We start from the raw sequence: 72089 nt of genomic DNA on the forward strand, positions 1-72089 counted from the left end.
TGGCTGTTCATAAAACTTTAAAAAATATAAACCAAAGCAAACGGAACACGCATCAGTAAAAGAAAGAAGATGAAAAAATATGTCTAGATAAAATGAAGTTGCCGTAACAACGTAACAACGGATATTCCCAAATACAATACATAAACACAATAATCATGCTTTACCTGATAAATCAAATGAAGATACTTGATAATTAAAAACAAATGATGATACTTACCCCAATAAGTAGACATAAACGAGAACCGCGCGACGCCCGCACGCGACGGAGAGAGGGGGTTTGGTGTAATCATATGAACAATATCAAATATGAATGCAGTGATATTATTTGTAGTTATAATAGGAAACTGAGTAGTGTTAATAAGCATGTAACCACATTCTTTTCATGCAAACTTGTGTTGTCGAGAACGCAACAAATCATATTCATAGCAAAACAGTCGTCTGTTTTCTAACTTTTAAGTAAACGTGGAATGTCTTTAACAGGAAAGTGTTAACATCAAATTATTGAAAATTAAGCATATAAATAAATACATAACTAAAAGCGATAATAAAATTCAAACAATATAATTTCCATTTGATGCATGAATATAGATATTCATATAAAGATGGATATATATCGATTCTCTAAATGTTGAAGTTGTAAAAGTGTATTGAGTTTGAATTGTGATTTAAAGATGCATGATGATCTGAATATTCTAAAGAAGATAAGAAGATACACTATACATAGCAATACTGCAATACTGCAATTTATTATTGTAATACTTATATGCATAGTATGTCATTTGAATGTGAACGTATTTGATATTTTTTTAAACAAGCTATTTGATAAATTCGCCTCATGTCACCCTGAATGTTGTTCTTCTCCTAATTTTTCTTCATTTAACAAAAACGATTATAAATTATGTTATTTGTTTTTAATTAATTTCTATTCCGTGTATAAAACATTTTGGAGAGCTGACATGTATTCAATATCTTACAAATCTGTGATTGCGATTGCGCCCAGCAGTTGTAGAAAATATATAAAAGCTTCATATCATACTGGATATGGTAAGTAAATTCATAAAATCTTACGTAATTGATATTCATTAGCCCTGCGGTATATAAAAGGACAGAAATAAGAGAGCCAAGTTTTTATCTTATTAACTATGGTAAATGAAATTTACATTCAACAATGCAAAATAAACGTTTTAAACTAAATGACAGACATTTTACTAAATCATTCATTTTAAATATGAGTTGAGTAGTGAAGAGCGGAATCAACTTGAAAATACCCGGCCTTTTATGATAATATGGTTTAATATTTTGGAATCTTATGTCATTATAAACATTACACCTTAAAATAAAATGAAATTTGTCTTATTATCATCTAATTTACATAGGTTACATATTCTTTGGTCCTTCTGGAAGTTTCTTTATCTCCCCTGTTCTATGACAAAACTATCTAAACTAAGTCTAAAACGAGCGGTAGTTCTCTAATATAAGTTATGAATTGGTTTTCTCAAATATAACTGTAACAAAACAAATTCAGATGTCGGTAAATATATTGTCAATATTTTCTGTCTTTAAATGTCTTATCTCGACACTTGTAAATGTATTTTATAAACATGATCAATGTTCAAAAGCTTAGTTTAACCCAATTAATTTTAACCAATATTTAATGATTTTCAGTTTTCGACACAATGACAATGGTAACTTCCCCAGCTCACAATAAACTAAGTAAGCTTCAGGTTGCACAACAACAATTTAGCGTGTGTCCTCTGGAAATGGTAGTGTGGTGCATTTCCATAAGTGCTACTGCATAAGAAATTTCTTAACGCAAGTGCAGTATAAAAATAACGAACGATCTATCTTTTATGCCCATTCCTTTCCTTTAGCATATATTTCTAATACATGTAAGACATGGCAAACACAAGATACAGATTAATCACGAGCTTGGGCACAAATTAATGATATTTATGGACTGAATATTTTAAAAGGGTTATGATAAAGCCATGCATGTTATGTGTCTGTTTTGTGTCTTCAATATAGATATACACATTGGCTTTTTGCTAGGTTTGGCGTTTAAAAAAAGCGTTAACGTTACACAATACCTTACTTGGTATACATAATCAATCAAGTTAGGTTAACGTTAACGTTGCATCTACAAAAATAAATACATAAACTGCACAAACCTTGCACTCTTATCTCTGTATCATTGATGGTGGAGGACAGTCCTATAGGGTGGATCTGTCCGTCAAGATTGACATCTACTTGTACATAGTATCTAGTATCAGTTGATAGAGTTGTCTCATATCTTGGTGTAATATCACAAGTGTAACTGTTGGCATCTGTGTCAGTACACCCTGTGTTACCAGTAGAGGAGCACGTTGATGTTGATGATGGGCCATTTATTGCAGTACCTCCTACAGTCGGCTGGAATAATAAACAATAGTTTATATATCACTTTGACACGTTAATGTGCGTTACATTTCTTATGAGCAGCAAATGTACATTTTAACAGCAGAAATAATCACCTCCTTTCGGTTAAGACTGAAGAATATGAACTAGACAAACATAACGTTTGCCAAATGTTTGGTATTTTATCCTTACATTTCACCCAATCGTTTACCCAGTTTACTTTGGTAATATAGACACTATTAGAATACATTATAGACCTGGCGTAGTATAAATGTCGATATGATGTAAGTGTATTATTGCCATGACGTCATTGAATTGATGGGGAAAGCTCTGGGATAACAGATACATCTGTTAACACTCACAGGTTTCGGGACTACACTAAAGATACATGACAGAGACCTGTCGTACAGGGAAAGTCAGATGGAGATAAAAGTAAAGCAACTTGTTATCGCAGAACTCACTAAACTTATTTTATACATTCTTACATGTCAATTATGAAGGACATAATCAAACGTACGAAGTCATTTGCTGTTTTTAATTCACGGGTAATCCATTGTCCATATAATAACATCATGAGCAATTTCAGACTAGCACAGCAAATGAATAACGCTCAAATGGATAAATATAGAGTGCATTGAAAAAATATGCAATAAAACACAGTCTGTTCAATCCTTTTCATTATTTGTGTAACAATATTGTACAACATTTATTTTGATACTTTTTAATTAACATAAAAACGACGTAGTCCTAGGTGTTTTTTTTCATAGAGCCATGATTGTATACGTTAGTTACAAGTAGTTTCAGTGAGTGAATATATTCATGCGCGGCATGGATTGATGTCACGTTTTTGGTGCCAGTTATGCTAACATAGACTGCAAATCTTTTTACATAGTTTATATCGTGGCCTTGCAACCAAAATGTAAATATTATTAAATATATTACAAATAATGGTCGTTTTGAATTATTATACGGGATTTGAGATTAATATAAATTAGAAGTCTACACTTGCACAGAAAATACACATAAGTAACGTGTGCGGGTACCTATTGCACAAATTCCGGTACAGATCAATGCAATAAGAACTTATTATAATCTCAATTCGAATGTTGGTTCATTTTTTTTTTATTTTGTTAATGCTGTAGTTAACTGGTCACAGATTATCAGAAGGTGCTGACGACTTGTACTACGTCCATCCAATGGGGGAAATGCCAGATCTTTATGAAGGATATTTAAGAGGCTGATCATTAAAATAACAGCAAATTAAGTTTTCAAATTATTTTTTTCTGAAAAAAATGTCGCTGGATATTCTTGTACTTGTGGTTTTAGTTACGTAGTACACTTTCTACAGGATATTTTATTCCATGGTAGATTCATTCATACAACATTAATCAACCTACGAATCTATCGCAGTCAACCACGCATGCCTATTAAGGCAAAGTCTGCGTATCCAGTAAAGAATCACTTGCCGCCGACACCTACGGCATCAGATCCACGTACGGTGATTTATTAGGCACAGAGCAGTATTGATGAGTATTGTTGAGTCTATCGTGAGTAATTAGGGTAAGTGCTGTTGCATCCATCAGAATCGAAATTGCTTTACACTTTTTAATTTGTTTTAAGCGTGGCGTCTTAGTCAATTGCGACACTAAATAGTTTCCGTTGACAATACAAGTTGCATGGGAACGATTGGCTGAAAGCTATCCTAAAGCAGGTTATTCGGACAAAGGAATTTTACAGTCACACAATTACTTCGTCACGCTTGTCTGATTTTAGGATAGGTTGTAGAGACAGTAATAATCTATGATGGATATCAGGCCAATTATGTGATGTAATCATAATCATACGGAAACCATAACGGAAAAGACGAGTGCGATTGGTAGTTATAAACACGTTATAGTGAGAGTAAAACGTCGTGTATTATGGAGACCGGTTGAATATGGAATAACCCAACACTTACCACAAAGGACAAGCCGAATGAGACTGCTGGATATGCACATGTCACTGTGATGGCCAAACTTTGGGTTTTACTGATACCGGGTGACAGCGTCATAAACGATACTGACTGACTTACAGTTAGCGTAGGAATTGCTAGAAAATAAAATAAAGATGCATGCAGGTTATAATACGTAAGGATATATATTTCTGATGTTTAGTGAATACTGTAAAATTGATAAAACGCACTGAGGTTAACAGACAATATATTCAATTTGAAAGCTAAACAACCTACTTAACGTTGATGAGACAAAAATATGTACATTTTCACAACATAGATTGTACAGAGTTCCTTCTGAAAAGTAAAGTGATCCTTGTTGGCTCAACGTATACAATTTGTTTGTGTTATCCCATATTTGCACTACCCCTATGTCCACGACATAAGCAAATTAATTATAAGGTAAATACAATACCGTTTGTAGATCGGTCAACGGTTTTTAGCGCCGTAATAACAAAGATCAATGCACCCATTATACCAAATAGCCAAACCTTTGTTATAATCGGTGAACTTATTGCAACATTATGCTATTTTTAGCGCTTCTAGTCGCTGTCAAGAAATTATTGATAAGCGTATATATCAATCATACATTTCACAGCAAAAGCAGGCTACATAAACTTCTTTTATTACTTTAAAAATTTACACCTATCGAGACCAAAGGGAGCCTACATGTAATATCTGCAAAAAGTTATAGCAATACAAATATGTACCTGTCAATATTAGGGTTCCCATATATCACTTATTTTTCTGTCAATTATAAATAACCATTTTCACGTAACAAAAGGAACGGTAAGGAAACATTTGAAAACACTATTTAAACTGGTATCTAACAGACACGTGTCTAAATCTCAGATTAAAGATATCGATATTTTATTTTAAAATTAAAATACATTCCCACATTATGACCAGTGGGAATATAACATACAGATCAATGCAATATGTATAATGTGGTAGCAATAATAGGTGACTAACAGCCCATGTAAGCTGGATCACGGGGAAAGAACTCTGTGATGAGTCCATCTCCTGGTAATAATGTGAATGTCTAAAAACCGAAAGGTGTTCAAAACTACGGTAATGGATTATATTGGATTTGGATTTCAAAATTTATAATTGATCAGAATAAAAAAAATGAAGCGTGTTAATTACAATAGTTGATGGACTTATCTTAAATCAAGTTGGTTTTATTTTTGATTAAATACTTACTCAATACAGTTATGTAAATGCTCCCAGTATCCCTTTGATGTGTACTTGTCCAAACACCTTGGTCTGTGGTCCGTGATACATATGCTATACTGTATGTCGTTATTCCAGTGGTTACATCCTGTGTTAAACCTGTACTGCATCCTCCACTGACCCCTCCCAATGGAGCTAAACAGGTTCCAGCTGATGATCCATCTGGTCTGTTCAAGCTTACTGCTGAATGTATTGTTCCGATGTTGAGATGCATATCTAAAGACTGGGATATTACAGCATCACGGTTTAGCGTAATGCTATATCCAAGTGTTTGAGCTGGAGATAGGTAAATATGCAATGTAATTTGGGTGTTTTCTAAGAATAATTACCTCGTGAATACGCTTTTAATTTTTTCTATTTGTTTGAAGTTTTATTACGGTTACTTTTTTCTGCAAATTCAATGATCTTATGACAGAATATTAAGATGCTGGTATAAAGTTAACAGTTACTTGAGCATTAATAAAACAAATGCAGTGTTTTATTTAATCTATAGCTCGATCAAAGGTCTCCAAAACTTCATCTGTGTAAAGTATAAATCTTTATTTATCGATATTTTAATATGATGTCCTATTCTGAAGGAAGCTTCATGTATCATTGGGTTTGTTTGCGAATTGATGTGTTGTGTGTAGACTACATTGTTAATATATATTAAGTATTTATATTGATATCATTATCATTTGTTATATATATAATAATACCATCGGCAATGGAAGGTAATGTTATAATTCTCGAATTGATTTGCTATTTATATATGTAGCTTAGATCACTACCTACACCAGTTAACCTCTTAAAGCAAGAGATTAATGACCACGTACCTCCCCGGACAGGATTTTTCGACGAAAAGCTATGATTTTTCTGACAAGTGAATGTTGACAGACAGTTGGATACAGACTAATGATAGTAAAATACGACGTATCAAAGACAGGCATTTAAAGATGTGAGCGGGCGTCAATGACGTTACACGTTAAATCATTTTACCAAAAATATTGCTGGTTCTTTATCCATATTGACTATTTGCATTATGTGAATTGGCTATTGACTTACTTAAGATAAAGAGATTTTACAGTACTTGACTTCTCTGACTTTAAGAATACGCTATAGCACTTATTTAAAAACAGATTATAATGCTGGTTCTTCTAGAACTCGAGAAAATCCCATTGGAACTTGCTTTGCTTGACCAGGGACATTCACAGACGTCTCTGATTTGACCTTGGAAATGTTATTAGTTCGGTTTTTTTTATAGCACACTGGTTTTGGAAACAAGAGACCCACAGGGCCTGTATCCTCATCTGATTAATAGCTTTATTTGTTGATGTCAAACAATGATATCGTTATGGGGAACTGATCTCAACTGCTTTAAGATCAAACCCAGTAACAAAGTCCTGCCTCCCTAGGGATGTGAAAAGACGCCAGGGATTGTTTTAATAACATTGCACTTAATGAATTTTAGTCCCTTGGGATGAGAAAGACCCCAGGGCCTATTATTACATCGTAATTGTGTTTATCTCTTTGTGCCCAACAATGCCATACATGTTTATGGGTTGGGGATCTCAATGGCTTCACAAATATATCAAAGAAACTACGTCCCTTGGGTGGGGACAGACTCTCGGGATATATATATATACACACGGTGCACAAAGTTTTTCTCTTATTGGATGTAAGTTGTCGGTTTGTGACGAGTCGTCCTGATACAATACAGCCATCCAGTAATCGTTACCCTAAAAGAACTTTTCGACCATTTTGTGTTTGAATAATGCATTTCTACATTATATATATTCAGTTTCGTTACAACACATTGATTTTAATCAGTAATATGGGATTTGCCACATGAAATTGTCACTGCTGACTACTGTTTGGGCCAAGATTTTTTTGGGGACTAAATGAACCTACCGCGTAGAAAAACAAAACAAAAACATTCACTATATAGCATGCGCTGCCTTCACGTTGATTCAAATCGCCATGCTATTTTGTTAAACCTTTTAGTTATATTAATTATCGGCCGAGGGGTCGTTTTTACAACGTAACGATATTTATTGTTGTTTATGCCCACTATGTTTGTGTAACTGTTCCATGCTCTATGTCTATATAAAGGTCACTGTCCGATATAATATATGAAAATAATGATATTAAGAACACGTATTATGATAGAAAATGAAAGCGCTCATACTTAAACAGACCAACGTGTTATCCCCGTTAGACTATATGTGACACAATCAATGAGAGGACAAATCATGAATGCCAGTGCTTGTGATCTCAGAGGTTTATAATACAAGAGACTTGTTCCTCAATAACTTACCCCGACTGTAGTCCTCAGCAGTAATACGTTATCTATATACATTGGTTATATAAAGAGTAATGTCTATTTATAGTAACACAAAGAAAAGATTTCTTTAATTACTCGCTAATGAATCAAGTCAATATCACTATAAACTTCTCAACTCGAGATTATCATACCTTTAATTGTAGTTAATCAATTGTTCTCTGTGGGTACTAGAAAAGCTCAAACCGTTGGCGAAAGACAAAGTTTGTCAAAACAAAATGCGACCCATGACTATACCTCCCTCGGACTAAGTCCAGGGAGGTAAAATCCGTTTCAATGGCGTAGTGATTGTTGTCCGAATACCCTTACAAATAGTCTATCAAGCTACCGTACCTGGTATGATGAAAAACGCAGAAACCACAACAAGGTGAATCGTTGATAAGTTGATTCCCTGCCACATATTGTTAATGCTATTCTCCTGATAATCGTGCTGTAGATCGATAAACGTCCGCAGTGTCCGGCGTCTATAACAACACTTAAATAAAAGCCTTGTTACGGTGTGTAACATAGAAATCAAATCGTCGTTTGTTTGGAATACCCCGTTCCTACCAAGGCGACAACGTATCTAGATTTAAAGGGCGCATGCTGACATTAACACATGCCACAATGCACGATTTACCGCCGTTTTGATTTTTTTAGTTCTCTGGGGTTATTTAAAGTCATCGGTCGAAAAAATTGCCGACTTGCTTGCACCTTGTAAAGATATTTTTAGCCAAACTGTGCATTCATGGTTGTATTTGGTGATACCATATAATAGGTATTGTGTAGTAGTTTTTTAATCTTAGAAAGTTTAAGTTTTAATGTCTTATTTTAGTGACAACGGTGAAGCATTATATACCAATGTATGTACATTTCTACCACAATACGCTGTGTTATTCCACTCTCAAGCCATTTTATAAATGTGCCGACTCTTTTGGATAAATATATGTTATAAACCACTAGTGGTATATGACCTTCCGGTCTTTTGATTGGTCGAGCATTCGAACTTTGATCCAAGTTGCAATTGTTATTGACGTCATCAATAATCGAATGACGTCGATTCACCGGGTCCTGGACGTCACCGGTATACTTTATTTGCATACGCGAAATTATACTTGGCCACGTTTCCCTTTGATTCAAGCCGATATTATTGTGTTAGAAACAGGTCACACGACTCGTGATTGTTTCATATGGAATTTATTTCACACTCGTAAGTTATTTTTTAAAAGCTGCAGAAGACACTCGCTAAAGCTCATGTCTTTTGTTATTTATAAAAAATAACTTACTCGTGTGAAATAAATTCCATACCCAACACTCACTCGTTGTGTAACCTCTATGTATCAAACCGCAGCCAACACCATGTAAGCTCTACCTCCTACTAGAGACCAACCAACCAATTGTTTTTTTCTGATAGACTTTAGTGTTAACGTTTTGGATTATTTCATTCAAATTCTTGAATTGAATATGACGATTTTGGTTTATAACAAAAGTTTAGGGTCTGATATAACACCTAATCAAAACAAAAAGTTGGGTCCTTCAGCTCAAATTTTCTCCAGGGTAGCCGTTTTGAAAATAGGTGAATTTCGCAGTAAAAATTCTCAAAAATCTGAAATGTTTACCTGTTTACTATTATTACGTGAACTTTTGGGAAAAAAAACAATCGGACTTGCGAAATTTATATCAACATTTCTTATTGATAGTTACCTATCAGGCTACATATCTATTTTCTCACTTCATAACATACTGGCCAATCAGTGGCTGCCAGACATTTTATCCTTGGTTCAACTTTCTATACACAGGGGCTGTTTCAAAAAATATTTTTTTTTCAATTGGTTGGTTGTTCCCTATAGCATCTTTCACATTTTTCAAATATAAATTTTCTGGAACCGGATAAAACCATAGGATATGCTATCAAAATATGCAGTGCCTGACTGCAAGTCTTAGGCTGGTAGGTTGATTCTTCTATTGGTACCGGATATGAAATTCTTAAGAGAAAAAACACATTAAAATTGAGTTAATTTTGAAATGTAAATTTTAATATCTTGATAAGCTTTGAATTTAAAGTGATGGCTTTTGGTTAATAGCCAAGTATAGAAATCGTGATACTCAGAAAAATAAACAAATACGATATAGAATAAAGATCAGGGGGAGATAACTCAATGTTATCTCCTTCACTCCCTAATTTCTCGTCTTTTTGTAAAACAATGAAGAAAAAAAAGGCCGAACGAGAACAAAATTTAGGAGTAGAGCCATTATTTAGATAAAAGAGTTGAAATACGGACACAGGACACGGAACCGGGCTAGTGACAACAAAAAATAACCAGATATATCACCAAACACTGAACTGGGGTAGTGACAACAGAACAACCAAACACATCACCGAATACCGAATCGGGGTAGTGACAACAGAACAACCAGACACACACCCACACATTGAACCGAGGTAGTGCCAGCAGTACAACCAGCATACCACCGTACCCCGAGCCACGATATATGCCGCTACCATTGAAATATAGAATGTATGTCCGTATCTGCCCGGTCTATGGTCCTCCTTGTAACACTACATGTGTCATATTTCCATCATCAATCCCCCTGAATCTCAATTTCTCTCTAGATTCTGCTACAATGCCTCCAAGATGAGAATCTCGTCCGAAAATGTGCTAGTCGGTCCCATCATCTGGTTTCCAGGGACGCTAGATGGCACAAAATGTCATATGCGGTAGCTCGCTATAGAGAACAACCAACAAATTGTTTTCCCATAGAATTCAGTGTTAACGCTTTGGATTATTTCATTCAAATTCTTGAATTGAATATGACGATTTTGGTTTATAACAAAAGTTTAGGGTCTGATATAACACCTAATCAAAACAAAAAGTTGGGTCCTTCAGCTCAAATTTTCTCCAGGGTAGCCGTTTTGAAAATAGGTGAATTTCGCAGTAAAAATTCTCAAAAATCTGAAATGTTTACCTGTTTACTATTATTACGTGAACTTTTGGGAAAAAAAACAATCGGACTTGCGAAATTTATATCAACATTTCTTATTGATAGTTACCTATCAGGCTACATATCTATTTTCTCACTTCATAACATACTGGCCAATCAGTGGCTGCCAGACATTTTATCCTTGGCTCAACTTTCTATACACAGGGGCTGTTTCAAAAAATATTTTTTTTCAATTGGTTGGTTGTTCCCTATAGCATCTTTCACATTTTTCAAATATAAATTTTCTGGAACCGGATAAACCATAGGATATGCTATCAAAATATGCAGTGCCTGACTGCAAGTCTTAGGCTGGTAGGTTGATTATTCTATTGGTACCGGATATGAAATTCTTAAGAGAAAACCACATTAAAATTGAGTTAATTTTGAAATGTAAACTTTAATATCTTGATAAGCTTTTAATTTAAAGTGATGGCTTTTGGTTAATAGCCAAGTATAGAAATCGTGCTACTCAGAAATATAAACAAAAACTATATAGAATAAAGATCAGGGGGAGATAACTCAATGTTATCTCCTCACTCCCTAATTTCTCGTCTTTTTGTAAAACAATGAAGAAAAAAAAGGCCGAACGAGAACAAAATTTAGGAGTAGAGCCATTATTTAGATAAAAGAGTTGAAATACGGACACAGGACACGGAACCGGGCTAGTGACAACAAAAAATAACCAGATATATCACCAAACACTGAACTGGGGTAGTGACAACAGAACAACCAAACACATCACCGAATACCGAATCGGGGTAGTGACAACAGAACAACCAGACACACACCCACACATTGAACCGGGGTAGTGCCAGCAGTACAACCAGCATACCACCGTACCCCGAGCCACGATATATACCGCTACCATTGAAATATAGAATGTATGTCCGTATCTGCCCGGTCTATGGTCCTCCTTGTAACACTACATGTGTCATATTTTCATCATCAATCCCCCTGAATCTCAATTTCTCTCTAAATTCTGCTACAATGCCTCCAAGATGAAAATCCCGTCCGAAAATGTGCTAGTCGGTCCCATCATCTGGTTTCCAGGGACGCTAGATGGCACAACATGTCATATGCGGTAGCTCGCTATAGAGAGCAACCAACCAATTGTTTTCCCATAGACTTAGTGTTAACGCTTTGGATTATTTCATTCAAATTCTTGAATTGAATATGACGATTATGGTTTATAACAAAAGTTTAGGGTCTGATATAACACCTAATCAAAACAAAAAGTTGGGTCCTTCAGCTCAAATTTTCTCCAGGGTAGCCGTTTTGAAAATAGGTGAATTTCGCAGTAAAAATTCTCAAAAATCTGAAATGTTTACCTGTTTACTATTATTACGTGAACTTTTGGGAAAAAACCAATCGGACTTGCGAAATTTATATCAACATTTCTTATTGATAGTTACCTATCAGGCTACATATCTATTTTCTTACTTCATAACATACTGGCCAATCAGTGGCTGCCAGACATTTTATCCTTGGCTCAACTTTCTATACACAGGGGCTGTTTCAAAAATTGGTTGGTTGTTCCCTACTAGGCGATACCGTTGGGTTAAAGATTGTACACATGTCTACAAGGCCTTACTATTTCTCCCTTATCAACAACAAATAGGAGGGTACGCAGTGCGCCAGCTCAAATAGGTGTCGTTTTGACTGGTGTCCCTTGCTATCTGATAAGGTATGTGACTAAAATGTCTTTCATATAAAAGCAGTAAATATGAACGTATTTTGAATAATTTTAATTCCCTCAAATGTAAACATGCAGATATCAAAATGTCCACTTTAGCTATAGTTTATAACCTACAAATATTAATGACAACAATAATATCATATGGACGCTGGCAGCTGTAGAATTAAAAAGTAATCATAACTGGTACGAGGTTGTAGTACTCTTGTTTGTCCTCGTAAATTTCAACTTAAAAATATAGCGTGAACATATTACACAAGAAAATATTTTTAGATTGTAAAACTATAATACTTTGATACATCATTATAACCTTTTTGGGAATTGTCCAAATCAGATCATTAGTTGGTGATCCATTATTGATTTTCTTCAGTCATCTGCTTTTTTATTCATAAAAAAAATTATCGGTTATTTGGTTACTGATTAATTGATGGTCGGTTGATAGTTGATTAACGGTTGCCGACTGAGCAGAAACTTTGAAATTTTAGCTGAGAAAGTCGTAAGAGCTACACTGTTAAAGATGGTTTACAGCTTTGATGTTGGGTCCGACAAATATATATAATGACCTAATGCAGGAAAATCGACAATCCGGCCTGATACCTGGTAGGTATGCTTAAATCGTGATATGTGTATTCCAAGAGTGTCAATAATTGAAAATCATTGAACGTCCTCAACTGAAAAGGCTGAGTATATCATTAACGCATATTTCACTTATAGGTTAAAATGCTTTGTATGTCCTTAGTGCTTGTAAAAACACATCTCGATCTGGCTTGATTAAAGATACATCAACTGTATAGTGTAGCTGATTTGAGTTTTCCATTACCACTAATCGAATAATATAACATGTCTTGCATATAGTGTAATATATCTGGCCTATTGTATAATATAAAACCTTCTAGTTTACACAAGAATAACCCTGAGAAGTTTTGGATAGGTGGAATGTGTCCTGATCAAATATTATGATGAAGAGCTTCCCTAATTTGTGACCAGCACAAACTACCGATATACGAAGACATTAATGATGAGTGAATAATGAAGTACATTAATTTTGTTCTTCTGTGTTTTATCATACACCCAATACCTACCTTTTGGTGATGCTGCTTATTGATATTTGTATTAGAGAATACTAGTTACATGTATGTGTTAGTTTGTGAGATAACATGAAACAACCCAGTACACATTTACACTGTTAAGTATTGTAATGCACGTAGGTAACAAATCAAAAATGAGAATATTTCAGAAAAGGTCGTCTGTTTGTCGACGAAACAAATATAATGACATTATGGAGATACTGGAATGTCAAAATTAGTTTGGGCAAATCAACTTTTCAAATCAAGTAGGAAGCGCACACAATATCTTGTTTGAATTAATTACTGGAAACATTGCCATTATTATGTATCAACAAGAAAACCTTCGATTTTAAAAAGGTTTACTTTGAAATAAAGCAATTTCCTATGTATGCCATAACAGAGTTATACTATTTACAGCGACAATTTGTATTTCCAAACAAAGCCATCAAGTACAATTTTTGTAGAGACACAGCTTGTCAAACAAATCTCCCTACTTAACACAATGAAACGGTTGTTTGTGTAAGATATATGATCAACGGAAACTGTACAGATAAATCAAGGATAGATGACCATTTTGTTAGAATGATTCGCCCTTTTTTTCTTTGACATTGCGTACTAGGTGTACTATTGTGTAATATATTATAATACCTACTCTGAAGATGTACGTTATGAAAAGGTAGATTCACAGAAATATGTTACTTACATGTTTATTGGACTATGGAGAACGTCAAAGCTCCATTTGTATCGGATACGGCCTATATTTAATTCACATTTTAACTTTGGATAGTAACCTGTGTATATACGACTCGATACGATTCATTAAGTATTTTTTCGTCATTCTATAAGATTAATTGTCCAAACTGTCGAAACTGCACAGATGCTTAATTCAATCGCACACTCGCGCGTGCAATCGCATATCGCACAATTTTGCAAACGATGTCTGAAGGAAGTGCTGAGATATTTTGGTGCGTAGTTTGATTTTACAACATTATCAACTCCCAACGTTACCCATTACTGTCATCGAATTATCAAATAATAAAACAAGAGTGATGTATCAATACAATGTTAATTGGTGTATTTTTTTGAACACAGTAATAGATAAGAAAATGAATAACTCGGATCAAATATGTATACACATTCAATATAATTTAATATACCTCATGTTTATAACAGTGCTTGTGATTAGCCGAATCGCAGCATGTGACCCGGAAATAAAACATCATATCTCGTTGAGCCACGTGAGCCAGTGAAATAAAACATCATATCTAACTGGAGCAAGATGTCGACACTAATATTCTGTTGCATGGAACAAACGTTCATATTACCCTGCATAATGTTGCTATGGGAAATTATTCAGAATGTATTATATGTATCCACATTCCACTTTTCAATTGATAATATTTTTCTATTTCAATACAAAAAAAGAGATAATACGCAAAATTTAAAACACTCTGTGAAAACCAAACTGCATTGCTAGTGAAACTTGATTTCGTTTTAGTAGCAGATCGAAAACGCTGCAATGTTACTTTTATAATGTCTAAAAATGATAAAAAAAATCATTTAATAACAGGGAGTTGTACATACGGCGTTTATTTTAGAAATGTGTCAGTGTATTATGTAATATTGTTTATCAATAACCTTTTATCCCAATACAGAATTAGAAATAAGAAGTTTACGTCACTTAAAGATAGTTATTTTATTGAGGCTAGCAATATTACACATTTTTTATTATTATTTTAATGAAAAGTTTTATTTCATCCAATATTATACATTATATACACATTATTTGCACAATGATTTGGTTTAAAGCACCACAAAAGTTGAAAACGCCTTCAATTTCATAACAATTCCTATTTTGTTTTAAACCAGTTCTGTAATTTTGCATATTCCATGGCGACAAGTAAAGATTGCATAAAATTATTACATAGGAATATGCATGTGTAAAGTTTAATATGTGAAATACACACATTCAATAATGTTTTATTGGAATATTCGTATAAATGTATGTTATCCTAAATTATTGGTTAAGCTTTCTGTTATTCTTCTGATACATAATTCCAGAATTGCACTAGATAAACTGTAGCAATTTTAAGATATGGTGGTTATTTCTGTTTAAAGGGAGAAAAAAGCATTATACTAAATAAGATACATATATGATGTCCATAGTTTTGTAAGCTCTCCTGTATTCAAGGCTATTTTCAACAATTATTTAAATATACCAAATTGTTGCTTCCATTTTTCCTCAAGCAATTTTACTCCTGCTTTTCTTAATATAATTTTTTTCGAACTTAAAGGGTAAAATATATGTTTGATACGATAATTATTTAATCGGAAGTGGGTTTGAAAGGACTGCCATTAGCATAAACATGTCTGATAGAAATAGACTTTTTCACGTTGACCTTTCCGTTGCAACTTTGAGCCTTGGGTGACCAGGTGCATCAATTTCATTTATTTCTACACATTTTCGTCATAATAAACACGTTGTTATTTTTAACTGTGAATATTATTTATACTTACATGAATAATTTTCTCGCAATGTTTTTATAAGGCAGTGATTTCTTATAAGAAAACCTGTGTTTAGAATTGCTTTAAACTCACATCAACATCCCCCCCCCCCCCCCCCCCCCCCCCCCAACACACACACACACCTTTTTTATATGCCTATCTTCTTGAGGTGAACCTTCTTCATCCAAAGTAAGTGCAGAGTCGTCAGCTTGTCATTACGCACTAAATATACATAGCAACACAGATAAAAGTAACAACGTCCTGTATGCATTAACGATACAGGCCGTTGCAACAATAGTATGATTGTTTTGATGAATCTTCACTTAGCGGAATACTTTTTTATGCAAATGAGCATTACATTGACAGTACACACAGGCTACTGGCATTGTTTATTCTATCATCACTGAGACTTATTCAAGCACGGTCGTCAGCAGGTTGAAGATGTTACTTTCCAATCTGTACACGATTCACATACTATGTAACATGTGGTAAATCGCCTCTAAATGTTTTCACGTCAGTGTCGTTGTTTCCTCTTTCCGCCAATGGCTGTATTGACATATGTTTCTTTTTCACCTGAATAGAATAGATAGCACATCCTATTCTTGCTTCACTTAACATTTATACAGTATTATATAACAAGTTAAGATATTTATGTTTTGAATAACAGGAATATCATGTACAAAGATAAACAAGAGGCCCATGGGCCTTAACGGTCATCTGACAAACACTTACACTCACAGCAGGGACACACACCCCAATCCAGCATTATTACCATAAATTATTTATCGCAGCCAGTTATGTTTTAGATCAAATTTGGTTTTTATCCATTTAGCTTGTCCAGGAAGAGCAGCATCATAAAGCAAAATTTTAGCCAAGTTCCCATTTTTGGGGCATGCCCCTCTGTCCCAATGGGTCAGACAAGACTCATTTATATCAATTAGGATTGCCTTTCCCCAATGATGTTTCATACTAAATATGGTTGTAATCAATTCAGGCATTAAGGAGGAATTGCATTTTTAAGAAATGTTTAACCTAAGCGCTCCTTTTGCCCCATCTTTTTTTCCCCAGGGGTCAAACCTGTCTCATTAAAAAATATGATTGCCGTCACCTTATGTTTCACATCAAATTTGGTTGTAATCCACCAAAAGGTTAGGAAGGATTAGGATTTAACAGCAAATATTCACCAAAGTTCCCCTTTTGGGGCCCTGCCCCTCAGGCCCCAGGGGTCACACTAGCCTCGTTTATATAAAATATGACCATCCTTCCCAAAGGATGTTTCACACCATATTTCGTATTAATCCACCCAATGGTTAGAGAGAAGTAGGATTTATAGCAAAAATTCACCAAAGTTCCCCTTTTGGGGCCCCGGCCCTCTGGCCCTAGGGGTCAAACCAGCCTCATTTATATAAAATATGATTGTCCTCCTCCAATGATGTTTCACACCAAATTTGGTAATAATTCACTATGGGTGTTAGGAGGAGTAGGATTTTACAGCAAAATTTCATCAAAGTTCCCCTTTTGGGGCCCCGCCCCTCTGGCCCCAGGGGCCACACCAGCCTCATTTATATAAAATATGACCACCCTCCAGCAATGATGTTTCACACAATATCTGGTTGAAATCCACCAAAGGGTTAAGGACGAGTAGGATTTTATAGCAAAATTTCATCAAAGTTCCCTTTTTTGGGCCCGTCACTCTGGCCCCAGGGCTCACACCAGCCTCATTTATATAAAATATGACCACCCTCCCCCAATGATGTTTCACAACATATCTGGTTGAAATCTACTAAAGGGTTAAGGAGGAGTAGGATTTTATAGCAAAATTTCATCAAAGTTCCTCATTTGGGGCCCCACCCCTCAGGCCCCAGAGGTCACACTAGCCTCATTTATATAAAATATGACCGCCCTCCCCAAATGATGTTTCACAACATATCTGGTTGAAATCCACTAAAGGGTTAAGGAGGAGTAGGATTTTATAGCAAAATTTCATCAAAGTTCCCCATTTGGGGCCCCGCCCCGCAGGCCCTAGTGGTCACACCAGCCTCATTTATATAAAATATGACCGCCCTCCCCAAATGATGTTTCACAACATATCTGGTTGAAATCCACTAAAGGGTTAAGGAGGAGTAGGATTTTATAGCAAAATTTCATCAAAGTTCCCCTTTTGGGGCCCCGCCCCTCAGGCCCCAGGGGTCACACCAACTTCGTTTATATAAAATATGACCGCCCTCCCCCAATGATGTTTCACACCAAATTTAGTTGTACTCCACCTAAGGGTAAAGGAGGAGTAGGATTTTATAGCAATATTCACCTAAGTTCCCTTTTTGGGGCCCCGCCCTTCTGGCCCCAGGGGTCAGACCAGCCTCATTTATATAAAATATGATTGCCCTCCCCCAATGATGCTTCAAACCAAATTTGGAAGTAATCCACCCAAGCGTTAAGGAGGAGTAGCGTTTTGAAAGAAAAAGTTTACGGACGGCGCACGGCGCACGGCGCACGGCGGACGACGACGGACGAAGCACGATGACTATAGGTCATCCTGACCCTTTGGGTCAGATGACCTAAAAAAAAAGCCATATATGATTTTGCATATATAATTGTCTTTGCAAATGCAATGGGAAATTATGATTCACTTCTTTGAATGTCAGATCGACAAAAACAACGTAACCTCTTGCGCGTATCCTACTTAACGAACATATAATCAATACACAAGAAAATGTCATTAAAAGGCTATTTCGCTTATGATAAAACTTCCCTTTAACTCGTATGCCCTTAATAAGTAAGCTTTTAAATCATTTCGAAAAACAAAACAAAGAAAAACAAATATTAAGACATGGTCCAATATGGACAACGACTTACTAGCTGTTTGACTGTGAAGTTCCTCATAGACGTTTGAAGCGGTGCGTCCCTTCAACGCCTCGTACTGTCTGTCACGGTAATACAAATAGATAGTGCAACATAGTACAGTAACTTCACGAAGTGTCCGGAAAAAAATCAAAGCGAAAAACATTATTGTTCTTTTTACTTTAAAACAAGGCAAATGTCAGTATTTACTTACCCGCCATTTCCTTCACTGACTGGATCGTTCTGGTAAACTAAAAGCACAAAAACAATGTGTAAAACATAAATTAGCAAAAATAAACATGAACGGAACAATGATAATTTATATATGCAGATTCTTTTGTCATATGTTAAAAAATAAAAAGGAAATAAGTGAAACACACCCATCGGTCTAACAGTTCTTACACACATAACACAAGGAGGTTACTATAGCAATGTAGTGATAATTGCAACATAATGGCAATAATCAATGAAATATTACTATATCTTATTAATACATTGATAATACATTTTGTTAGATATGCATGTCCATGTGAACAGGACAATATACAAAAGTATAGACAAATATTGGGTCATGATTTTGAATATGGATGTCATGTTATTTTCACATTGACCAATATTTACTTAATACTGCATTCGCTGAAATGAAAAGCGTACAGGCAATGCAAACAGAAAATTGTCTCACCATGATGATGTCCTCCAAGTTCAGAGTAGACGGACGCCTTGGCAACGTCATTTGTATCGAGTTGGTCATATAAAGATCTGGATCAGATGTGAATGACATTTAATCAAATGTTTTAGCCATATATTTTAACAAACTTCTATCAAGTGACCTACAGGGCCTGTATCACTTACCGAATTAGTTCAGTGATTATAAAAAGAGCATTACTATTTCTTGTTATATACAAATAATGTTTTCCTGTTTGTGATCTGTCCCTAAGTTTCATGCAATGCATTCAGCATTTTCTTTCACTAAAATGTTTCCCGACAAGTTTTGTAGTCACATCGTTAAACAGAGTACATTTCAATCAAGAGACCCACAGGGCCTATATCGCTTACTTTGATATTGCAACTATTATGAAAAACAAAAACAAACTAAAAAATCCATGTATAGTTATACCACAAATACTTTTCCAGTTTAGAATCTGTCACAATAAGTCATATATTACAGTTACTATTTCCTTTTAACTAACATTTTAATTTCTTAGATTCTGAATTAATTGAAATATAAAATTGAAATGTACATTGATGTGCCTCTTTTTTTTTTTTTTTTTTAACTTCATATTTTCTATGCTAATGCTGTCTGTAAACTATTCGGGTGAAATTGATAAACGTGTTTATTTATTAAGGCTTACCTTTCATTGTCTCTATGGGGTGTTCCGTCTGTAAATAAGACGGGACATATTTCATTTAACACAAACGCTCAAAATATATTAGAACGAGAATCCAATTTTCCTTTAAACGCAGATGACATACGTATGTTTGCAACTATTATGAACTAGAAAACGGGATATATCTTCGATTTTGAATATGCGAAAGGTTTGAATAATACGTATGACAAAATGTATAAGTTTGTTTACGTATTAAATTACATGAAGTATTTTTTGATGTTACCTCGTTCTGAGAGTTGAATATTCTGGAACTCTTTCTGTTTTGGAAGCTGCAACTTACTGAAAACAACGAATTGTTAATTATACTTATGGTTGTGTGAAAACAATGACATTTGATTTTGATATCTAAAGGCGAATCCCTGACTGTCTTTAAATATTTATACAAAAGAAATATTTAACTCATATAACCATACTAAAATGACTCCTTTTTTTATAGGATATCTGCTTTGACATGTGCACCAATATAAACAACGTTTCTTTCCTTCTAATGCGACTATGACTGTCGATGTAGCTTTTCTCACGTACTTCAATGGCGATGCATGGTTGATAGGTATGGGGCAAATCGATCGCGCATGTATGTAACGTAACCACGCCGCAAATTGATAACTGTAAACAGGGTAATTTGTGATTAATTTCCAATTTGATAGATCCATAACTTTAGTAGCCCTAGTTATATAGTAAATAGTCATATAGAGTTAATCGATATAAATAGGCCGCATTTACTTACCTACAACACAGTTTTCTATTTCCTGCAAAAGATATCAAACAACCCATGACACTAAAGGATATTAAGTTTTGATCAATTTTATACGGAGGTAGCAAATTTGATACGCCATCAACAATTAATGAAATAAAGTCATTGTAAATATTATGACATCATAATCAATTTATGATTGGCAGAGCTAATGAAAATCGCTGAAGAATATATACATGTATCATGCTAGTGGCACGCAGAAACATTATACGGGCAAATTCATTTAATATCAACATTATTATGTGTTGAATGTAAAAACGTACGTCTAAAAATAATCTCGAGTCCAACTGTAAACAAAAGCGTGATTACTCCAGTGATCGTCAGGACAACTCCTGGTACATACATACTGTCAGTTCCACAGGCGCTTGCATGTACCTGGGAAACTAATGATACGGTTATTACATGTATATTGATATCATCAGTGCTATTTTAGTGCTTTTTATTTTTCATACAGCAGTTTCTTATGTAGGGCATTTATTATATCTATCATTATATAACATAAACTTGCAATTAATTATTTATTATTATTCTATTTTACTACATGCAATAATCGAAATAATGAAAACACCGCATATGATTAATTCAAATTGAAGTTAGACATGAACTGTAAATTGACGAGAGGATTTCACATTTTTTATTCGTAAATTCGACATAAAGACATTCTATAGACACATTCAATAACTCTCCTAATAAAATAGTGGAATAGTATTCGTTATTTTTCAAAGCAATACCATACCATTAGTAGATATTATATTTCCTTGAGTAATAGTGTATTATATATACATTAGAAGTTCTGCTCTTTTTGATCTGGTGATTTGTTGTTGCTACAGTTTTCGTTTCGCTGACTGTTTTATCGTTATTTCTTAGGAATACTCAAAACTGGACATATTCAATATAGGTTTCAAATTTGCTATCCGTACTTTTACACATATCTTTAATCGTTTGTTACTCGTTCTTAATATCGAAAATGGTATTATAATTTTTCAAAGACATAGAACTAACATCAGACCAAAAGTCTCGGTAAGTTTCAATGGTATGTCTTAAGAAATAGCAATTACGCAATGATCGGTATACAAAATAATAATTAATTAATTAAAAAAAAAAAACATTATTTTGTTCAGGTTTGAAATGGAGTATATACAGCTCGAAATAAGTAAACCAAAGGAAAACATTATGCTTGTCTATGGTTAATCCTTAATCAGATATGACATGTGTAACATTAATCCTTGATGAACATGTCCCGTCTTGTTTGTACAAGTATTTGTTTCCTTCTAAAAATGGCACGGGTACCATTTCGTGATGACTTAGGAATAGAAAAAAATATATTAAATATAGTACCTTGTGTTGTACAGTTGACGTCACGTTCAAAAGTTGAGTTTCCAAATTTGTTCACAGCAAATACCACGAAGAAATACTGTGTACCAGCAGTAAGACCAGATATAGAAATGATGGCAGTTCGGTGTTGTCCTGGATCGGGGGTATCAAGTTGTCTGTCTATAACAAATATGCCTTGTGTTCGGATTCTTTTTCCGACCACAAATGTTTGGGTAGATCCTCCATCGAAAGCCGATCTCCAACTCAGAATAGCTTGATCTGCGGAAGGACAAATAGCTATGCCTTCGTAAGGAGGGTTAGGTTTTCCTGAAAAAAAACAACAACAACAACAAATAAAAATGTCGCCAGAGACCTCGTGTAGGAAACGCCCTACAATGAAAGACGGTATGTCTTACCCGGACTGTTCGAACATATTAATGACAAAGTCAAAGTTCCCAACCAACATAACTTATCAAGATTTACGGAATAGAAAATTGTTCGTAATGAAAATGCATTTACTCTTATTATTAGGTTCAATTCAGTTTCCATGTTTGCTTGTGATACATGTACCTTTATACAGATATTATCAAATAGGGCCAAATAACATATATGCATACATAATACGTGTAATGGACATATGTACATGTAAAGGGTTATAACATATGCTGATCTAAACATGATGAGATAATACCTAAGCTGACAGACGACATGATGACTGTTGATATCGTCTTTCTGCTTAAGAGAGGAAAGACTTGTTTTTATCATATTGATGGTGTTTTTTTTTGTATCAATTTCTAGTTATATGACTCATTTTGCTTTCTTAATTGGGTAAGAATTTTCCAAAAGATCATGACAAAATGTCCGTGTTAACTAGGATCCGTGTACACCTATTCTAACGTCAAAAGCACAATTCGGTAACCTTGGCAACAGGTAAGTACAACAACATATATTTGAGTCTTCACAAAAGAAAACTGCGGATAACCATGCGGTAACTAAAATAGAAACAAATGGTAGACAATGCCACTGGAAATCTAGATGTTATAGCCCACAGTAACGGTAAATCAATAAGCTTCAAAATAATGCGAATTTATACATAATTTTATAATATATTCCAGTTGAAAAATTATTTATCAGACGTTAAATTTCAAAATGAAGAGTAATATATAGCTTGGTCAATTATATACGTTGAATTGAATAAGAATTCGTCTGGCAAAAAATGAAATTTGAAGGAGATGATGCAGTAAAGATTATATTCAAGATCGTAGCATGTCTTTTGTTAAATATTCAAGTGTAAAGGCTAAACCTACATGTGCATGTATGTGCTTGCAGTGTAATTTCTTGACTTCATTTGTTTTCCCTATATGGTGTCAAAATTCGATCCACGATACTCTTACGTTTAAACTAAGGTACATGCGTGTAATAACTGTATATATATCATCGTTAATGAGACAAAACTCTTCAAATAATATCGTTACTTTGACGATTTTTTAAAAATAGTCGGACTGTTTTCCGGACAATATGCGGCTGTGGTATTGACAGGGTAGACTAAATATTAATGTTTTTTATGGTAGTCGTTCATAGCATACGCCATGTCAGTTTGAATGAATATGTTTCTATGTCGATTGACGAGTTTTCCATCATTGTCGTTTTCACAGTACACAGACTCCTGTCATATCATTTTTTTTCAAAATTAACATTTTATACGCAGGCTTGTGGTTTGTGCTATCTATAAGTATGCTGTTGGTTTATACCCTTATGTTAGGTACAATGTACCTTTTCATGAAATGTCTATCAAAAATCTATCTAAAAGTGATGATCTTGACTTCTGCGATGCATCATATGAACCTTACCCTGTGGTTCCACTGAAAAGTTAATCCTTCCACTTCCCTGACTGTTTTTGGCTGTGACAGTATATGTTCCGTACATGTCTTCGTGCATGTCTTTACGAATCCCCATCGACAATGCTGACAGGTTCATCCTATCAAATGAATTACGTTTGATAAAACTGTCTGTTCCGTTTTTAAGTTCACTTGAGGTTTTATTAGCGAGGTCTTGAAATGTCCACATGAAACTTGGTTCTGGATTAGCTAGGAACATAGCAGTAAGAGTCAGGTCATCTGAGGTAGCTAAACCAAACCTATGATTACCATTTACTCTGGGATCTTCACGTGGCTTACCTAAAAATAGTAGTTGATGAAATATGAGTTATATATATATAATATTGCTAGAATTTGATACAATAAATCAGTTTTATTTGTGGCGTGCTGGCTATGTAAATATTAATATCCTTTTAAATATATCCATCATAATTAAAATGCAATCCACTTTAGTACGATATGTTCTCATGTGCAAAAATCTCGTTAATGCTCCGTATATCTTGATGAAGTACTAAACCAATTGCATGTTTTATCGTGACGTCCTTCCATTAACGGGGCATTGTAGAATTGATTGAAATTAAATCACCAGTTTATTTCAATGATGTACGTTAATTTCATCAAACAACTCTTAAATGAATAAATTGGTAATGCATATCAATCAGCTATGTGTTACTGCTACATTAGGTTTATTTATGATATATACATAAACACCTTTGTCGTGTTTATGTGCGTGTGTGTACTTTTGTATGTATGTTTGTTCTTAATTTCAATCAGTCTTGTTAAATAAGCTTAACATATAGAGGATATTGAACGGTTTCCCGTTTAATATAGCATGTATTTCACGAGTATGACAGAATATCGATATTTTCACGAGTGCGAAATATTCTGTCATACGAGTGAAATATATGTTTTATTTAACGGGAAACCATTCAATTTTCTCTTTTATTGCATTTTATAAACTTTAAAACAGAATTAAAAACATCGAAAAATTAATAGTGTGAAATAAATACGGGAATAAGTAATGACGTCATCTCTTTATGACGTTCTTACACGTCAACTTGACGGCGCTATTTCGAAAGGACTGATCAACGCAAGTTAGCAAAATAACCAATTGATCTATCTCCGCTTCGATTAGAAAATTGGCAAGTTTCAACGAGGTGAATACAAAGGTCCGCTCGGATTTATCAAAAACGGAAAACATATCTTTTTACTGCGAAACTTATATTTTCACTGCAAAATCTTATATTTTCACTGCTCATCGCTGCAGTGAAAATACAAGTTTTATTAGTTTGGTAAATTTCTATATTTCACTGGCAAAAATGCAATAAAGAACAGATTTAAATGCCTGGATTGTAGGGTCTTATTATAGGATAAAGCCTTAGTATACCCGGCGAAAACACACACTGTCGGACTATTGCTCACCCCTGCTGCTTCCACAAACCGATCTATTTCAGACAATGATGCCATTGGAGCATCTATTAGCATTGTTGGAAGCTTATAGTAGTGCATGTTGTGTTATGAAAAGAAAAGAAAACAATCTCAGGTTGAAAGCATATTTAACTTACACAGAACGTTGACAGATATATCCCTGGTGACCGCTGTGGTAGAGACACTGTTTCTGACAGAACAGGTGTAGAGTCCGGTGTCCAGACAGTCAGCGTTAGTCAGGGTGTAGGTACTCTCCAGGACGTCTGGGGTGGTCAGTAGAACTGTGTTGTTGGCTTTATAGAACCACTGTATTGTGGACGGAGGGAAACTCTCCACCGAACAAACCAGAGATATACTGCTACCCTCTGTCAGAGTTCCGTCCCCTTTTATAAAGTTAAGGTTTAATATGTTTGGAGGAACTGGAAAATAAGATACACAAATATCACCATATTTTGATATAAAATTATATGTATACTAACGTCGTGTGTATCATACCAATTTCAAACCAAATTACTGTAATCAAAATTATTGACTTGAGTGACGATATATTAGCAAACTAATGCACATACTTACACTGTACAGTAACACTGAATATTATAGTCGACTCCCCGACAACATTCCTAGTTACTTACACTGTACAGTAACACTGGTTATTACAGTCGACTCCCGTACAACATTCCTAGCTACTTAAACTGTACAGTAACACTGGTTATTATAGTCGACTCCCGTACAACATTCCTAGCTACTTAAACTGTACATTGACACTTGTTATTATAGCCGACTCCCCGACAACATTCCTAGTTACTTACACTGTACAGTAACACTGGTTGTTATAGTCGACTCCCCGACAACATTCCCAGTTACTTACACTGTACAATAACACTGGCTATTATAGTCGACTCCCCGACAACATTCCTAGTTACTTACACTGTACAGTAACACTGGCTATTATAGTCGACTCCCGACAACATTCCCAGTTACTTACACTGTACAATAACACTGGCTATTATAGTCGACTCCCCGACAACATTCCTAGTTACTTACACTGTACAGTAACACTGGCTATTATAGTCGACTCCCCGACAACATTCCTAGTTACTTACACTGTACAGTAACACTGGCTATTATAGTCGACTCCCCGACAACATTCCCAGTTACTTACACTGTACAATAACACTGGCTATTATAGTCGACTCCCCGACAACATTCCTAGTTACTTACACTGTACAGTAACACTGGCTATTATAGTCGACTCCCCGACAACATTCCCAGTTACTTACACTGTACAATAACACTGGCTATTATAGTCGACTCCCCGACAACATTCCTAGTTACTTACACTGTACAGTAACACTGGCTATTATAGTCGACTCCCCGACAACATTCCCAGTTACTTACACTGTACAATAACACTGTCTATTATAGTCGACTCCCCGACAACATTCCTAGTTACTTACACTGTACAGTAACACTAGTTATTATAGTCGACTCCCCGACAACATTCCTAGTTACTTACACTGTACAGTGACACTAGTTATTATAGTCGACTCCCCGACAATATTCCTAGTTACTTACACTGTACATTAACACTAGTTTTTATAGTCAACTCCCCGACAACATTCCTAGTTACGGTATTAAGGCGACTCCCCGACAACATTCCTAGTTACTTACACTGTACAGTAACACTGGTTATTATATTCGACTCCCCGACAATATTCCTAGTTACCTACACTATATAGTAACACTAGTTATTATAGTCGACTCCACGACAACATTCCTAGTTACTTACACTGTACAGTAAAACTTGTTATTATAGTGGACTCCCCGACAACATACCCAGTTACTTACACTGTACAGTAACACTAGTTATTATAGTCGACTCCACGACAACATTCCTAGTTACTTACACTGTACAGTAACACTAGTTATTATAGTCGACTCCCCGACAACATTCCTAGTTACTTACACTGTACAGTAAAACTTGTGATTATAATGGACTCCCCTCCAACATTCCTAGTTACTTACACTGTATAGTAACACTAGTTATTATAGCCGACTCCCCGACACCATTCCCAGTTATTTACACTATACAGTAACATTGGTTATTATAGTCGACTCCCAGACAACATTCCTAGTTACTTACACTGTACAGTAACACTAGTTATTATAGTCGACTCCCCTCCAACATTTCTAGCAGTACACCTGTACGTCCCGTGTTCTGATCTGTCCAGTTGTCCCAGTGACAACACAGGTGAGACAGTAAAGTTGGTGTTGTCCGGTCGTGTCCAGACAAAGGTACAACCAGGTCTACAGTCCGCTGTACAGGTGATGTCCGGTAATGTGTCCCCCTCTGTCCTGGTGTAGGTAGTGTCCGTCGGGGACAGCGTTATTGAGGTACCAGGGCCGTCTAAAATAACATACTGTTTAAAAGTGGCGAGTTGAAATCAACAACAAAATTATACAAGAAGCACAAGGTTGCGTTGTTGGGGGTTGACTTTGACTATAACAGCAACTGTACATGCATATTAAATGCATGTAGACTTGTCATAAATGCAATTTCCAATATAATACTGCATGGATTTCGCGCAGTCACATTTCTGAATGTGTCTACTTTCCCCGATTAAATTTAGTTGAGGACTTGTTATTCCCTGTATAATGTTCCAGTTTAGCCTTGCCGATGTAGAACATTCCGAAGGAATCGGCCGCAGCTGGGTTGATGATGTCATTAGAGGTTTCAAACTGTAGAATTTCATGGTCGTTATAATTTTATACTTTTTCGAATTGCCTATAGAATTTTTGTATGAAATAATGTTTTTAAAAATACTGTATTAAACATTTGTTTTTTTCAAGCACTGATGACTTTAAGATAAGTAAAGCTATGGAATTGCAGGACGGTACACGATATGACAAACATGCAATAAGCTTCTAAATATGAATTACATGTAGTAACACAAATAGTTACTGTATTACAAACAATTGTACTTTTGAATATAGTAATTAGATATTAATGAATAATAACTACAGCCAGTTGGTCCATAGGAAAGAAACATTTTGTACTACTTTGTTTTCATTGGCCGATTTTAGACATATGTACATGCATCCTTGTACTATGCCTAACACCCTTGTAACTTATACAATATCTCAGATGTCGCAACAGCGTAGGTCTATACACATTTGTGAGTTATTTTCCTTAATTTACTTGATAAATCTGTCCATTAAAATAATGGTTCAAGCATACACCCCGTTGGTCAGAAATGAGGTCCTGTTACCATATCAATTAAATAAGTGATTATTTTCATCTACATAGTATCCATGAATTGTTATTCTGAATATACTTGAAACACATAATTTTTCTATGATAAATAATGTACACCTGAATTTTTTGTACAGACAATTGTAATAACAACAGAAGTCAATATATCATTGTTGACTTTATGTCATATGTGTTATTGGTATATAACACTACTACATTGTCACAGTCAATGTAATTACGAGAAAAGAATGATGCAAGTGTTTTAGAGATGACATTTAATCTTGGTCATCTTTGCGTTTACATTGGAAAAGACTCAAATGTCGTTAATTTTGTAGTTAGTAGTTTCTACTGTAATAAAACAAATAAACAATTGATGGTACCAGTCGACTGTCAGTTATCTGTCCTAGAGTGAATGACGGAAAAGCACAGATTTACAATCAATGGTTCATAATTAACAGTGTCTAAAACTTAGGAAAGGATCGGCTGGCACAGTGGTAATACACTTTTCTTTCACCTAGGCGGCCTCCTACAGCAATATCCATCGGGCGTTTTTATCCGGGCCAGTAAATGTGATTAATATAAACTATAACTTGTTTTAAAATTGTTGTAAACTAAATAAAGTTTACATTCATATCTAAACCTCAAACAAATATTCAAATTTAGTTGTTAGATATTTCCCAATCGATATCTTTAATCATCATATATGTGCAATGAAAAAAATATGATAAAAGTGGCATTCAAAAATATAGGTGATTGGAACTGCAGAAAAGGGGATGATCAGTTTTACTGTTTACATCTCATGCTCTTTATTTGCGATATGTTCCATATACATCATCATGTAAGTATTCTATACTTACACTGTACAGTAACACTGGTTGTTATAGTCGACTCCCCTCCAACATTCATAGCAGTACACCTGTACGTCCCGTGTTCTGATCTGTCCAGCTGTCCCAGTGACAACACAGGTGAGACAGTAAAGTTGGTGTTGTCCGGTCGTGTCCAGACAAAGGTACAGCCAGGTCTACAGTCCGCTGTACAGGTGATGTCCGGTAACGTGTCCCCCTCTGTCCTGGTGTAGGTAGTGTCCGGCGGAGACAGCGCTCTGGAGGTACCGGGGCCGTCTGAATACATGAACAGATTAAAGGCTTTGGTTGGCTCATAAGAACTGGATTAATTTCTCTATCACCATAACTTGTCGAAAAAAAGACTTTCGGAGCATTCGAAGAAATATAAAGAAAATGCCCCCCCCCCCCCCCCCCCCCCCAAAAAAAAAGTAAATAAATAAAATGGCCGGCCATGAGCTATTGTCGTTTTGTGAAATACTGCATCCACATATCAAGTTACATATCGTGTAATCGCTGTCAAGCTAATTAAAGGCATACTCTACGATATTCATAAGAAATATAGGATATGGTTCTTGCGCCCTTTTGCCTGAGCCGATGCCCTCGAGGGGCATATCCCCTAAAAGGTGATAGATCCCGTACCGAGCAACCATAAGGTTGAGACTTGTTATCCCGGAAGGCTTCCATCAAAAAACGTCTAGCGCGCCAGTCATTGTAATTGTCACATGTCACTCCCGGAATCTTCATCAGCACCGATATATTGGTGTTAAGATTGGTGGTTTAAACAAGTTTCACTTTACAAAAGTAATTATTCAGATACAGAGAGCAGAGATTCTGATGGTGAATTACTTTCATGAAGACCGCTTCCATCTCTGCCGATGACGTCACCACGTTCATAAAATCGTCCAAAATCACATGCTGCATTTCATCGGAAGGGAGACATTGTTTAAACATAAGATACGGTACCTCCATTTCCATCTCTTCCGATACATGATGTAGGGGTAGAGTACACTTGCCGTGGGCCTTTCGAACAAGTCATCTTTGTGGCGTTATAGGCATAGCCAACACGTTTTGCCACCACATATGCCTCCATACACGGCAATAGACGTACGGCTAGGAAAGGGATACATGGTCCAAATGAACTACGGAGGCCGGTGCATGTCTTATCTAGTTTTTTGGCGTAAACCGTCATTTTTGGCGCGGCGCTGTGCGGCGCGGGCGTGCAGTTATACCCTTAAGCTAGCCATTGGGCGCGACATACGGATGGTCGGACGGTAGGACGGATTGTCGGGCGACGGACGGATGGACGAGAGCAATATGTGCTATCGTGTTCCCTATATACATACATACTGGTTTTAGCAATTGAAAACGAAGCCTTACTCCCGGGCTTATGGAATGAAACCAAAACATACAATTGAGTTTGAAATTAGCAGTCTTATCTTGATCATAAGTTGTGCGGTAGGAGACATTGAGGGCCCAGGTAAGACTCAGATAATAGAGCTCGAGAAACACATCCTATACTACTTTTACTACTAAACTACTTAGGTTTTTTATGGAAAAGACCCTCAGCTTGAGTAACTGAATAACACAATACCTTCCAGTAATTCATATTCGCAGACATAATTACTATTAACGAGATATTGATTAATGGAAATCGGAGCTTATTAATCATGTATCTATGATATTCTAGAAGCAAACTGCAAAGCGCTGACCTACATTTGCTAGTTAGACATCCAGACATTAAAAATAACAACGCGTGTAAACATTGAAATATGCTTTAAACAAATATGATCAGCGTTTTCTAGAAATGATAAAAATTCTCACTTGATGTTTCCTGGATAATTTCCAAATAAAAATTCAGTATTCTGGATATTATGATTTCTCCTTTACCTAATTGCGCGCGTGGTCACAACGGGAGAAGGCTACAAAATGTAGTCAGGTTTCTTGGATCATATCCTCTAAAGGGGCTATACCAGTTTTGCTTCTTCCTTTTTCGTCGTTAGTGTTATACTAATGACAGAAAATAAGATAGAATATGACAGAGACGGAAATTGTCAACAACGAAATCACCAAATATAAATTAGTCACCTATTACCTGATACGATCATGGCCGTGTAGTTTTTATTGACATCTTGAGGTCACGCTTACAAGGTGCGCACGTGCAGCTTCTGTGCCAGTTGCAGCTCTCATGAACTAGAGCCGAGCTTCATTCGACAGTTTGTCGCAAGACAATAGCTACCTACCATTTTTTAATAGACGATTTAATATACTTTGATACTTTGATACTTTGCGTTGTATTCGAGATTAAATTCAGGTTTATGCGTTATTTTACATTACATTATATACTAATGCAATTTAAAACGAAAATTTATCCTGTGCTTTTAAGACATGAATACACATACTTACACTTTACGATAACACTAGTTATTATAGTCGACACCCCGCCAACATTCCTAGCAGTACACCTGTACGTCCCGTGTTCTGATCTGTCCAGTTGTCCCAGTGACAACACAGGTGAGACAGTAAAGTTGGTGTTGTCCGGTCGTGTCCAGACAAAGGTACAGCCAGGTCTACAGTCCGCTGTACAGGTGATGTCCGGTAACGTGTCCCCCTCTGCCCTGGTGTAGGTAGTGTCGGATGGGGACAGAGCTATGGAGGAACCGGGACCGTCTACAACCATTAATGTTGATAATACGTTTAGATAGTTATCACAAGATAAAGGACAGTGGAAAAATGTTTTAAACTCGGGTTTTCAATTAGCAGCTGGGCACATAAGCACGAAATGCTCTTCCGAAACAATATGTATTTACATATATTTAATAATGTAGAATTACGTACATCAAGATAAAAAACAGACTTTAGAAACGTAACATATATCAGCACATGAAACATAATTGAAATCATAATGTGGCAAATAACTTTTACTCCAAGAATCTACGTCGCAGTTTTTTTTTATCATTCACCAAATTCTACTATGACGGTATGGCATGATAATATTTGTCGCAAATTGATTGAATTTGATTAATGCTCTCTTATGGGAAACTATTAGTTAATGAACATATATCGGATCAGTTATAATTAGTTCCGTGTTCTTTTTTTAAGCCGAACAATTGAAGTCAGAATGGTTTTAAGGTGTTTTCGGAAGTTAGTCTGCGTCGGGTTCCTGATGAACACCAGCAGTTTTCCCCGATCTTCTGAAACACCATTCTTAGTACGTATATGACGACTGACCTAGTCAGGTTCGATGACTTCAATTACCACTATCTGGAATTCATTTAAATTTAGGGTTATATTGAAGAAAAAAACACAGAAAAGTAAAAAAACAACAGAACAATTTAGTAGAGATGTAAAAGAATGGCGTGTTACAGATGGAAGGAGTTGTTTTTTTTCTTTTCTGTTTTGTTTACGTTCATTCACACGCACATATTAGGGGGTACCTGTAAAGTGCGAAACGAAAGCAATACGAAACGAAACGAGATCAAACGAAATGAAAAATGAAAACATTGAAAAAATAGATAAATAGACAATTTTAGACTTTGTAAAGGCCTTAGTGTTTCATTCCCATCGGTGTTAAAACAACACACAGGAATAAATGTATCGCAATAGGATGAAAGAAGCATGGCGAGTGCTAGTCCCTATGTATGACGACATTCTTGTATCTGTATCTCTTTTGAAAATAAAACAAAATTATTGAACCTGAAAAAGAGTATCGCAATATTCGTTCAGTTCATTAAATATGAAATAACTTTATTCAGAATATATTTACTTTTCTATTTAACGGGGTTTCTTTTCAGTCCGCTATTACGGCCGTATGGTCTTTAAGCGGACGAGAATAGATAGGACACTGAGTAGAATGGGAACAGTATAATATTAAGTACTGGCCTAAACATACCCTATCCTCTGGGCCGGCGTTATCACACGAAAAGACCGCCGATGGATCTTTATCGTGCAAGTTAGATATTCTCACACGGGACAGCAATTTAAGTCTTATCAGACGGACATGATGTTAGTCGTAAACGATGATTTTTTGGAACTAGTGCTTTATTTTTGTGTCCGCACTTATAAGACTTCCTTCGATGTCTAATTCAGAATATACGATGAGTCTATTATTTATAGGCATGCACATCGCGTAGTGTATTGTGTGTACACAAACTATGTATACTAAAGATTTGATTTTACTAAAAATCATCAAAAATACTGGTAAAATATCTTCTTACCAATAAATGTATGATCAAAACTATATTCTACTTTCAAAATGAAGGGACGTAACTCTTACAAGTTAACGTTGTTCAGCTTGCTATAAGCGTTATTCCAAACATGCACGTTTAGCTACAGTACGTTATTTAATGCATGTCTGACCTGGGGTTTAGATAATAAGAACATATTGGTTTTATGAAACGCTCCGAGCAAAGCTGAAATGAAATAGAATATATTCCTTTTTTCAACCATAGGAAATCAGTTTAACTAATCCAGTACTTGAATATTTTCGAAAACATATCAATAATTATTCTTAGTTCATCAAATTTCAGAAATAGAGTAGTCCTCTGATGCTTCCATTCTGTCTACACTCCCGACACTAGCAATACGGGAACAGCGCGTTAAACCGGCGTTTTTATACGAATCGCGCCTTTCAAGTCCAGCAAATCCTCCGGAACTCTAATTTTTCACGATCAGATACACACCTCGCTTTCCTACTATAAAACGAGTTGCTTACAATCACCTCTGTCACGTGAATTTAGATCGACCGGGCACCAATACACTAAACATATTATCGAAATAGAGTAAATATTTTATATTTAAAAAAACTGAGTGAACATTGCGATAAATTCATTCTTTCCTGTGTGTGTTTTAAGACCGATGAGAATGAGAAACTTAGGCCTATGTAAAGTCTAAAATTGTCTATCAATCTATTTTTTTCAATGTTTAATTTTTATTTCGTTTGATTTCGTTTCGTTTTATTTGATTTCGTTTTGTTCCGTTTGATTTCGTTTCGTTTCGTTTCGTTTTGCTTTCGTTTCACGAATACATGAAAACAAAATGAATTAAAGTCCAAAAGAAGCTAAAAAGCAAAACCGTGTGTCTTGATTTTGAAGTTTCCCAGATGCCCAGACAGCCCGGATACAAAATGAGTCGCCTTACTTTTTGTGATATGTATGTCATAGTGTTTTGTATTTTAGATATAATGCATATCGTCATATTGTTGGTAGGGGTAACGACGGTAAAATACAAATCGAAAAATACTGTACTATTTTATTTTATCATTTTTAAGAGAAATAGATTCTACTATCTACAAAAGCCTATTAAGATCAATAAGATAAAATAGAGTTAATTTATACACGTTATAACGCCAAAAAAAACAAGTAATAACGTAAATAGAAACACGTAATAATGTAAATAGAAACACGAAATTACGCGAAAAACACGTAATAATGTAAATTGAAATATATCAAAACGCGAAAACGCACGAAATAACGCGAACAAACACATAATAACGCAAGTCAAAGCACGTAATAACAATAAAAACAAGTAATAGATTTTAAAATGCATGATAATTGTTTGTTCTGTACTTCCTGCCTGTTGACAAATCGGAGAGCAATGTTACAAAGATATTACAAAAATATTGAATTGGTGACCTTTAGTCTTTATTTTATCAAATATTGTAATTTTGTATTTGTTTTGGGAAAGGACGTTGATAAGTTGCAAAAACTTGTGCCCAATCCCTTTGTACTTTTTGACAATAAAATATGTTTGAATCACGTAATAACGCGAAAACACACGTTATTACGTATCCCAAGCCTATATAAACTCATACATACGGCCCATTTACGCATTATATCGATGGTTGGGATTGTCCGAAACATAAATGTGTACATCCGGTTGGGATTTAGCAAAATAGAAATATATTTAATACTAGCTCATTCAGAAAGAGTTGTCATTATCATGTTCAGAAGAGTAATCCTTAAGTTAGACCGTTTGATATTGGACTCTTTCTAGAATAGCTTCCGTAAACATAACCAAGTTTACACGTGATCGTGCATGTGTTTATCATTTGATCACCCAGATTGAATTGCTTTTGATAATGAATACAATCTACCAAGCGTTTAATTGTTAGATAACAATAACAAACTTATGAGAAAGTTTGTCTAAATGTAATTCAAAATAGGAAAATTTGATAATATTTGATATATCAATTTATATATATATATATATATATTAATTATAAATTTCAAAAAAAAAAAGCCTCGTTAATTATCATAAATCAAACGGATCGTTTTGAAATATTCTTGGTGTCAATGGACATTGTATCAAACAAATGACAAGCGTTTTTAGAATTGGTTAATGAAGAAATCTCTTTTCTTTCTTAGTGTTTCATTTTTTTATGCGTTATTTCATGTTTGTTCGCATTATTTTTTACGTGTTTTTTTCGCAATATTAAGACTTTTTCTCTTACAATTAGTATGCACAACTCAGTTGATATACGTATGATACAGCGGTTCTGAAATAATGATAGAATAAATAAACAGAGCTAAGTTTGAAAAATGTAAACATATATAACGCAAAGAAACATTCCTGTTAGTGTTAATAATTATAAATAGCACAATAAAGTATCTCGATCCATACTGTTACAGTTTAAGCGCCATCCTATACCATAGATAATGAAGTATATTTCCTTCACAACACATTATATACGTACAGTAGACGGTGATACTGACGTCATCACCCCTCGCACTCCCGTACCCATTACTGGCCGTACACCTGTACACGCCCCCCTGACTACGCTGTATGTTGGTGAGTTGGAGACCTGACCCTGTTGTATAGGACTGTCCATCCTTTGTCCAGCTGTAGGTACAGGCCGGGTTACAGTCAGCAGAACACGTGATGGTGGGGATAGTCTGTCCCTCTGTAGGAGTGTAGGTCACAGTTGGTGGAGTCAGACTTACGGTGGACGGTCCGTCTGAAATTGGGTTTAATCGAAATGTTTCACTGAATATGTAGGTCAATGTATACATTTTCCCGTTTTTCTCCGCCGTGTTTTACTTCTTTAAATTCACTAAACATTAGTCTGACTTTTTTACCCATAATTGTTACTTTCAAAAACGTCACGTACGCTATTAAAACACTCCTAAACGTGTTAACAATTGTCCCTTCTATTGTATATCAGATATATCACCAGTACAGTTTAGTATAGGCGAAGTCATAGTTGATGGAGTCAGACTTACTCAAACATATATTTGAAGGACTATTTTTTCTCTAATTTCACCGGATAACGATATACATATTTGTTTTTATATTGTAGCGGTCTTTTTATCAAAGCAGAGTACGGAACAAAGTTATTTTGTACCTGCTGGATATTCTAATTAAAAGCAACTGGTATTTAAAGTATCAAAACATCCAAACGACTATATGAAGGTCCTTTAAAGGTGACTAAATAATCGCATTACATTTGAATTACCATATCATACAGTCAGTCAACGAGATTTGTTCTTGTCGCTCTAGTGTTATCACATCTGTGTGCTAATCATTCTGTTTTCATCGAATAAAGTGTCCGTATTTGTTAATATGAATATATATCCTTTCATAATATTTTTTCTGATGATTTTCAGGGTTTAATGTTCTAATTCAATAATCTTAAATTTCTCTAATATCACTTTCAATTCATCGCGTCGATTTCATTCATAAAACACATCTAGCCAGTGAAGATTTATATTTAAAAGAGCATATCTCAATTATACCTGTACCACTGACTTTAATTGGACACATTTCCATTGTTTATTAACCTTTTGTGACATATTGAACTGTTTGCTTATTTTTTGTGTGGTCCAGGATTAGTCAGAATTAGTTCTCCGCCATTTTGTATGCATGCATTGTTACATAATATAGTACCATTTGGAAATAAATTGAAATAAAGTGTATTTTTATTCAGAATTAAGCAAGAAGCGTATCGTATGCGTATGCCAGTTGAAGATTTTAGTAAACAATTATCTATTTCTTAACAATCATAAGACAAGTGAGCATGTCTATCATTCGTTTCGCGACAAGCATATATCACTATATTTAAGTGTAAATTACACTCATGGTCCGCGCTTTGGCAACTTGGAAATAATCGATGTACCTGTGTATAATGAATTAGAATTGATTCGAATACACACCATTCAACTGAGCTATGCGTTTCTATACCCAGAAGTACAGCTATACCCTATACACGTTTCATGATAAACAGTATAAGTATAACCATGGCTCTAGGTATATTTTTTACATCAATTAAAAAGTCTGTTTAGTGAACGGCAGTCTACTAAAATATGTAATGCCTCAAATGATGTCTATATTTATTGTTTATTATAATCTAATCGAACGCAAAGGATACTTACACCGTAAACTAACACGTGTAGTTATAGTCGACTCTCCGACAACATTCCTAGTTACTTACACTGTACAGTAACACTAGTTATTATAGTCGACTCCCCGACAACATTCCTAGAAATTCCATTTCCAACAAACTTGATAGCCCATACCCCAGGATGCAATTGGCCCAATAGCAGGCATCTCGGCGTCTCGGAGGTTGAAAAGAAAGTGTGAAAAATGACGCCAGACGGACGGACAACGGACGCCGCACCATAGCATAAGGTCACCTACCGACTGGCAGATGAGCTAAAATGTGGACTGTGTTAGCTTGCAATAATATGAAATATAAAATCACAAGCCTCGATAAGAGATATGTCCAAAAGTAAAGTATATCCAGATGTTCCTGTATATTCAATTTATCAAAGTTTAAGAATTAACTGTCTTTATATTTACGTTAAACAAATCAAAATTCATATCGTCAGTTTGCGAGATTCGGTCGCCACGATATGACGTTAGTAATTAAATTCGTAAATTCATTTTACTTATCGTACATGTGTTCCCTGAAGTGGAACAACAGCCAGTCAGCTACTCTCGACGCCATGTCAACACAAAATAGCTCCAAACACGTTTTGATATTACGATGAAGATACACATAAATACCGACATTTTAAAGCTTAACAAATCATTCGCATTCAATATCTATGATTCCCAAATAATATGAATTTAATACGCGATTAAGTGTATTATTATGTGTCACTCGAAACGCAGGGGCTCGGTTTTAAAAGGATTGAGCACACGGCATTTTACATACACTCTAAACACTTTAAAAATTTGATGTGGTTGAAACCCGGAGCACAGGGCATACGAGCCGACAGCAGTGAAATAACACCAAGCTAGAAATAAAGTATCTATATACACTCTAAAAACTTTTAAAACCCGATTTGACAATCTGACTGAGACTCGGCTTTATAATATGAATGTGTGCAACATTTTTAGTCTTTTCACTCTTCACAAACGTCATATGTTTCTCAAAATATAAAACCTAACCCCTGTGACCGTATACGTGATACAATCTAAACGCTTGGAAGTTCAGAAGAATATGATTTTAGTCGTAGATTAGTGGAGGATCTATGTGATGTTCTTTTAATTTCATATCTTTTTAATCTAGGATTTCACTGCCGCACTAAAGGTTTGATATAGATGACAAAATAATTAGAGAAGCATTGTTTTGAAAACTGGCAGAATTTGAGGGCCAAAATCTGTGTCCTCCATTGTTATAGAGCATGATTCAAAGTTACGCATGAGAATAGTAATGTGCCCATGTGATAGATATATCATATTGTTTATACCATATTGTTAAGTATTGTCTAACTTGTGACCACTATAAAATATCAACTAGTAGTATCAAACTACATCGCACATGTATCCGCATGTCGGAAAATAGCAACTCAAATAAGATATCTGAAGTGAGAGACCAATATTCTGAATCGGAAAGTGATGTGATCTGGGTTTAGTGGTATCATGAAGACAAAGTGGTGTGAAAATGTAAATTTATGGGAAAGATGTTATATAATTCGGTTCATATCACATATGGTTTTCGCTGAAATCGACTTTGACATAATAAACGTGATCAGAAGTATTAGTAAATCAGCAGGAAAAACATTATTTATCTGTATATGCTCACGCTATGAATTGTGTATCTGTGTATCTATGTAAGCCTCGTATACTTACACTGTACGGAAACACTGGTTATTATAGTCGACTCCCCGAAAACATTCCTAGCAGTACACCTGTACGTCCCGTGTTCTGATCTGTCCAGTTGTCCCAGTGACAACACAGGTGAGACAGTAAAGTTGGTGTTGTCCGGTCTTGTCCACACAAAGGTACAGCCAGGTCTACAGTCCGCTGTGCAGGTGATGTCCGGTAACGTGTCCCCCTCTGCCCTGGTGTAGGTAGTGTCGGATGGGGACAGAGCTATGGAGGAACCGGGACCGTCTACAACCATTAATGTTGATAATACGTTTAGATAGTTATCACAAGATAAAGGACAGTGGAAAAATGTTTTTAAACTCGGGTTTTCAATTAGCAGCTGGGCACATAAGCACGAAATGCTCTTCCGAAACAATATGTATTTACATATATTTAATAATGTAGAATTACGTACATCAAGATAAAAAACAAACTTTAGAAACGTAACATATATCAGCACATGAAACATAATTGAAATCATAATGTGGCAAATAACTTTTACTCCAAGAATCTACGTCGCAGTTTTTTTTTTATCATTCACCAAATTCTACTATGACGGTATGGCATGATAATATTTGTCGCAAATTGATTGAATTTGATTAATGCTCTCTTATGGGAAACTATTAGTTAATGAACATATATCGGATCAGTTATAATTAGTTCCGTGTTCTTTTTTTAAGCCGAACAATTGAAGTCAGAATGGTTTTAAGGTGTTTTCGGAAGTTAGTCTGCGTCGGGTTCCTGATGAACACCAGCAGTTTTCCCCGATCTTCTGAAACACCATTCTTAGTACGTATATGACGACTGACCTAGTCAGGTTCGATGACTTCAATTACCACTATCTGGAATTCATTTAAATTTAGGGTTATATTGAAGAAAAAAAACACAGAAAAGTAAAAAAACAACAGAACAATTTAGTAGAGATGTAAAAGAATGGCGTGTTACAGATGGAAGGAGTTGTTTTTTTTTCTTTTCTGTTTTGTTTACGTTCATTCACACGCACATATTAGGGGGTACCTGTAAAGTGCGAAACGAAAGCAATACGAAACGAAACGAGATCAAACGAAATGAAAAATGAAAACATTGAAAAAATAGATAAATAGACAATTTTAGACTTTGTAAAGGCCTTAGTGTTCCATTCCCATCGGTGTTAAAACAACACACAGGAATAAATGTATCGCAATAGGATGAAAGAAGCATGGCGAGTGCTAGTCCCTATGTATGACGACATTCTTGTATCTGTATCTCTTTTGAAAATAAAACAAAATTATTGAACCTGAAAAAGAGTATCGCAATATTCGTTCAGTTCATTAAATATGAAATAACTTTATTCAGAATATATTTACTTATCTATTTAACGGGGTTTCTTTTCAGTCCGCTATTACGGCCGTATGGTCTTTAAGCGGACGAGAATAGATAGGACACTGAGTAGAATGGGAACAGTATAATATTAAGTACTGGCCTAAACATACCCTATCCTCTGGGCCGGCGTTATCACACGAAAAGACCGCCGATGGATCTTTATCGTGCAAGTTAGATATTCTCACACGGGACAGCAATTTAAGTCTTATCAGACGGACATGATGTTAGTCGTAAACGATGATTTTTTGGAACTAGTGCTTTATTTTTGTGTCCGCACTTATAAGACTTCCTTCGATGTCTAATTCAGAATATACGATGAGTCTATTATTTATAGGCATGCACATCGCGTAGTGTATTGTGTGTACACAAACTATGTATACTAAAGATTTGATTTTACTAAAAATCATCAAAAATACTGGTAAAATATCTTCTTACCAATAAATGTATGATCAAAACTATATTCTACTTTCAAAATGAAGGGACGTAACTCTTACAAGTTAACGTTGTTCAACTTGCTATAAGCGTTATTCCAAACATGCACGTTTAGCTACAGTACGTTTTTTAATGCATGTCTGACCTGGGGTTTAGATAATAAGAACATATTGGTTTTATGAAACGCTCCGAGCAAAGCTGAAATGAAATAGAATATATTCCTTTTTTCAACCATAGGAAATCAGCTTAATTAATCCAGTACTTGAATATTTTCGAAAACATATCAATAATTATTCTTAGTTCATCAAATTTCAGAAATAGAGTAGTCCTCTGATGCTTCCATTCTGTCTACACTCCCGACACTAGTAATACGGGAACAGCGCGTTAAGCCGGCGTTTTTATACGAATCGCGCCTTTCAAGTCCAGCAAATCCTCCGGAACTCTAATTTTTCACGATCAGATACACACCTCGCTTTCCTACTATAAAACGAGTTGCTTACAATCACCTCTGTCACGTGAATTTAGATCGACCGGGCACCAATACACTAAACATATTATCGAAATAGAGTAAATATTTAATATTTAAAAAAACTGAGTGAACATTGCGATAAATTCATTCTTTCCTGTGCGTTTTTTTAAGACCGATGAGAATGAGACACTTAGGCCTATGTAAAGTCTAAAATTGTCTATCAATCTATTTTTTTCAATGTTTAATTTTCATTTCGTTTGATTTCGTTTCGTTTTATTTGATTTCGTTTTGTTTCGTTTGATATCGTTTCGTTTCGTTTCGTTTTGCTTTCGTTTCACGAATACACGAAAACAATATGAATTAAAGTCCAAAAGAAGCTAAAAAGCAAAACAGTGGTTCTTGATTTTGAAGTTTTCCAGGTGCGCAGACAGCCCGGATACAAAATGAGTCGCCTTACTTTTTATGATATGTATTTCAAAATGTTTTGTATTTTAGATATAATGTATATCGTCATATTGTTGGTAGGGGTAACGACGGTAAAATACAAATTGAAAAATACTGTACTATTTTATTTTATCATTTTTAAGAGAAATAAATTCTACTATCTACAAAAGCCTATTAAAGTCAATAAGATAAAATAGAGTTAATTGATACACGTTATAACGCGAAAAAACAAGTAATAGCGTAAATAGAAACACGAAATAACGTAAATAGAAACACGAAATAACGCGAAAAACACGTAATAATGTAAATTGAAATACGTAGTAACGCGAGAAAAAAAAAACACGAAATAACGTAAATTGAAATATGTCAAAACGCGAAAACGCACGAAATAACGCGAACAAACACATAATAACGCAAGTCAAAGCACGTAATAACAATAAAAACAAGTAATAGATTTTAAAATGCATGATAATTGTTTGTTCTGTACTTCCTGCCTGTTGACAAATCGGAGAGCAATGTTACAAAGATATTACAAAAATATTGAATTGGTGACCTTTAGTCTTTATTTTGTCAAATATTGTAATTTTGTATTTGTTTTGGGAAAGGACGTTGATAAGTTGCAAAAACTTGTGCCCAATCCCTTTGTACTTTTTGACAATAAAATATGTTTGAATCACGTAATAACGCGAAAACACACGTTATTACGTATCCCAAGCCTATATAAACTCATACATACGGCCCATTTACGCATTCTGTCGATAGTTGGGATTGTCCGAAACATAAATGTGTACATCCGGTTGGGATTTAGCAAAATAGAAATATATTTAATACTAGCTCATTCAGAAAGAGTTGTCATTATCATTTTCAGAAGATTAATCCTTAAGTTAGACCGTTTGATATTGGACTCTTTCTAGAATAGCTTCCGTAAACATAACCAAGTTTACACGTGATCGTGCATGTGCTTATCATTTGATCACCCAGATTGAATTGATCTTGATAATAAATACAATCTACCAAGCGTTTAATTGTTAAATAACAATAACAAACTTATGAGAAAGTTTGTCTAAATGTAATTCAAAATAGGAAAATTTGATAATATTTGATATATCAATTTATATATATATATATTAATTATAAATTTCAAAAAAAGAAGCCTCGTTAATTATCATAAATCAAACGGATCGTTTTGAAATATTCTTGGTGTCAATGGACATTGTATCAAACAAATGACAAACGTTTTTAGATTTGGTTAATGAAGAAATCTCTTTTCTTTCTTAGTGTTTCATTTTTTTATGCGTTATTTCATGTTTGTTCGCATTATTTTTTTACGTGTTTTTTTCGCAATATTAAGACTTTTTCTCTTACAATTAGTATGCGAAACTCAGTTGATATACGTATGATACAGCGGTTCTGAAATAATGATAGAATAAATAAACAGAGCTAAGTTTGAAAAATGTAAACATGTATATATAGTATAGTTAATCGAACCAAGTTATAACGCAAAGACAAATTCCTGATAGTGTTAATAATTATAAATAGCACAATAAAGTAGCTCGATCCATACAGTTACAGTTTAAGAGCCATCCTATACCATAGATAATGAAGTATATTTCCTTCACAACACATTATATACGTACAGTAGACGGTGATATTGACGTCAGCACCCCTCGCACTCCTGTACTCATTACTGGCCGTACACCTGTACACGCCCCCCTGACCACGCTGTATGTTGGTGAGTTGGATATCAGACCCTGTTATATAGGACTGTCCATCCTTTGTCCAGCTGTAGGTACAGGCCGGGTTACAGTCAGCAGAACACGTGATGGTGGGGATAGTCTGTCCCTCTGTAGGAGTGTAGGTCACAGTTGGTGGAGTCAGACTTACGGTGGACGGTCCGTCTGAAATTGGGTTTAATCGAAATGTTTCACTGGATATGTAGGTCAATGTATACATTTTCCCGTTTTTCTCCGCCGCGTTTTACTTCTTTAAATTCACTAAACATTAGTCTGACGTATTTACCCATAATTGTTACTTTCAAAAACGTCACGTACGCTATTAAAACACTCCTAAACGTGTTGACAATTGTCCCTTCTATTGTATATCAGATATATCACCAGTACAGTTTAGTATAGGCGAAGTCATAATTGATGGAGTCAGACTTACTCAAACATATATTTGAAGGACTATTTTTCTCTAGTTTCACCGGATAACGATACACTTATTTTTTTTTTAGATTGTACCGGTCTTTTTATCAAAGCAAAGTTATTTTGTACCTGCTGGATATTCTAATTAAAAGCAACTGGTATTTAAAGTATCAAAACATCCAAACGACTATATGAAGGTCCTTTAAAGGTGACTAAATAATCACATTACATTTGAATTACCATATCATACAGATATTTGTTCTTGTCGCTCTAGTGTGATCACATCCGTGTGCTAATCATTCTGTTTTCATCGAATAAAGTGTCCGTATTTGTTAATATGAATATATATCCTTTCATAATATTTTTTTTCTGATGATTTTCAGGGTTTAATGTTCTTATTCAATAATCTTAAATTTCTCTAATATCACTTTCAATTCATCGCGTCGATTTCATTCATAAAACACATCTAGCCAGTGAAGATTTATATTTAAAAGAGCAACCTGTACCAGTGACTTTAATTGGACACATTTCCATTGTTTATAATCCTTTCGTGACATATTGAACTGTTTGCTTATTTTTTGTGTGATCCAGGATTAGTCAGAATTAGTTCTCCGCCGTTTTGTATGCATGCATTGTTACATAATATATATACATGTATCTTGAAATCCTATAGTAGCATTTGGACATAAATTGAAATACAGTGTAGTTTTTATTCAGGATTAAGCAAGAAGCATATCGTATGCGTTTGCCAGTTGAAGATTTTAGCAAATAATTATTTATTTCTGAACAATCATAAGACAAGTGCGCGTGTCTATCATTCGTTTCGCGACAAGCATATATCACTAAAGTGTAAATTACACTCATGGTCTGCTCCGTATTTAGTTATCAATTTTAGGTCAGCGCTTTGGCTACTGGGATATCATCGATGTACATATGTATAATGAATTAGCTTTGATTCGAATACACACCATTCAACTGAGCTATGCGTTTCTATACCCAGAAGTACAGCTATACCCTATACACGTTTCATGATAAACAGTGTAAGTATAACCATGGCTCTAGGTATGTTTTTTTACATCAATTCAAAAGTCTACTTAGTGAACGGCAGTCTACTAAAATATGTAATGCCTCAAATGATATCTATATTTATTGTTTATTATAATCTAATCGAACGCAAAGGATACTTACACCGTAAACTAACACGTGTAGTTATAGTCGACTCTCCGACAACATTCCTAGTTACTTACACTGTACAGTAACACTAGTTATTATAGTCGACTCCCCGACAACATTCCTAGAAATTCCATTTCCAACAAACTTGATAGCCCATACCCCAGGATGCAATTGGCCCAATAGCAGGCATCTCGGCGTCTCGGAGGTTGAAAAGAAAGTGTGAAAAATGACGCCAGACGGACGGACAACGGACGCCGCACCATAGCATAAGGTCACCTACCGACTGGCAGATGAGCTAAAATGTGGACTGTGTTAGCTTGCAATAATATGAAATATAAAATCACAAGCCTCGATAAGAGATATGCCCAAAAGTAAAGTATATCCAGATGTTCCTGTATATTCAATTTATCAAAGTTTAAGAATTAACTGTCTTTATATTTACGTTAAACAAATCAAAATTCATATCGTCAGTTTGCGAGATTCGGTCGCCACGATATGACGTTAGTAATTAAATTCGTAAATTCATTTTACTTATCGTACATGTGTTCCCTGAAGTGGAACAACAGCCAGTCAGCTACTCTCGACGCCATGTCAACACAAAATAGCTCCAAACACGTTTTGATATTACGATGAAGATACACATAAATACCGACATTTTAAAGCTTAACAAATCATTCGCATTCAATATCTATGATTCCCAAATAATATGAATTTAATACGCGATTAAGTGTATTATTATGTGTCACTCAAAACGCAGGGGCTCGGTTTAAAAAGGATTGGGCACACGGCATTTTACATACACTCTAAACACTTTAAAAACTCGATGTGATTGAAACCCGGAGCAGAGGGTATACGAGCCGACAGCAGTGAAATAACACCGAGCTAGAAATAAAGTATCTATATACACTCTAAAAACTTTTAAAACCCGATTTGACAATCTGACTGAGACTCGGCCTTATAATATGAATGTGTGTAACATGTTTAGTCTTGTCACTCTTCACAAACGCCATATGTTTCTCAAAATATAAAACCTAACCCCTGTGACCGTATACGTGATACAATCTAAACGCTTGGAAGTTCAGAAGAATATGATTTTAGTCGTAGATTAGTGGAGGATCTATGTGATGTTCTTTTAATTTCATATCTTTTTAATTTAGGATTCCACTGCCGCACTAAAGGCTTGATATAGATGACAAAATAATTAGAGAAGCATTGTTTTGAAAACTGGCAGAATTTGAGGGCCAAAATCTGTGTCCTCCATTGTTATAGAGAATGATTCAAAGTTACGCATGAGAATAGTAATGTGCCCATGCAATAGATATATCATATTGTTTATACCATATTGTTTAGTATTGTCTAACTTGTGACCACTATAAAATATCAACTAGTAGTATCAAACTACATCGCTAATGTATCCGCATGTCGGAAAATAGCAACTCAATTAAGATATCTGAAGCGAGAGACCAATATTCTGAATCGGGAAGTGATGTGATATGGGTTTAGTGGTATCATGAAGACAAAGTGGAGTGAAAATGTAAATTTATGGGAAAGATGTTATAAAATTTGGTTCATATCACATATGGATTTCGCTGAAATCGACTTTGACATAACAAACGTGATCAGAAGTATTAGTAAATCAGCAAGAAAAACATCATTTATCTGTATATGCTCACTTATGACTTGTGTATTTGTGTATCTATGTTAGCCTCGTATACTTACACTGTACAGCAACACTTGTTCTTAGAGTCGACTCCCCGAAAACATTCCAGGCAGCACACATGTACGTCCCGTGTTCTGATCTGACCAGTTGTCCCAGTGACAACACAGGTGAGACAGTAAAGTTGGTGTTGTCTGGTCGTGTCCAGACAAAGGTACAGCCAGGTCTACAGTCCGCTGTACAGGTGATGTCCGGTAACGTGTCCCCCTCTGTCCTGGTGTAGGTAGTGTCGGACGGGGATAGAGCTATGGATGTACTTGGACCATCTACAACGTCATATTAAATGTTTGAATTAGCAAAACTGAATTTGTGTAAGTATTGAATAGGAAATAAGAAGAACTTTCGATCGATTTACGAGTAACATTATGTGGCAACATTCGACATGAGTAGTAAATACGCACAATTTACAATGACGTTGATGGTGACGCTGACGTCACTCCCGTGCCCATTGCTGGCCGTACACCTGTACACGCCCCCCTGACCACGCTGTATGTTGTTGAGTTGGAGACCTGACCCTGTTGTAATGGATTGTCCTTCCTTTGTCCAGCTGTAGGTACAGGCCGGGTTACAGTCAGCAGAACACGTGATGGTGGGGATAGTCTGTCCCTCTGTAGGAGTGTAGGTCACAGTTGATGGAGTCAGACTTACGGTTGACGGTCTATCTGGAATGGATTTAAATGATTAATGCATACAATTTTTCGTTTTTTTTTCTTAACCTATTCGATAAAAGTTTTCAACATCGGTTTTAAAATTTCCCGAAATAGTTAACTTAAGTATCAGTGAACAGGTATTTAATGGTTAGCTTTAACATCATTGAATAGGTATTATCATTCGTTGTTATATTTGGAAGACTCTGTTATTAAGAAAATTATGCAGCATTTATCTCATTGTAAAATCTGTGTTTTGCCCTCCTAACTCTCCTTCTGTTGACATATCATAAGACTCTCATATATATCCAATCATGCATGTACATATAATGAAAGAGTCTTTTTCTTCCATATCAAAACCGTTTTGGCAGAAAATGTGTCTCAACCAACGATTTTCTTACTTTTCATTTTTAAAAATACTTATAATATTTTGAAACATCATACCCTTTTTGACAAACTGTAAATTTGCACACAATCTTCATTATTTTTAATGTTTCAATGATGAACGAAAGCATAATTTGCCGATGAAAATTGTCGTAAATTGACCGATTTTGACTTGTCCGCGATTAAATTGTCAACGTCAGAGAAAAGTTCTATCAACCATACTTTGAGAATCAACTAGGAAATGAGTTCTCCAAGTTTTTTCATATAATTTGATTTGCAGTTCGACACATTTGTCATTTTACGGAAGATGCAGTGCTTTTTATTCCCCCGTCACTTTCCTTTCTTTTTTATAAAACACCGCGTCACTGCATGCCGACACGACTTCAATTTAAATTCTATTTATATTTCAAGGCTTAATGGAAGTGATGTCGAACTTGTTGCTGCCTGTGTAATAAATGAAGGGATATTTTTGCTGAAATGAAATTATTACATTGTATTACGTGGCCCTTTCGGTTTATTGCTGGAAGTAAATGTATAAAATGAATTTTTTGAAGTTGAGACCAACTTTTTAAACTTGACACCAGCGATGACGTTGACATCATAATATTTTCGTTATTCAAACCTGATATATTAAAAATAAGGCATACAATAACTTGACCCGCATCTACAGAATATCTTCTTTGCAAATCTCTTTTTACGTGATGTCCAAGGAAGACCTACCTACAGCTCCAAATTATATAAATACAAGAAAACTGCTATTTTTCTTTTGTATTTCGTTTAGTGCCGGTGTAATGTTGGAAGCGGACCTGAGATGTCGTTAAAAATGGGTCGTTTCATTGAAAATGACAACTTCAAATGTCAACAATTCTCTTCTGGGTTTTCAAATTGGAGTTTAACCGTTGTTTTTAACACCAACCTGTTATTAAATGGCAGAAATTCATTTTTTACAGCATCTTCCCAAATTTTCCTCGTTTTTTATTTGGGGTTTCTTTTTTTTTATTTTAATTATTTTAAAGATTTTCCCAAAAAGGTTGTTTCAATTAATGGATTAATTACTTATATTATTATTTTTGAAACGAAAGTTTATGTGCCCCTTTTTTTCGTTTTTTTAAGCTTAATTTTAATTTTTTCCTAAAAACAAACCTTATAAACCCAAAACGGGCTAAAACACTAACCAAACAACCAACGTCCCCTTTTCCAACAACTACCACAAAACTGTTAAAATACAAAGGGATTTAAGCTTCAAAGTGACATCAAATTATTACAACACCCAATTTTTTGAATGATATATAAAGGAAAAAAAATAAGCCTTTTAAAAATACAAACAAAGGGGGGAGATATAATTTCGCTGAAAATTTTTAAATAGCCCCTTTTAAAAGTTAAATTAACCCTTATTAAAATTGAAATATATCCTAAACCCGCTTGTTACTGTCGAATACCGGGAACCTTTTTGGGCCACATATTATGCGGATTTTTAATTTCAAATTTAAAGTAAGCGAATTTTGTCAAATTTTTAATATATTTTATCAATGTAGGTAACCAATTTAATCAAAACATTTTTGAATGTGTTTTAAAATTTGTTAATTTTACATAATTTACGTTATAATAAAACAATAAAAAAGTGAAATGATTGTGTAGACGTTATGTAATTATCCCCTGTTTCTTACATGAGTCCCGACCCAAAAAATCCACCTGTTGACAAATTCTTGGTAAGTGTGTGATTATTGTAATGATTTAAGATTTATTTACTTTTTAATTTATTATTATGACTTCTTTGGGGGGGAGGTGGGGAAAAGGTCCAAAGCCCAAGGGGGGATTAATTTTCAAAAATTATTTTTCTAATAATGTTAACGTCCATAACCAAGTCTTTTGGAAGTAAACAAATAAACGTTGGTTAATTGTTCCATTGTTATCTTAACAAAAGCTTTCCCCTTGAAATTTTCAGGTTTAAAAAGAAATAAATTAAAAATTTTAAAAGATTTTGTGTGGTCAAAAATTATTTCCGAAAAAAAAGGCTGTTTTTAAAGGGTTACCTTTTTATTTATTAACCCTTAATTAAGTAATCATATATTAGAATCTATTTATAAATTTAGTGAGCTTTAGGAATAAATTAATGTTTTTCAAAAACCAAAATAGTAAAAAGGGTTCAAGGAGATTTTTGATTACAATAAGGTACTCCAAATTTAATATAATTCTGAAAAACTAAATAAAATGTATAACTTTAAAAAATGAATTTGTTGTATTAATTTAACCAAAAAATTCGTTGGGTTTTTTTTTTCTTGATACTATTTTCAACAAAATAATAATGATAAATCCAAAAAAAATTTATGGGATTTTACCATCCAGTGCCCTGGGGTGAAATTTCCTTCATACCTGTACATAAAACCCGTTTGGTTGGGGAACGAACAGGGGTTTAAAATTTTTAGGGGTAATTTTTAGCAATCTTTATTACCATAATATCTAATAAAGGTATCCTCACTAAAATTAAGTAATAATTGGAAAGTAATGTACTGTATCGTGTTTTAATCACTTTCCCCAAAAATTTAAATTAAAACACCTGAGTCGAGGCGTAATTTTCAATTTAAAAACATTTTAAAAATTTTTTCCTTCGGCAGAATGAACCCGGCCTAACGTCCGCAACATTGAGATTTATTTAGTCTTGAAAAACTCGGCAGCAAGGCTAAATTGAGGCCGGGGGGTTTAATTTTTACATATACACCAAAATTACTTAATTCAACTTATTTAACACTTAATTAACAAACAAATCTATTCATAAACATTTTTAAAAAATGAAAAACAAGTGCATGGGGAAAAGACGGGTAAATGGTTTACGGGTAAAATTTTTGGCATGGAAAATTTAAAATGAGTAATCTAATGGAGAGGTTTTTGTGGTTCAAAAATAACTTTTCCGGAGAAAGAATAAATAGCGAGCTGGATTTCAGTCGGCTTCAACCTATTCATGATAGTTACCACACCCTTGAAATTATCAAGTAATAGTCTAATAGTAAAGTAGACATATTGTGTCACCAATGTCTTCGTGTCAGGACATGTTATGATGACACGTCACATTATACAGCTACAAATGTACCTGTAAATTAATAGCAGAGATTCGGACGGAATTGAGCGGTGCATTGGCAGCAAATGACGCTGGCTAATATGGGTAATGATGAATTCTAACAAACTAACCATGGAGCGATACCACCCCTTTTTATACAAGACCTGTTAATTTGTGATTACTTGTAACGCGACTCGTTTTGGATTTTCTTTTTATTTCTATGATAAAACTTAACATTAATTCATATGCAAAATAGAGTAAGTGAAAAATTATACCAACATGCAGACGATGTTTTATTTTTTTATTTTTTCCACCATTGATTGGTCTGTCTTGTTGGATAATTCTACACCTTAACATAAACTGTACTAAACACCAACGTTTGTAATGCTAAACAGATATGTGTTGATTTTAATTATCTTTTGATGTGTAAACTTATGTCAGCAATCATGTCTGATGTTACATATATATAAAATCAATGACAATGAATTACTACACAGGACTATTATAGATACATGCATGTACGTACACTGTACTGTAACTCTTGTTGTTATAGTCGACTCCCCGACAACATTCCTAGCAGTACACCTGTACGTCCCGTGTTCTGATCTGTCCAGTTGTCCCAGTGACAACACAGGTGAGACAGTAAAGTTGGTGTTGTCCGGTCGTGTCCAGACAAAGGTACAGCCAGGTCTACAGTCCGCTGTACAGGTGATGTCCGGTAACGTGTCCCCCTCTGTCCTGGTGTAGATAGCGTCGGACGGAGACAGCGCTATGGAGGTGCCGGGACCGTCTGTAATGTTACATATACACCCTATCAATCTATTACTTATATCAGATCCCTTTATGTTTATACAACCTTACAATTAGGACAATACACCAACTCTTCAGTTTAATATTGCAACATTATTTAAAGTTTTGTATTAGACAGAGCTGATGTACTAGCTACAGTTGTACAATATTGTTTTACTGTATTATATAGGACTATAGGCTAAAACGGTAATCATGAGAGCAATGTCAAGTAAGCATAACTATTCTTTTAAAAGCAAATGTTTATTTATTAAGGAAAAATAACCTCTTTATATTTGTTCTGTCTACATACGGGATCTTTTAAAAACTGCATCGGATATTTTACAGTGCTAACATGCAAACCATTGACGGTTCAGGCCGTGTATCACCTGGCACCACCCGACAACTCGGTGACCCATTTGTCGAGCATCGTTGTGAAATACAAAAGACAGTGGGCGGGAACACGATACCAATTACCACAACTCATTATAACACACAAGCGAATCAGCGCTCTCGGATTAACAGGACACGTGCGACAGAAATAACAGACCACATGAGATTGATACAATGTTCAATTATATATAGGATTTTATTAGACTTCTCTTTTAAATTTCACCGTGTCTATGATATATATATATGGTACTAAACATATGTTAGAAATGTAAGCAGTAGTCACTATACATATCCACATTTTTTAAACAGTTTTTCGAAGGCATGATTGGGAATGGCAGTAATTGCCAATGTCGTTGTGAGTTCAGTAAAGTTAACGTAGCATTTTCCCGTAGACCGTTTCTCATGAGGTGAAAAACGTACTCGGCAGCGTTCAGTTCAGGACTGTACGGGGGCTGAAATAACAATTCCACGCCATGTTGACCAAGAAGATTACGTAGTAATTGTTCTCCGACCGTGTGATGATGAAAGCCGCAGTTATGAAGAATATTACAGTCACCCCTATGAATAATCAGATTTCTAAATTCGTTCCGTTGTTGTAAAAGTTGGTCAAACAAGTTTATCGTTTCTAGGGCATTTGACGGCCCCTGAATAAAATCAAAGAAGTCCATCCCAAAAAACCCACAACACAAGTTAACTGTGTACGTACAATTGCTTGCATATCTCTGAGCCTCGACGGCTGGTGTGCCTACAAAACTATGTCCGTAATTCTTGTTTCCTGCAGTTTTAATTACGAAAAAGGTCCAAAACCGTAAGCCGTAAACTTTCATTTGCTGGTTTTCCAGGATGATAAAGTCGCCCCAACTTATTCTTCTCCATTATTGCACACAACCGGAGACAAATCTGACTTCAAGTGAAAAGGCACTGGTTATAGCATGCCAAATTATGACAAAACGCTAGATGCGTTTGACAGGACCTTACAATCAGCCGACAGTGATAACGACACCCGTGATCGGTTATTCAAACATTCTTAGAGAAACTTTACATACGATTTTTGGTTTCCTTTCTCAAATTGACCCTAAAATAGGGATCTAGGGTAGGATTTATATATTAATATTATCACGGAAACGTGTTCAATACATAGGGATATGAAGTGGATTACATGTAAATGGAATAATTTTGTTAACATTTAATGATCTTCTGTCAAGGTAACATGTCAAGTCCCTCCGATAATAATAAGCTAGGATTCTTTAATCAAAATCTATGATAACAGTTTTAAACAATCGCCATGTTCATTAATCACAAGGGGACATACAGTATTGTCCAACACCTCAATTTCTTCCACGTTATCGCTATCGTTCCGACAACAGAAATGTGCAAAATTTATATATCGATGAGAACTACATGTGTGCCCCTATGAGAATAAGACGAGTTTCTATGCCTACCAGTATTAAAATAAACACCGAAAATGTACAGAATAATTTACCGTACACAAATGTCATCTGTCTATTTACGGTTAATTAACCAATTAGTGATACTTGGGGATTTGAGATTTTTTTTACAATATTTAAATTGGGTTACGTTGATAGTAAAACAGTCCTTTTACTTCAAAGATATTTCTTTTGCCACTTGGGAAAAGTACACAATTCCCATAAATATTTTATTTTGACAATCCACCCTTTATTCAAATGCAGTAGCACATATATACTTGTATGCCTTCCACGAGACAGACAATCGGTCTGTTATTTCTGTCCTACGTGGCCTGTCAATCCGAGAGCGCTGATTCGCTCGTGTGTTATAATGAGCTGCGGTAATTGGTATCGTGGTCTCGTCCATTGTCTTTTGTATTTCACAACGATGCTCGACAAATGGGTCACCGAGTTGTCGGGTGGTGCCAGGTGATACACGGCCTGAACCGTCAACGGTTTGCATGTTAGCACTGTAAATCAGAACAGATGTCGCTTTATTATCCTGAATCTGTAACCCGTTAAAATGGTAGATTTATCAAATTAAATCGAACTTCAAATTTATACAATCAGTGTGTGCGTGATACTTTTATCAATTATTTGCTACCAAGATACATGTAGGGATTTAACACACGTTGTTATAATACTTAACACTCACCTGCCAAGTTCAGTGTATAATCCTGACTGTCCAGTATTTTTTTTAATTTTATTTATCCGGTTCATATTTTGCAAAACTTAATGCATTGTAAACAGGAAAACTCATATTTAATACTAACCTGCCACGTTGAGTGTATAATCATCACTGTCGAGTGTCTGATCAGGTAGGTTAAGGTTGGTACGTCTACAGTACCACACAGATCCATGGTCTCCCGTCTGTGGCTGTATGATCCACCGGAACATTGTACCAAGGCCTCCAGACGTTACACAGGAACACACATCCGGTGTACAGAGGACGGGTGCGGTGACTTTGGTGTTGTAACATTGGTCACCACCTACTTGTACACTACCTACTTCAGTAGTGACGTCAGGACGGCGGTAAAACTGGATACTGTTAGCCCCCTCTGGTACATCACACGTCAGTGTAAACTCAGTCCCAGGGACAGCGTACTCAGACGACCCTGTCAGGGTTACAGCATCTAAAATGTTTGAATTATCTAATTTAAAAAAAAATAATTGATGCAATATATATTGATGGTTTCAACGGAAGTATATATAACCACATTTCAGATATTTAGTTGTCTAAGTTAAAAGTTTATCAAGAGTCCTGATAATGTTAGGTTCTGATGACGTATAAGTTAACGGTACCCTGGATATAAAAAAAAAAAAACATTCAATTTGAACTAAGCATACATTACCGTCATATGGATGCTCATTAATGATTAATAGTATTACTGTACCAATCTTGGGGACCCATAATTGTGATCGTCAGTTGAGGCCACGTCTCGTCCAAGTAGACGAAAAAGTCAATCGATATTGTAAAACCCAATATTGATTAAACAAAAGCCAATCAGTCTCCTGGACATATGGCTATATATGCACTCGGACCTCACACTTATATGGGAAAGAAACGTAACATCATCTACGGGATTATGATTACAACATGTATGCAGACATCAATCGATGTAAACAATGTTTTGAAACTCGTAAAATATATGTATTCATAGATTTTTATGTACGGGATCATGTGAATTTCGTCCGTGAAAAAAACTGGTAGGTGATTATAATTGAAACAACAAACAAGCGAATTCAACCCGCATTTAGGTGAACTCGATTTTACCTACATGTAGCTAATAGCTGCACGTGCACATCTGGTAAACGTGAGGCAAGTTGCAAACAAAAAACACAAGGTCGTGTTCGTACCACGCGATCGAGGACCTCAATATATTTGAAAAAAGGAGGAAGAAATTATATAATTGTATAGACGATATGTATTGAAATCAAATACGTTTTACAGCACTGTGTATACGTATACATGTCAATACAATGAGAAATCACTGGAACACCTCGGTACCTTTTATTCAGAAATTAGTAAACACCGTATCATATGCCCATGGCGGGATTCGAATAAGCTACCCTTATGACACGTAGCCTGGTGTCATTTTATTTTGAATCAGATAAAAGCAACAAAATGTCCGACAGGCCGCCATCCTGAATTTTGTTTAAGTTTAGTTTTATTTTGTTATCTATGTTTCACAGATTTTCTTCATATATTTTTTTCTTATATTTCATCTGAGGTTCATCAATGTTATCAGTTTGTTAGGAGGAGACGAGACAATAAAAGTACAGAAAGGATCAGTCTTACATAAACCATAGATTGATTTGGTCTCTCTAATGTACCATTATAGATGGAATTGTGGAAACCATCACACCAACAGTAGCTATTGGGTGTTTGAGGGTGGGGTGGGTGGGTGGCACAATAAGTCGCCCCTTACGACAAACAGTAACATAAAGCAGGCTTGTGATATCCCCGCTCCTTCAAGGGTTGGTGAATTGTTGAAATTTGATATCGTATTTATTATTTAAAACTCTCATAAAAAGACGTAAGGCATAGTAAATATACATTATAATAAATCGGACTGATTACATACGATTTCTCCTGAAGTATATGCATAAAAGTTATTATGGGTCAAAGAAGTAATATGAACAGTATAATCCAGATAACACTGGATCCTCACATAAATGTATGGAGGATACGAATTACTTGTAATGATTATATGGGACAAAGAAGTAATTCAAACAGTGTTAACAATAAGGCTTGTTAAATAGCGTTCTAGTGTTGAACATGATACAGTCACGCTAGCATCCGCCTTCGGCCCACGTTTGCCGAAGGGTTCATTGTGGTTTCTCAAGTTACTAAAACATTATTCTTATTGTATTTTATTGTATTTCCAGTACTTCTTATATATATATTATGTGATTGTATTTGTAATTTTTTGTGTTTTGATAAAGGGGCGGATTGCCTCATAAAAGTGATTATCTATATTTGTTCAGTACGAGATCAAACTTTTTCTCCGTCAATACATGACAACTTGGCTACGAGTAGCTTAAATTCATTCTGGCTACTTAATTGTGACATTCACATGTACTTGCGTTTTATCTTTGAAATAGCAGGGGAAAGAAACACTCGTTTAATGTTAAGGACAACACCGTCTGTAGTGAATATACTCACCATGATGATTATAGTATAAAAACCCTAATGAACTGTTAAAATATGTTATGGTAGTTTTGTACAATGTGTTAGGCCAGTTAGTCGTTGTACATGATATTTCGAACAGTTACATAATCATGGTGTATTTTATATATTTATTTTCTGAATACTTGCCACAACTAATTTTGTTAAATGACAATTGTCTATATTTTAAAAATGACAAAGCTTCCACACTCGAAATATTATCATGCTAATTATACTCGTTTTAATTTGCTAACAGCAACAATGCGTGTCTATAAAACATGAAACATAGACATATATATATATATATTTAAAGTAGCATGTAACATATCATCATGGCCATCTCTAGAGGGATATAAATGTGTATCCAGAATTATATCCTTAGTACGGGTTCTTTCCCCAATGACGTAGCCCGAGAGGAAATAACCCTTACCAGGGACATAATTCTGGATAACTACCCTACTTCAGCTAGCTAAAGGTCCTTGGCTATTGTTTGGTCCAAATGTTCATATCTGGTCAAATTAAAAGATTTCCTTCTTTACTTCGATCTTTAAACTATATCATAAGGACATTGATTTATTTTGTGTTTGGATAATACATAAAATGAATACGTTGGTGTCACGCACAAATGATATCCAACGTTTTCTATATTAACATGAAGCTGAGCCACACTTTGGTATGTACGATACACTTATCAAATCCAGTTTAATCATAAATTACACGAATAAAGTGAGAACAATCCATGTGTCATTGTTTTAACAATGTATCCTGCGATAATAATTATCAGATCGAAGCTTAAACACGTGTTACTTTGTTTTAAGTTTAAAATTTCGTTTCGTTCGTGTGGTAGTTAGAGAAGCATCGTAAGCTTGATGGTGAATTATTTTTTGCTTTTGTTATTCGATTCAGAGTCTGTTTGTTCAAACAGCTGAGTAACTCGAACCCAACCACGTAATGTTGTTTATCAAGCAAGATAACTACTGGGTTATTATATAGTATCTTCCTATTTCCATTACTCTGTCAAGGTATAAATACTGGATATGGAGTATCTGTAGGATAAATAGCATACATGGTAGAGAGGTAATGCTATAGTAGATACGTACCTGACGATGATGAGACTGTCAGAAGTAACAAGATGAACCGGATGAGTTTTATATCACAGTGAGATACAAATAAATGCCGATTTTTTAGGTAAATATTGGACGTATATCTGTATACGTACATGTTGTATGTAAACTTCCTGGTCGGTACGGTCCTATTTAAAGCTATAAATAGATATATCCCTGTCGTAATGTATACCGTTAAACACCGGGTTACAATTACAACAATGCGCTACTAGGTGTACAGATTGTTGACTGAGAAATGTTTCCGTGAGTGTGAGTTAAGTGTTTTTTTTAGTTCCTAGTAACAACGTATTGCATGAATTGAGGTTCGCTTTAGCGTTGACTGCATCTTCGTCGAAGTTGAATGAACATTGTGTATACTTTAACATGTTTAGTCTGACTTGACCTGTATTAGAGTTTCCTCTGCAGTGTCTTTCTATCAAACTTTACCCACTGGTTCCTCTCTGTAACACAATCTCGATGTGAATTGTTGATATCATTTTCTACACAAAACATTGGTATAAATGTTAAATTATTTATATCATTTAGTATTGACGGCTTCATCAGGCCGAATGACAACAACTTGAGAAAATTCCTTAATGTTGCATCCTAGAAAGGGATTCGACTTTAACATTGTTGAAAATATTACACGAAGGATTTTAAAGGGTCTGCGTTTTTTCGTTTTCTTACTTTTTATTTTCATTTATATATGCCTCATATATACCACAGGGTATCATGACCTGTACAATGAAGTGATACTTCCAAATTGATAGTAATTAATGATATCAATATGAAAAAACACACTATCAATTAGAAAACAGATCAAATAATACTTGGTTTATTTTGTTTAACGTCCTATCAAAAGCAAGTGTAATTTAAGGACATGCCGGTTTTGAAGGTGGAGGAGAGCCAAAGTACATTTACCAGGAGAAAACCCGTCGGCCTACGGACAGTACCTGGCAACTGCCCCACGTAGGCTTCGAACTATCAACCTAGAGATGGAGGGCTGGTGATAATATGTTTTGACACCTTTACCAATCAGCCACCGCGGCCCCTCAATTAATACATACACTCAAAGACATATAACCGAATTGTACTATTTATTCTAGCCATAAGTTAGCGATTGACTTCGAATGAGATTGACATGCCATTGTTGTCTCTCAATTAATACATACACCCAGAGACAGGTGTCAATCCTGTTCGAAGTTAATCGCTAGGTATACATTGAAACATATCATTTAATTAATTTGTGTTAAATATGAAGTAGAAATCATAGAATTAAATCACATGTCGCTCTCAAAAAAGTAAACTGTATCAGTCCATTAGGAACACTAAATAATAAACTTATTGGACAGCTTTACATAACTTATTGAACAGTTTTACGTAACTTATTGGACAGTTTTACGTAACATATTGTACTGCTTTACGTCACTTATTGGACAGTTTTACGTAACTTATTGGACAGTTTTACCTAACTTATTGGACAGTTTTACGTAACATATTGGACAGCTTAAAGTAACTGATTAGACAGTTTACGTAACATATTGTACAGCTTTACGTCACTTATTGGACAGTTTTACCTAACTTATTGGACAGCTTTACGTAACATATTGGACAGCTTAAAGTAACTGATTAGACAGTTTACGTAACATATTGTACAGCTTTACGTCACTTATTGGACAGTTTTACCTAACTTATTCGACAGCTTTACGTAACTTATTGGACAGTTTTAAGTTACTTATTGGACAGTTTTACGTAACTTATTGGACAGGTTTACGGAACCTATTGGACATATTTACGTAACTTATTGGACAGATTCAAGTCACTTATTGGACAGTTTTACGTCACTTATTGGGCAGTTTTACGTAACTTATCGGACAGCTTTACGTAACGGATTGGACAGTTAACGTAACTTATTGGACAGCTTTACGTTACTTATTGGACAGTGTTACGTAAGCTATTGGACAGTTTTACGTAACTTATTGGACAGTTCAACGTAATTTTTTGACAGTTTTACGTAACTTATTGGACAGCTTCATGCAAATTATTGGACAGCTTAATATAACTTATTGGACAGCTTTATATAATTTATTGGACAATTTTACGTTATTTATTTAACAGCTTGAAATACAACTTATTGGACAGCTTTAGGTAACTTATTGGACAGCTTTACGTAACTTATTGGACAGCTTAATATAACTTATTGGACAGCTGAATATAATTTATTAAACATTTTACGTTAATTATTTAACAGCTTGAAATACAACGTATTGGACAGCTTTACGTAACTTATTTGACAGCTTTACGTAAGTTATTGGACAGCTTCACGTAACTTATTGGCAGTTTTAGGTAATCTCTTGGACAGCTTTACGAAACTTATTGGACAGCTTCACGTAACTTATTGACTGTTTGACGTAAATTATTGGACAGCTTTACGTCACTTATTGACAGTTTTACGTAACGTATTGACAGCTTTACGTAACATATTGGACAGTTTTACGTAACGTATTGACAGTTTTACGTAACTTATTGACAGCTTATGTACCTTATTGACAGCTTTACCTCACTTATTGGACAGTTTTACCTAACTTATTATACAGTTTTACATAACTTATTTGACAGTTTACGCAACTTATTTGACAGCTTTAAGTAACTGATTGGACAGTTTTACGTAACTTATTGGACAGCTTTACGTTTCTTATTGGACAGCTTTAAGTAACTTATTGGACAGCTTCATGGAACTTATCTGACAGTTTTACGTAACTTATTGACAGCTTTACGTTTCTTATTGGACAGCTTTACGTAACTTATTGGACAGCTCTACGTCACTTACTTACAGCTTTACCTAACGTATTGACAGCTTTACGTAACATATTGGACAGCTTTACATAACGTATTGACAGTTTGACCTAACTTATTGACAGTTTTACGTAGCTTATTGAACAGTTTTAAGTAACTTGTTGATATATTATGTACTTTATTGGCAGCTTTACGTCACTTATTGAACAGCTTTACCCAACTTATTGGACAGTTTATTTAACTAATTTGACAGCTTAATATAACTTATTAGATAGTTTACGTAACTTATTGGACAGCTTTACGTAACGTATTGGACAGCTTTACGTTACTTATTGGACAGCTATACGTCACTTGGTGGAGAGCTTTACCTAACTTATTTCTTAGTGTACGTAACTTATTGGACAGCTTTACGTCACTTATTGGACATATTTACGTCACTTGGTGGAAAGCTTTACCTAACTTATTTCTCAGTGTACGTAACTTATTGGACAGCTTTACGTCACTTATTGGACAGCTTTACCTAACCTATTGGACAGTTTTCGTTACTTATTGGACAGCTTGATATTATCTATTAGACAGTTTACGTAACTTATTGGACACCTTTACGTCACTTGTTGGACAGCTTTACGTTACTTATTGGACAGTTTACGTAACTTACTGGACAGCATTACGTTACTTATTAGGCAGCTTGATATCACTTATTGGACAGCTTTACGTTACTTATTGGACAGTTTTACGTAACTTATTGGGCAGCTTTACGTTACTTATCTGACAGCTTCACGTCACTTATCTGACAGCTTTACTTCACTTTTTTGACAGCTTTACGTTACTTATTGGGCAGCTGTACGTAACTTCTTGGACAGTTTCACAAAGTGTGTATTATATAAGTGTCATATGCTAAGATACTCCAGACGAAAATTTATTAGATACGGTGTACGTAAAAAACATAGAGGCTATTTTTTTTGAAAGCTTCTAGTTTATTGTCAAACGCGCGATTCAACGTATTCAACGATATTGCATCACACAGATGACCCAGGGGTGATCCTTCATGTTGTTACATACGTGTGCGTACAGATGCAGCCTAGAGGTAGGCCATAATGTTGGACTAAATTGAATAATTTGTGGTATACAATGTACAAACATGTGGCAATGATGCAGTGTATATCACCAACGAATGATGGCATTTAATGTGTCTGGAAATAAGTAAATGTATCTGGTAACTACATCCACTGCATCAAAATGCTTATTGTCATGCTTGTCTAGGTCGGCTCACCTGATATGTGTTATGTTTATTTATTTATTATTTTTTTTTTTTTGCGATAATCACATGTACATCACCATTTTAACCGATAATGCTTGTTATCTTTAAAAAAAGATACTCCAGATCAAGAGTTATACACTCGGGTATTTTTTTTTTCCTGGGTCTTTGTCATTTATTACTGAGACACCTAGAATGGTCACTGTAGGAGTTTGATGAATGCTCATTATCTTAGAGGTTAATTTAGTCAACACTTTCTCTACATTGATGTGTTTGGTAGGTCTCTACTGAATAAAAAACAGTGTACAGCATGGCAGACGTGTATTATTCTAGTCGTTCCACACAACGAAACGTCATACATGATGTCCATTTCGAAGATAGTGGCTACATTAATAGACAGTATCAAAGGAACGTGAAGACCGTGAAGAAGCACGCGTCGTTATAGACATTAGAAAGAAAATAGAATCCCCCCCCCCCCCCCCCCCCCCAAAAAAAAAAAAATAAAAATAAAAAAATAAATAAGATAAAATAAATAAAAAGATAACAAAAACAAAACAAAAAAACTCTACCGCAAGTCACATCAGTACTGCATATATTTATGTAGGTAACGACCTCCGTGTTATCTTTTTTGATGTGTTACTTCTTTGTTTCTAAGAAGTTTGCTTAACGATTTTTAAAGATTGGAATAATACGACCTGTAGCGTGGGAAAGATTGTGTTTGGAATAACTTTGTGGCTTTTCATCCCAGCAGCCTACTTGTAAAAGTCAATGGCACTATCGGTTTTTTTAATGTAGCAAAAAGCAGATGATTTGATCGAATGTTTCCCCTTGTTATGTAGGAATATGGTTTATAATTGTACTGATTAACAAAGTGTAGGGAACACAATGATGAGTTGGTTGATATTGGAGATTACCGAAATCATAAATTGAGGTCACTTGTTTGAATTTGCTGAATGTATGCATTTTAAATATCTTCCAAAGCTGCCAACTGACTACTGACGATTTTCGTCAAATGTCCATTTTTAATTTAACACCAAACTTGGAATGTTCTGATTAGAGACTTTATTGAAAAGTATTCAACGTCAATTAAACAAAGCAGTAATAAAACTTAAAATGAAGCATAACAAATACGAATGTAAAAATCTCCGATGGTGACTTAAATGAAAAAGTACTACAATAATAACTATATTTTATTTTTGATAAGCAAACAATGAAATGCATAAGGAAATCACTTCTCCCATTTCTCTATGTCATATCGGTGCTTAAAAGCTGTATGTATGTCTTGAAATGTGTTTCTCAATGTGATGGCTTTTCTACTACGAATTCTCTACCGTTGTTTTTGAATGCCGGTCAACATTCTTAAAATGTTTACAATGTCACTATTGGACTTGATCAATCCGTTTCTTTAAGAATGGCAGCATTTCATACTTTAGTTATACAGTCTTGGAAAAGGCACAAGTTCAGAAAAGAAGGGAACTTTGGCATGATACGAAAAATCAGTAAAACCAAGTTGAATTGTTATTTAACAGTAGTGAATCTTTAACTGGCTGCAAAATGTAACAACTTGTCGAATGTAAAACATCAAATAGTTATCGAGGTATTCCCGATATAGTTTCCTGTTAATGGAAAGACACTGGATACATTGACGGGATGACTGGGTAAGTACCACCTTCCCACAGCGCTGTTTTGTTCAATGATATACAGTTGACAAGTCAGCGGCTACAAAGGTATAACGTTTTGTAACAAAACAACATTCGTATCCTGTTCTTTTATAATGGTTATGATCTTCTTCTGTGGACGTACTTGTTTTGCCTGATTAGAAGCTGGCAATATTTATTCTATTCAAATCCAGAACATTTCAGACGCGGTTCTCAGCAGATTACAACTATTTCTGTTTAATTTACATACAATTCAGTATGCCATACGACATGTTGTATATCTTCTGTAAACGTTTTCTCGTCCGTATCAGTATTTCCTGTTTCTGCCGATGACGGTATTGACATATGTTCCTTTATCTCCTGTCAAACAGAGATCACAAATAACCTCAACGAAAAGCAAGAACATCAAACACAATCAAAATGGTTACAATGATAAAATGTGATAATGCAACGTGATTAATTTGTCATTCAATTATGTGGTTCCATAAAATTCATTTTGTGATTATTAAATACTCGAATAAACTCAAACATGATGTGTGAATCCTACTTAATGAAGATATTACTGAAACAAAATTTGAATCCTAGTCAGTATCTGAAAAAAAATATTTATTCATTTACTAAATATTTTACAGTAAAACATATATGTATTATATTTCTTTACATTTCTGGTATTAAGCTACAATGTGTACTACCACTTACCGGATGCTGAACTGTGAAGTTCATCATAGACGTTCGGATCGGAGCGTCCCTCCAAAGACTGGTACTGTCTGTTATTACAAATAGATAATAGACAAATTGATATAATTTCGAGTATGGTAACATCGATATAAATATAATTTTAAGAGTAAAGAAAGTGTATTACAAACCAAAAAGGGAAACAAATTATACTTCTTAAATATCTGCAGAGGAAAACTGATAAGCATCACCTACCCGCCCTCTCCATCACCGACTGTATCGTTTTGGTAAACTGTAAGTACAAAGAATAATGTGGAAACATTAATTCACTTAAGTAAAAAAGTAAAGTACATTAATACTAATTCCTAATGTTTCCGAAGCAAGATATTAATATCAACGTTCAGGTAAATGCACATTTTGGTCATTAATATACTGTATGAATATTCATGAATAATTACATCAAGGTATTTAACCTCAATCCCTTATTATTACGCTCGTTCATTTCAAAACAACAAAGCATTATTATTTTGTTGATTTGCATTATGTTGGATATTTTTCAACGTTAATACTTCGACAAAAATCAATATCAAGACAACAATACTATGGACACTTCATTAGATTCATAGAGAAAAATACAGTAGATTCTGTCTACATCGAACTCCGTCCAATCTGAATTGTAGTCAAACAAAATCCTACTACATTTTTAGTAGTTTAACTACTTTGTCTACTCTGTAATGCGGCCTATTTTAAATTCGAGTTCTTTCTTTACACTAAAATATCTACTATCTTTAAGCCATGGTCAATTTCGTTCTGGTCCAGTGGGCAACGATGACTTTGTAAGCCGCCAGCTGGTGTGTATACAGTGATAAACAGGTGAATTATCAATTGATCCTGGACTGTTATTTTCAAGGCAAACAACGGCAGCCAAACACTTAAACTATTGACGAATAAAAAAAAATGTCTTTTAAACTATAACATATTACAATGTACGTAACTGACAAATATAATCACAAACTGCTTAAATATGTAAGCAGCGAGACTTCCTCGTTACGAATGTAAACATTTATATGCAAAACTGTCTTACTGTGCTGAATCCCTCCAAGTTCAGAATATACGGACGGCTTAGCAATGTCATTTGGATCAAGTTGTTGATATGGAGATCTGCGTAAAAAAATGCAAACATGAATTATGACGGTCAAGTGATTTAATTTTTTTTTTTAATGTAGCATTATTCAATAATTTTTTTCTGAATGCAGTCCTACCTTTCATTATTTCTATCAGGGTTTCCGTCTGTAAATAAGATAAAAGTATTAAGCTCGTTTGAAAATTCAAAGGTATTTATCAAAGCAGAATCTTTGTTTTATGCCCGTTAAGTTTTAAAACTGATAGGAAAACAAAAATAAAAACATAAAAACAATATACACCTTTTAGGTAACGTATTTTCTATGGTAACGGTGATTACAATAGCTGATACTACCTCTTTCTGAAAGTTGAACATTCTGCAATTCCGTCTGCTTTGGAAGTTGACAATTTCTGAAACATAAGAAATGTTGCCATGATCAAAAGAAAGCGTTTGTTTCAAAGCTACATTGTTTCAATAATGCTGCTGCTTTAATTACTGTACATAAATGCTAACCAAATAAGCATATTTACGTTTTTGATCCTATGACGCTTGGTGTTTCTGTCAAGGTAATCCTACATTTTAAACCGACATATACGCATTTACAAACAAAAATCATCTGTCATCACAATTAAAAGGTATGCTGACGTATCAAAATAATAATAAGTATACCTACATGTATCAACAAATCATTTATATACTTATGACAGTATTATACCTAGATCAATTATACATACCTACAGCACATTTACATACCTGCAAGAAATGTTCATGCCTACTGCACATATAAGTACATACAACACATGTACCTACTTACAGCGCATTTGCATACCTACAGCACATTTGCATACTTAGAACACATTTACATACATACCCCATATTTACTTACAAAACAAATGTACATACCTACATTACATTTGCGAACATAAACCACATTTGCATAACTACAGCAAATTTACATACCCATAGCACATTTACTTACATAAAGCACATTTATTTAGCTAAAACACGTTTACATACCAACAGCACATTTATATACAGAGCATTTACTTACCTACAATATATTCACTTACCTACACCACAGTTACATACCTACATCACATTAACTTATCTACAACATCTTACTATCAGAACATTTACTTACGTACACCACATTTACTTACATACAGCACATGCAGTAGCTTCAGCATTTCCAATTACGTGCAGCACAATTTCTTATTTAAAGTACATCTACTTACCTACAGCACAGTTGTCGGTTTCCTGCAAAACAACATTCAACACCTTATTTCTGTATTATGAAAATCATTTATAATTACTTTTGGTGTGACGATCTTCTCACACTATATTTCTAAGATATGTTAAAAACGTGATAACGACATTGTTTGTTCTCAGTATATGTACTTACGTCTGACAAAAATCACGACACCAGCTGTCAACAGCAGTATTAGAACACCAGTGACTGGCAACACAACTGCTGCTACATTTGTACTTTCGGCTAGAGATGGACGTGCTGAATAAGAAAGCACGTTTTATTTGTTATCAACAAACATTACATTTTTTAAGAGTTTTTTTTTTACCGAAATATTTCTTAAAATTTCATTGTATCCTAAAGTTTATGGTCACTGCAAGTTATTTGACACATGTAACCAAGTTTTGGGTTGTCGCATGCTTCCATTTCTTAAAATTAAACTGCTAGTATGATCATGTTATATATGACAACTGAAGCCGAAATAATCAACCATTTGTACTGAAGAAGTCGTCTAATGTCAAATCCATCTGTTTTATTAGCATTTACCTCTCTATATAACTATAACCGCCATATACACAATTATCTCTGCATATGTGTGGAGTAGAACTATAGGAAGTATGTTATCTAATTGTTGTATGTGTGGGGACACGCATAAAAGGAAGATCCAGTCTATTAATGGATTTCCAATGACACATATACAAATAAGAAACTCATTTACGTATAAATCTGGAGCATAATACGAGATCTGTTTATCCCTTTTAACAGTTTTTTTTATATTTCAATTTAATTTATTAATCTGTTGTTTCAACTTTCATATTTCATATATGTTTGATTTGTTCTTAGGCTGGTTCTTTACTTAAATAATACGTTGGATCATCATTTAGATTTAATGAAATATCAGAAAAATGAACTATACACTGTGATCTGTTCTTTTAGCCGACTTTAATGAGAAATCATTTTATCAGAGAACAATTATTCTCAAAGCTATAAGTGTATAAGCACTGACGATCGACAAATCAAAGTCAAAATGACTGGGATAACCTACAATCCACTACGTTATAATTGTTTATTGAAAAATCGATCACCTTTTGTTGTACAGTTAACTTCCTGGATCAAAGATGAGTTCCCAAATTCATTAACAGCATATACAGTGAAGAAATGCTTTGTGTCAGCTGCCAGACCTGTAACTGTTGTAGTAACACTTTGGCCACGTCCTGGGTCAGACTGGTTAATATTTCTGTCGATTGTTATGCTGTTCTGCGTATCTGTTCGTATACCAACTATAAATGTTTGACTAGACCCGCCATTGAAGCCGGGTGTCCAACTCAGCGTGGCTCGATCTTCAAAAGGGCACATAGCTAAACCCCCATACGGAGGGTCTGGTTTTCCTACAGAAGAAATTTGAAAATAGAGACAAAGTGACCTTAACTGTCACCGCGTTATGCATATATACTGACTTTTTGCCAAACTTGTTGTTTTTAATAATATAATCCCAATGCTATACGCAATACAACTGACTAATCTAATATTTAGCATGCGGATATCAGACATGGGAGCCAGGGTAACACAAGGAAAATACACCTAAACTGACACTTTTTGACCCCGTACCAAACCGTTAGAATATACATTCAAAATATGTTTGGTTTTCAACTGATAATGATATTGACCACATATACCAGAAAGAATATGTTTTTTTTAAATATGCATGAACTAGTAAATTTCAACCGCTCCGAAATGGCGGATGTGACGACTAGTGGTAGCTAAATCCACAATTTTGAGATACTTATTCGACCTTATTTACAATTAGTGGCATTCGTTGCCAAAATGTTTATTTGTAACGAAGATTGACGTACAAACCCTGGGAATATGCTAGGGTCATTTAATATCATGCAAACAATTAGCTATCACCAAGGCTATGTCTGCCCCGCCCGCGAAGATTAATTCTAGTCAAATTCTTTGCAATGAAAATCTTTATAAAAGGTAAACATGATGTCGTTATACCGCAATTGTTTTCCAATAGAATCCTCGCTTCGTTTGATTAATTTGTAATGCAGTTAGTTTTTCCGTGTCGTCTATGAAAATTGTGAAGCAATCACGTCATGTTTTCTAGATTGTTAGAGGTGCAACATTTAGGAAACAGCGCGGTAAAAGGAGAGTTTGGCGCAAGCTTTAGATATTCTTCAATAAACTACAATAATAGTATCAGATGTATTCACCTTTTGCTGCAGCAGTAAAACTGAGTGTATCACTGCCCTGACTGTTCGTCGCCGTTACATTGTAGACACTAAACCAGGACGCTTGTATATTCTTTCGTGTCCCGACTGATACGGCTGACATATTTCTCACTGTGAACATATTTTGAATATCAAAATTGTCTCTGCCATTGACAAGATTTGTAACACCCGTGCCTGGTGATGTTTCGAAAGACCAAGAAAAAGTTGGTTCCGGATTCGAAAGGAACATGACATTCATGACTAAAGTCTCAGTCGTTGCTAATCCAAAATCGTTATTAAGTTTAACTCTTGGGTCCTGACGTGGTTTACCTATAATCAATACAGAAAATGAAAAAAATACATAGATAAGCTGATGAAAGTCTTATTCATGATATACTTTTCCTTTTGTTCATCCTGATTTCAGCAAACTGACAAACATTAATCATATAAATATGCATTTTGTGCTACCTTTGTGACAAAAGTATATTAATTCGTTTCCCTTTAATTTTATTTTTTTATTTTTGTTTTCAAAGTATAGTGCTAGGCCTACTACATGTACGTGTATGTGTTGCAGAATGGTCATTTTTGACTTCGTTCGCTTTTCCCATGTACTGTCATATTCGGTGCACGGGACTCTCACTTTTAAAATAATACAAAAATGTATGATTATAAAGCATCGTTCATTGCGCGAAACTCTTCAAATAATCGCAAATTAGATGAAACTCTTCAACGACCCGAAGATTTTTTCGGGAAAAAAATGCATGCTGAGATGCACCTGGTGACAGTCGATTGTATAAACGCATGTACCTTTCAACTTCGTATATAAATGAGGAATCTGGACAAGCTGAGAGACGGAGTTTCCGGCCTTCACGTTTACACAGTAGACATACTACTGATATCATCTTTGTCAAATTTCTCATTTTCTATGCAGGCGCCTGTGGTCTAGATCACAGCCACTGAATATGTGATTTTTGAAACTGAATTGACACCATTTCCTCCAAGTAAAAATTAAGTGTAAAATACTTGGTAGTTCTGCAATAACTAAACCTTAGGCGTAGGGATATTTCTGTAAGGCCTTGGACTGCAGTGTGTGGTGAACCACTGTTTGGTTACCTGTCGTTTCGGACTGTCCGTCTTCCACTGGGTTTATAAGTCTCGATGTCAAGTAGACATTTATAAGTAATATATACCTAGGAGGTTTAGAAGCTTTCTAAAGATCCTGATTTTATAATAGGTGGCGCTAGTTTCCACTTTCGCGAGACTATAAAACGCGGCGGTCGAAGCTAGTTACGGTTCACTTCCTTGTCAGACACAGACGCGATAAGGCCGGACAAAAAGGTAATAATACAGATATAGACGTGCCTGAACAAGGCTTCCCTATACCAAAGTACTGTCTAGTATTTGATAACTTACGTGAGATTACGGAGGCAGATGTGCCCGAGTAAGGCTTCCCTTCTCCGTGGGGACTCTAGTAAGTCTATGGGATCGGTACATCACATACATGTATTTTTATTAATATCAGTATCCTTTGATCTGGTCGTGGTTCATAAGAAAGTGTCTGAGAGCACAGAGCTATAAATACATGCATAACGTTATGTATATACCAGGGAATGCTCAGTAAGAAGTGAGTACTCCGTGAGTGCTCGGTATTTTGAGTGCTCGGTAAAAGTGAGCACTCGGTGAAGTGAGTGCTCACTCGGTCAATGAGTTAGTCATGTTAGTGATTGGTTGTGTAGTAATTTACTTTCTTTCACAAACTTACACAGAACATTTATAAATATATCCCTGGTGACCGCTGTGGTAGAGACACTGTTTCTGACAGAACAGGTGTAAAGTCCGGTGTCCAGACAGTCAGCGTTAGTCAGGGTGTAAGTACTCTCCAGGACGTCTGGGTTGGTCAGTAGAACTGTGTTGTTGGCTTTATATAACCACTGTATTGTGGACGGAGGGAAACTCTCCACCGAACACACTAGTGACTTAAGTCCATTTTCAGCCACGTCAGAACCACCGTCAGTGTAACCAAGACTGAGAATTCGTGGTGGAACTGTAATACATACAGATGTTAGAATTAAATAATTTTAAAAATAAAAATGGATTATATGAAATCAATATCATCTCAAATTTTAAAAGCAAAAACTACTTTTCAATACAAAACATGATTTGCGAAAATGTACATACGGGTATGTGAGTTAAAAATTATACCAAAGAATACAAAAAAAAAGTATTAAAGTAAATAAATACGTATGGGGCCGGTAAATCATATTTGACTTTTGATACTAAACAAGAACAACACAAAATACTTTAAGTCTCGTCGTTTCTAGTTTGAATCTCAAACGTTATAGAGTCTGTTAACACTGAACGAGTAGGCTGGTTTATATATAAAAGAATTGATACAATGTACGTATACAAAAAACAAAAGAATAG

General features: G+C 35.0%; 3 protein-coding genes and 1 long non-coding RNA gene across 4 annotated transcripts; all 4 read right to left on the reverse strand.

Annotated features, from left to right (window-relative positions):
* Positions 1-16498: 16498 nt before the first annotated feature.
* On the reverse strand, positions 16499-38804 carry LOC117340624 (hemicentin-2-like). Its single transcript, XM_033902388.1, has 16 exons — positions 38746-38804; positions 38289-38335; positions 36555-36815; positions 29876-30139; positions 27909-28172; positions 25903-26184; positions 24311-24637; positions 22485-22787; positions 21410-21529; positions 21120-21141; positions 20616-20671; positions 20357-20384; positions 19687-19763; positions 19219-19255; positions 19020-19087; positions 16499-16736 (listed from the first exon to the last, which is right to left on the reverse strand). The coding sequence occupies exons 1-16, from the start codon at positions 38802-38804 to the stop codon at positions 16678-16680; spliced, it is 2274 nt and encodes a 757-aa protein (XP_033758279.1). The 3' UTR covers positions 16499-16677.
* Positions 38805-47672: 8868 nt separating this feature from the next.
* On the reverse strand, positions 47673-54887 carry LOC117340627 (lachesin-like). The gene is made up of 3 exons (XM_033902390.1): positions 54713-54887; positions 48095-48355; positions 47673-47959 (listed from the first exon to the last, which is right to left on the reverse strand). The coding sequence occupies exons 1-3, from the start codon at positions 54885-54887 to the stop codon at positions 47673-47675; spliced, it is 723 nt and encodes a 240-aa protein (XP_033758281.1).
* An 8935-nt stretch (positions 54888-63822) lies between these two features.
* Positions 63823-68759, reverse strand: LOC117340628. The gene is made up of 9 exons (XM_033902391.1): positions 68753-68759; positions 68538-68717; positions 67609-67713; positions 67442-67463; positions 66561-66616; positions 66168-66244; positions 65339-65375; positions 65108-65175; positions 63823-64768 (listed from the first exon to the last, which is right to left on the reverse strand). The coding sequence occupies exons 1-9, from the start codon at positions 68757-68759 to the stop codon at positions 64646-64648; spliced, it is 675 nt and encodes a 224-aa protein (XP_033758282.1). The 3' UTR covers positions 63823-64645.
* An 8-nt stretch (positions 68760-68767) lies between these two features.
* On the reverse strand, positions 68768-71550 carry LOC117340967. Its single transcript, XR_004535521.1, has 3 exons — positions 71428-71550; positions 69669-69995; positions 68768-68840 (listed from the first exon to the last, which is right to left on the reverse strand). It is a non-coding gene; the product is annotated as an uncharacterized LOC117340967 (long non-coding RNA).
* Between the last annotated feature and the right edge of the window lie 539 nt (positions 71551-72089).

The sequence above is a fragment of the Pecten maximus genome, chromosome 13 (assembly GCF_902652985.1).
Source record: "Pecten maximus chromosome 13, xPecMax1.1, whole genome shotgun sequence".
NCBI classification, from domain to species: Eukaryota; Metazoa; Mollusca; class Bivalvia; order Pectinida; family Pectinidae; genus Pecten; species Pecten maximus.

What these genes read in the sequence shown, in the direction of transcription:
- LOC117340624 (XM_033902388.1), bottom strand. Translation starts at nt 38,804, where the DNA reads ATGGCGTCGAGAGTAGCTGACTGGCTGTTGTTCCACTTCAGGGAACAC. An exon ending in CTTTTCAGTGGAACCACAGG is followed by an intron (nt 22,788 to 24,310) that starts GTAAGGTTCATA and finishes GTTTTTTTTCAG; the next exon opens with GAAAACCTAACCCTCCTTAC. An exon ending in GTCAGTGAAGGAAATGGCGG is followed by an intron (nt 19,088 to 19,218) that starts GTAAGTAAATAC and finishes TTACCGTGACAG; the next exon opens with ACAGTACGAGGCGTTGAAGG.
- LOC117340627 (XM_033902390.1), bottom strand. Translation starts at nt 54,887, where the DNA reads ATGCAAACCGTTGACGGTTCAGGCCGTGTATCACCTGGCACCACCCGA. An exon ending in CTCTCGGATTGACAGGCCAC is followed by an intron (nt 48,356 to 54,712) that starts GTAGGACAGAAA and finishes AATCCATTCCAG; the next exon opens with ATAGACCGTCAACCGTAAGT. An exon ending in CATCAACGTCATTGTAAATT is followed by an intron (nt 47,960 to 48,094) that starts GTGCGTATTTAC and finishes ATGACGTTGTAG; the next exon opens with ATGGTCCAAGTACATCCATA.
- LOC117340628 (XM_033902391.1), bottom strand. An exon ending in AGTTAACTGTACAACAAAAG is followed by an intron (nt 67,714 to 68,537) that starts GTGATCGATTTT and finishes TTTCTTATTCAG; the next exon opens with CACGTCCATCTCTAGCCGAA. An exon ending in TGTCGTGATTTTTGTCAGAC is followed by an intron (nt 67,464 to 67,608) that starts GTAAGTACATAT and finishes GTTGTTTTGCAG; the next exon opens with GAAACCGACAACTGTGCTGT.